Source organism: Gadus morhua, chromosome 10, assembly GCF_902167405.1.
Source record: "Gadus morhua chromosome 10, gadMor3.0, whole genome shotgun sequence".
Taxonomy (NCBI): Eukaryota; Metazoa; Chordata; class Actinopteri; order Gadiformes; family Gadidae; genus Gadus; species Gadus morhua.
Genome location: NC_044057.1, coordinates 12,937,495 through 13,009,364, shown reverse-complemented (window position 1 = coordinate 13,009,364; position 71,870 = coordinate 12,937,495). Strand labels below are relative to the sequence as shown.

The window sequence follows — 71,870 nt, the reverse complement described above, 5'->3', positions numbered from 1 at the left end:
AGCCGGCTGACGGACAGTTGCGGCCGCCGGTCCGGGGATTAAGGTTGGAGGAAGTTGGTGAAGATAAATAACCCGGGCGCCGTTAACGAGACGAGAGCCTCGCTTCAGAGCGCCGCTCAGAGAGAGAGCAGCGGGGAGCCGGGATAATTGAGTTCACATACAGACATACAGACAGACGGACAGATAGACAGACGGACACAGTCAGGCAGACGTCTGCTGTGGGTTGTGAGGACTCACTACCCCATGGTCAATTGGGGACTCGCAGCAAAGCACTGAGGAAGCGTCGCTCAGAGCGGAGGTGTTTGGAGACGTTTGGTGTTCAGACCTGATGAACTGAGCGCTCCCAGAATGCTGCTGCTCGTCTCTGGGCGTTCCTCTTCCATCACGGAGATACCCCGTCTGCTCTGAGGTCTGACTAGAGGAAACAGCTCAAAGCCGAACATTGCTCTCAGCTCCCTATGATCAGCCTCCAGGATAGCAGAACAAGGTTAAGGGTTCTGTTGTTTTACACCCAAAGTGTTGCGGTAGAGAGGGCTCGCAGTAAGACGATGGCATTCACTCCATGTTTCTACATGTTGCTCCAGACAGCTTCGCTCTAACAGCCTTGTGTTCAGCAGTTCCACTGATGAGTTCAGAGCTCTGATTCATGTTCAGGAACAGAACTCCACACACTGGATCGTTATTTTAAAAGCCTGTCTCTCTCTGAAGACGGCGGAGGAGGCGGTGGTGGAGAGTAACTCAGTAAGAACACTTTGTTATATTTCTTAAGTCGTCTTCTGAGAGTCTCTGCTTCTTTAGTCCACTCACAACAGGTGCCCACATCATTAAAAGTGTTTACTGTTTAGAAATACTTTCTAATAAACTTACAGTGAATACAGAGACAGCATCGCTCCTGACGTCTCAAGGTGGAACAAGCTCCTCGTATTTATACTGGTGAGGAGAAGTGAAAGTCAGTCTCAGAGTAAAGGAGAAGAGAGGAGGGAGGAGCGGGCTGATAGGAGATGGGAGGCGAGGAGAGGAGGGACGAGGGGAGATTGGGCAGGAGAGGAGAGATGAGGGAGGAGGGCGAGTTGAGGGAGAAGCGGCAAGATGACGATCCTGGTGCAAGAGGAGCAGATCTCCCTGGGGGGTAGAGGAAGTGTTGAGGAGGTCCGATACGGATTAACAGAAATGAGAGCTTCTCAATTAACACTCTATTAATAGAGATCCCTTCAGGTCAGACAGCGGCAACAGCATCAGACTCCTCCTGCCTCCTCCTGACTCCTCCTCTTCACATCGTGCTCCTGCAGTGTGTTGAGGTGGTTGAGTGGCACCTGTCTGTCATCTGTGTGTCTCCTGTCTCCTAGGTTACCACCTTGTTACCTAGAAACCTCTCAAACCGAACCCTGGAAGGTAGCATAGCTTAGCCCGGTGTTGCACAGATAAACATGTCGTATGGCTATGAAGTATAACTTAGCTTGCTTTGGTACTAGGAGGCATAGCTTAGCATAGTGTTTCCTACACACACACACACACACACACACCACACACACACACACACACACACACACACACACACACACACACACACACACACACACACAAACACACACACACACACACACACACACACACACACACACACACACACACACACACACACACACACACACACACACACACAAACATAGAAACACACACACAAACATAGAAACACACACACAAACATACACTCGCTCCCAGCGGAGCAGGGTTGATTGTGAGCTGGGTGATTATGGGATATGTATGCCAGCCACGACACAGGGTGAGGGGGGGGGGATGGGAGACCCCCTGCTGATATGAAAGGGGAGGTTAGAGCCAATCAGGCGGCCCCTTAGCAGGCCTGGACCAATCACAACGCTCGCCTGGGGACGTTGTCTCTGATTCATGCTGCGGTTCTCCCTTTCATATCACACACACACACACACACACACACACACACACACACACACACACACACACACACACACACGCGCGCGCGCGCACACACACACACACACGCACACACGCACGCTCGCACGCACGCACATGCACACATCCATTTGCATGCATGTCCACACTCACACTCACACATAGATACAAATACACGCACACACACACACACAAATACATTCACACTGACACTCACACACACATTCCCACACATACACTCACCCTCGCACTTCCGCACACACACATTCACATTCAATTGATATTGTGTTATTGTTATGTTCTGTTATATATTATTGTGTTACTATACAGCTGCATATTCTTATTTATGCAGCTCTATATATATATAGCTCCATATATACAGCTCTGTGTCTACAGCTCTATCTCTACAGCTCTGTCTACAGCTCTATGTCTCCAGCTCTATGTCTCCAGCTCTATGTCTCCAGCTCTATGTCTACATCTCTATCTCTACATCTCTATCTCTACACCTCTGTCTCCAGCTCTATGTCTACATCTCTATCTCTACAGCTCTATGTCTCCAGCTCTACGTCTCCAGCTCTACGTCTACAGCTCTACCTCTACAGCTCTATGTCTCCAGCTCTATCTCTGCAGCTCTATGTCTCCAGCTCTATGTCTCCAGCTCTATGTCTCCAGCTCTATGTCTCCAGCGCTTTCTCTACAGCTCTTTCTCTACAGCTCTATCTCTACAGCTCTATCTCTACAGCTCTACGTCTCCAGCAGGGATGAGGTCATTGTTTGAATGTAGGCCGTGCTGAAAGGAGGACAGAATCAACTCTGAGATCAATACAGGCTTTCATCACCTGAGTGGTACATCTACTCATCCACACATAAACACTACGTATATAAATATGAATATACATAGATAAATATTGATATATCGGGGTATATATCCGGCTGCGTGTGGTTCCAGGACCAGCTGTAGTGAACAGGAGAGGTGGGAGCTGACAGACTCCAGTGGTGGAGACAGACAGCACGGAGCTGTTCTACAAACCCCACACCTCAGGGGCTAGGACTCCGACATGTCTCAACGTGTGAGAGGTGCATGTGTTTGTGAGTGTGGCTTTTTGTCTCTGTGTGTGTCTGCGTGAGTGTATGTGTGTCTGTGTGTGTGTGTGTCTGTATGTGTGTGTGTATGTCTGTGTGTGCGCGTGTGTATACGTGTGTGTGTGTGTCTGCGTGTGTATGTGTGTGTGAGTGTGTTTGCGTGTGTGTGTGTCTGTGTGTGTATGTCTGTGTTTGTCTGTGTCTGTGTGTGCGCGTGTGTACACGTGTGTGCGTGGGTCTGTGTCTGCGTGTGTGTGTGTGTGTGCGTGTTTGTGTGTGTGTGTGTGTGTGTGTGTGTGTGTGTGTGTGTGTGTGTGTGTGTGTGTGTGTGTGTGTGTGTGTGTGGGGGGGTCCGTCTCATGGGGGTGCTGCGGTGTGGTATCTTGTCACCCCAACAAGGTGCCTCACCACCGTAATCCTCTGGCTGCAGCGTGTCTCCGTGTAACGACACCTCCTGGGTCTCCTTCCGACCACAGCTCTCCCCTCACACCTTCCTGGAGCGGCCATGTTTTCTCCGCCGCAGCTAATTAGCAGCCAGCTAGCGGTAGCAGCGTGCCGAAAGCTGGTCGGCGTGGGGCGGGGTCAGCCCTCTTCATGCAACGCATGAAGCCCAGCGAGATGATTGGTGCGGTGATGGGCTTAAGGATATTGATCATAGTTAGCCTCAATTAGTCAGAGAACGGCTAGTTAGCGTAGCACCGAGAGCCGCCTGTTGCTCGGCAGACTGGGTGAATGATGAATAATGGAGCGCTCACAATCAGGTTTTGGGGAAGGAACACAGGGTGTCGGGGGTATCAGCCGGCCTTTTGATTCCCGGCCTGCTGCGGGGAGGATCTTCAAAGCGCGGCCAGGACCTTGTTTTCAAAGCCCCCCCGCTGCTCCTGTTAGCGTGCCAGCGCTGGCTCTCGCTGTTACATTAGAGGAGATCTACTGCTGTCCTCCACACAGTAATGAGCCGCAGAACAGGCTTCAAATCACCTGAAACACCTCCCAACATCTCCTGGTTACATCTACTGTTATATAAACACCTCCTAACTTCTACTGTTATAATACTAGTAAACTTCCTAACATCTACTGTTAAAATCTACTGTTAAATGAGTAAACACCTCCCAACATCTACTAGTACACATCCTAACATCTACTGTTAACACCTACTGTTATATCAGTAAACACCTCCTAACATCTACTAGTACACCTCCTAACATCTACTGTTAACATCTATGTATCAGTAAACACCTCCTAACATACAAGTACACCTCCTAACATCTACTGTCAGTAAACACCTCGTAACATCTATTAGTACGCTTCCTAACCTCTATTGTTAACATCTCCTGTTATATCAGTAAACACCTCCTAACATCTACTGTTAACATCTCCTGTTATATCGGTAAACACCTCCTAACATCTACTGTTAACATCTCCTGTTATATCGGTAAACACTTCCTAACATCTACTGGTATATCACTAAAAACCTACCCGAACCCTAACCCTAACCCACACCCCGCCTCACCCCTCCTCACCCTACTAACACCTCCTCACCCCTCCCCACCCCTCCTAACAACTCCTAACCCCTCCTCACCCCTCCTCACCCCTCCTCCCACCTCGAGGTTCACCAGATCTATGGTGTTAGTGGAGCAGGGCTCTGAACTAATTTGGGTTTGGAATGAATGAATCACTTTGAAAACAATTTGTGGTGAATCTTCAGCATAATAATTGTAATGATTATTATAATGACTATTATAATTATTGTAATGATTTCATGATTATTCTTCTGGATCTCAGTGGAAGAAGAAATCTAACTAGAAAGCTGATGTAGAGCATCATGTACCTCTCTCTTTGTCTCTGTCTCTGTCTCTGTCTCACTCTCTATCTCTCTCTCTCTCCTTCCATCTGCATCGCTTCCCATCTCTCTCTCTCTCTCTCTCTCTCTCTCTCTCTCTCTCTCTCTCCATCTTACCCGCTTCCTATCTCTCTCTCTCTCTCTCTCTCTCTCTCTCGTCTCCTCTCTCTCTCTCCTCTCTCTCCTCTCTCTCTCTCTCTCTCTCCATCTTACCCGCTTCCTATCTCTCTCTCTCTCCCTCCATCTCCCTCACTTCCCATCTCTCTCTGTGTCTCTCTGTCTCTCTCTCTCTCTCGGTCTCTCTCTCTCTCTCTCTCTCTCTCTCTCTCTCTCTCTCTCTCTCTCTCTCTCTCTCTCTCTCCCTCCATCTCCCTCACTTCCCATCTCTCTCTGTGTCTCTCTGTCTCTCTCTCTCTCTCTCTCTCTCTCTCTCTCTCTCTCTCTCTCTCTCCTCTCTCTCTCTCTCTCTCTCTCTCGGTCTCTCTCTCTCTCTCCTCTCTCTCTCTCTCTCTCTCTCTCCTCTCTCTCTCTCTCTCCTCTCTCTCTCTCTCTCTCTGATTAAACGTGTGGATCAACTAACCCCAGAATACTCATTACACCTCTTGTCTAACCCCCCCGAACAGAACAAGTCCACTTACCTTCAAGTTGATCAATCCCATTGATCGGGTGACGGCTGCCATCCCAGTGCTGTCACGGACTGGGACCCTGGTGGTGGGTGAGGAGAGGTGGAAGGAGGAGGTGGAGGAGGGGTGGGAGAGGCGGTGGGATGGGAGGCGAAGGAGGAGGAGGTGATACAGGATGAGGAGGTGGGATGGGAGGAGGAGGTGGAGGAGGTGTGATTGGAGGAGGAGGTGGAGGAGGTGTGATTGGAGGAGGAGGTGGGATGGGAGGAGGAGGTGGAGGAGGTGTGATTGGAGGAGGAGGTGGAGGAGGTGTGATTGGAGGAGGAGGTGGGATGGGAGGAGGAGGTGGAGGAGGTGTGATTGGAAGAGGAGGTGGAGGAGGTGTGATTGGAGGAGGAGATGGGAGGAGGTGGTGGAGGAGGAGATGGGATGGGAGGAGGAGGTGGAGGAGGTGTGATTGGAGGAGGAGGAGTCATGGGAGGAGGTGGGATCGGAGGAGGAGGGGATGAAGCTTCATTCTGCTCCTCATCGCCGGGCGCAGCGACACAGAGCTCAGCAGACACACAGCCTCCTCTGATCTGGATCAATACGTCTCCTTAACGCTGAGAAAACAACGCATCAGAACAGGAGGAGGATCCTTCCAGCGCTGCGCCGACCGGCCTCCTCTCAGGCGGGAATCAGCCTGGATTAAATTTGTGAATCAGTGGGAGGAGAAATCTTTAGTGAACAAATGGCTGTGTATTGTCGTCCCCCCCCCCCCCCTCGAGGGCGGAGGGCCGCTTAGCGATCCGGGCTACCGGAACAGCTCAATCCTCATGAACAAAGTGGTTGTTTGTCTCAATCACCTGGATTCTTTCTGCAGTTCCTAATTAACTTCAGATGAACGATTGGTGGGAGACACGAGAACTTCCTTCATTACGGAGCTCTCCGCACTTCTACTCCCAGAGCGCCCCAACACCACCCGAGCTCCTCCACCTTAATATTGACGGAGGTGTGTGTGTGTGTGTGTGTGGAGGTCTTCCACATGAGAGGCTGCTGCTGCTGCGGTGAAGCAACATGACTGACAGGTCATGTTGCTTGGCTGTCAGTCATGCGATATGTTGATCGATTGGTTGATCAATGATTCTTTATTTCATCTCTGTATGGGTCCAGAACTTAACGTATTCCTTAAGTCCTCCTCAGTGACTCTACCTGCAGGCTAGTGGTGGACCGACGGAGTGACGGTGTGGTCTGTGGAGTCCTCCTCCATCAGGTGTGCTCCTTGGAGACCTCCTCCATCAGGTGTGGTCTGTGGAGACCTCCTCCATCAGGTGTGGTCTGTTGAGACCTCCTCCATCGGCCAGTCAGGCTGAGCACTAAGACTCCACAACACTACAGTAAGACACCACAACACTACACTAAGACTCCACAACACTGAGACTCCACAACACTACAGTAAGACTCCACCACTCCACAACACTAAACTCCACAACACTGAGACTCCACAACACTAAGACTCAACAACAATAAGACTCCACTACACTAAGACTCCACAACACAAAGACTCCACAACACTAAGACTCCACAACACTAAGACTCCACAACCTTGAGACTCCACAACACGAAGACTCCACAACACTAAGACTCCACAACACGAAGACTCCACAACACGAAGACTCCACAACACTAAGACTCCACAACCTTAAGACTCCACAACACAAAGACTCCACAACACTATGACTCCTCAACACCAAAACACTATGTCTCCCCAAAACCACAACACTATGACTCCACAACACTAAGACTCCAAAACATTAAGACCCCAGAACGCAAGGTCCGATCTGAGCTGTTGGCTCCTCGTTCCTGGGTGCTCTCCTCTGTTCCCTGAGTGGTGGGACGTAACTGCAGGGTTGCCCTTTGAAACCAGACTCCACTCTGAGGAGAGAGGATCTCTGAATGAAGAGATGAGGAGAGGAGGTGAGGAGGAGAGGGGAGGAGAGGGCCTCCTGCAACCTGCTGACTCCTGGCCAGATGCTCAGGGACATCAAATGTTAGCACAGATTAGTATAGATATCAGAGATTATCACAGATTATCATATATTATAACAGAGACCCGCCCCTTTGGAAAGGCTCAGAAATGCATTAAAAAGTGAAATGTGTCGTTTGAAAACTTCAGTTAGAAAGTCGCGGACGTGTTTAGAAAAAGGGCTTTATAACCGCTGAGGTAGCAGGGGCTGTCTCCTCTCTGGTCCTCACCTCAGCTCAATTACAGAAACTAAACCATCTGGAGTCAGCTTTTGGCCTGATCAAATATATGTAATAACAATTCCCACAACGTTTTAAAAAATGGAATAAGAAAAGGCCAATGAAGAAGAATGTATGACATTTTCACAATCTCAATATTATAACAATGTCAAAAACGAAAGTCCAACATGTGAACTCTGAACATCTTAATCTGAGCTGATGAATCTGATGAACAAAACAATGTTCTTCTTCTTCATGTGTGTCTCTACTGGAGCTAAAGTCTCCCGAAGTTCCATTGGTCAGAATCAGAAGAGGTTCCACTCACCGGTCGTCTGGAGAAACCTCTGGAGAAAGGATCCTGATCGGCCGAGATCAGGGAGTCACAGAGCAGGAGGTCCCTGACATGATCCTACTCCATCACACACTGACCTCCACCTCTCATCCCTCCACCTCCACCCTCCCCCTCTCTCCTCACCCTTCCAACTCCACCCCCCACCGTCCACCCTCCCCCTCACCCTTACAACACTTTAGCATTCGATATATCTCAGTCTGGCGTGTGAGGCGGTGACAGCATGAACTCGTCCTGTCATCCAGCAGACCTCCACTGTGAAGCCTTCTGCCGACAACAACCTGCGTCTCCGTGGCAACGGGGCCGGCGGAGGGAGTCCTGGTTTGTTAGCGTTGTGGCTCCACCTCCTCCGGTCTCCTCCTCCCCGGTGAAGCTCATCAACTCCTCCTTCCTTCAGGCCTTCTCATCCATCCTGATCTAAACGGATCTTCTGGTAATATGACACCTCACATATAATGAGGAGGAACGTGTTGTGGTGAAGTTCTCTCTGACTCAGTGGATCCTGTCGTTGGACAGAGAGACTGCTATACTTATACATAATACTATAACCTATAGACGATACCAGCATGGCTCCACCAACAGGGATCATACTGACATGGCTTTGACTTTAGGTACAGCTGGAAGTTCTCTGTGTTTTCAGTGTGATATTTGGTTTAAAGAACCCAAAACAAGAGTACATGAAACAGCCTTCAGGCGGCTGCTGAGCCTAAGAGATGAAATAAAGAACTTGGCGATGAGGATGTAATCAGAGCATCGTTGGAAATGGTTTAATTAAATAAATCTGAGAGCATATTCTCCTCGGTGGATATGTGTTTAACGTCTGGAGTGCTTTAAGAAGCGGAAGGTTCTGAAGCCTGCAGCCTGCTACAACAACCCGCTCTCCTGCCAGCCGAGAGCTATTCAGGTTTTAGTTCCTGATGACAGCTGCTCACCCTAACCTGCCGCGCTAGAGGCTTCTGCTGCCATCCTGGAGACAGCTCAGTGGTGGACCTCCAGACCATCTGGACTCAGACCAGGACTCTCTCAGCTCCTCATCCTGGAGACAGCTCTGTGGTGGACCTCCAGACCATCTGGACTCAGACCAGGACTCTGTCAGCTCCTCATCCAGAAGAACGTCCCTCCCGCCGAGTGCTGAGTGAGTTATCACAGGAGAAGCTCTGGACTCAACCAGCCGAGCTGACTGTCTGTAAACTAGTGCTGGGATGAGGGGTCTGAATACAGATGATCTCTGATGGATGACAACCAGTTTCTCATATCGACCAGCAGGAGATGTAGAAGGATTATAATGCAGGATTACATATCTTTGACTTTAGGAAAACCTGAGATATAAAAGTGATTTAAAATGTGAAATGATTGTGAGTTATCAGTAGTTGAATGTGATGTGGCTGTCTGTGTTCTAACAGTAGAACCAGGTGGTCCATTCCCTGTTCTAACAGTAGAACTACACCACAGATGAATGATTGACTGTAGTGTATTTCACTGCATGCTCGTAACGTACTCCCGGTCTGTTAGCGTGATTCTGTTTCCGTGATTCTGTTAGCTTGAGTCTGTTAACGTGAGTCTGTTAGCGTGAGTCTCTTAGTGTGAGCCTGGTAGTGTGAGTCGGTTGGCGTCAGTCTGCTAATGTGAGTCTGGTAGCAAGAGTCTCTTAGCCCGAGTCTGTTAGCGTGAGTGTGTTAGCATGAGTCTCTTAGCGTGAGTCTGTTAGCCTGAGTCTCTTAGCGTGAGTCTGTTAGCGTGAGTCTGTTAGCCTGAGTCTGTTAGCGTGAGTCTGTTAGCGTGAGTCTCTTATCATGAGACTGCTAGTGTGAGTCTGTTAGACTGAGTCTCTTAGCGTGAGTCTGTTAGCCTGAGTGTGTTAGCGTGAGCCTGTCAGTCTGAGTCTGTTAGCGTGAGTCTGTTAGCGTGAGTCTATTATCCTGAGACTGCTAGTGTGAGTTTGTTAGCGTGAGTCTGCTAGTGTGACTTTGTGTCGTACCCTCTGGAGCGAGGCAGAGGACATTATCAGACGCTATGGACGGGTTTGGGCTGATTGATGAAGTTATCAGTGAAAAGCAATTTTTTCAGCTGCTGTTCTTTAATTTGGATCAATAACAGGGGAGGAAGTAATAATACCGGTGTCATCTACTTCCTGTCATCAAAGTCTCCTTGGCCGACGCCCGGACGCTTTGTTTAAGGAAGAGGCCATGAATAAAATATCTGTGGAAATTGTATTTTCCGTATGAATAATGTAGACGAGGTGAGCGTGTTCAAGGTGAGTCGGCTTCCTGCCGGTGCCGTGAAACAACAAACACTTCCTGCCAGCAGCTTCCTGTTGTGGCATCGCTATACCTCTGCACGCGCTGGGATGCACTTGTACCCTCACCCCTCACCTCCATCCCTCACTCCTCACCTCCACCCCTCACCCTCACCTCCAACCCTCACTCCTCACTACTGCTCCTCACTCCTCATCCCTCAACTCACCCCTCACTCCTTACCTCATCCCTCACCCTCACTCCTTACCTCACTCCTCACCCTCACTCCTCACCCCTCACCCTCACCTCCATCCCTCACTCCTCACCTCCACCCCTCACTCCTCACCTCCACCCCTCATTCCTCACTCCTCACCAGGGTTCGCGCTAGACTTTTTCTTGGGCGGACAAATGTCCGACACTATTCAAGAATATCGGACATTTGGAATATCTTCCGGACGTTATTCACTAATAATTAAATAATCACCAGAAGTCCACATTTAAACGACAAACGCCACAAACTAACTTGCTTCAATAAATGCCATTTATTAAATTAGCCTAGGCAAAAAAACATAACAGCCATTCTCGGCAAAAATGGTAAACGGGGAAAAAATTATTAATTAGATAATTGCAATTCTTGCAGGCTACTTTCGGCGCAACTTCATGGCATGGAAGTGCTCCACTGCTCGCGAAAAGTTTAAGTCTTTCAACCCCGGCCCAAGGCTCGATATGCGGTTTCTGATAGATGTTTTAATCCTGTTTTGGAGAGAGAAGCCTCGTTCCGCAGGAACACTGGACACGGGGATTGTACTGGCGATTTTGGCCAGCTTTGCCCAGTCGGGAAAGATTTGTGCGTTCACACCAAACGCGACGGGGCGACAAGATCCCATACAAAGTGAACGTAGAGGGCGACGCGTATCGGGCGAATTCTTCGCGAGAGAAAACCGGCGACAAGTTTTGATTTGTCGTGCCACACTTTCGCCGTGCACAGGCGAGCGCGTTCACGAGGATTTGTGCCGCGACAAATTCGCTCGAGTATATATCTGTGTGGTTTAATAATTCGTCGATCTGTTGGTAATTCGTCGATGTGTTGGTAATGCCTCGGGGCTCCAGTAGGGGGATCGCGCTCCTCTTCCTCATTCAATACAGACGAGTGAAGGAAAGAGCTGCGTGTGTGTTTTTCTCATTCTTCTCCCGTTACTATTCCCTTTTTTAAGGTAATTACCGTTTGCAAAACACCGTTTGCAAAACACATGTTGAAAGTTTGAATGTTATGTTGGCACTTTATCAGAACTACCTCTTATCATTAGTAATATTTTATGTTTACCGAAATATTTTATTTTATATTTTACATTTTATGTTATGTTACAGGTTACAATGTTTACAATGGCAGGGCTTGCCATAATGCCTTTTTATTTAAATCAATTTAAATCGGAAATCTGTTTCTTTGTGAAAAAATCGCCCCTCACCCTTACCTCACCCTCACCCCTCGTTTCACACTCCTCAATCTCACTCCTCACCTCCACCGCTCACTCCTCACCCTCACTCATTCTTCACCCTCACTCCTTACCTCACCCCTCACCCCACACTCCTCACCACTCTCAATCCTCACTCCTTTTAAGAACCGGTGACGCACGGAACATACAGAAGGCCATCAACAGCATTATTTTGTATCAAATTAGCTCCTAATTGGCTTCCATCACTGTCCATAACGGTTGCGAAGGGTGACGTAATACGCACTTCCCCTTTAAGTGCGAACGACCCGAAGACCACGTGACCAAACAAGGAAGTCTGGTCGGTTTTGAAAGTGTCTCCCAGCTGCAGACGTCGATGAGAACAACAGCTGAGAGGAAAGTTTATTAAACTTAACGAACTGAAGTTATCATAGCATCACCAGACGGACATGTGGACGTCCTTGGTCTGCGTCATGCTGGTGACGTCACCGGGCGGCGCGTCGCTCCCGCTGGTCGTGAACACCTGGCCCTTTAAGGAGGCCGCCGCCGCTGGTGGGTCATACTATGAGTAGTAATTTAATATTATTATGTATTATGAGTATATATATTAGTATATTCGTATTATTAGTATAAGTATGATTACTTTGAATAATATTAATAATATAACTCCTGATGTGAATACTCATATTACAATTATGTATCCTTATATTAATACTAATATCACAATATTAATGACATTCATACAGTCGAGGTGGAATGGGATATTTTTTTATCATTTTGGTATGTGGAGAGAAACTGAGCCCCATCACTGGATGAGTGTTGAACTGAACCCCATCACCTGATGAGTGTTGAACTGAACCCCAACACCTGATGAGTGTTGAACTGAACCCCATTACCTGATGAGTGTTGAACTGAACCCAATCAGGTGATGAGTGTTGAACTGAACCCAAACACCAGATGAGTGTTGAACTGAACCCCATCCCGTGATGAGTGTTTATAATCACTGGACACATAACCATATGTTGGCGCCAGCGGGTCACCTGAGCGCAAGGTGAGCCCAGGTGTCTCTGTCTGTGTTTAGCGTGGACTCAACAGACCGGAGTAATTATACTTAAAATGAAGATGCATGTCTCTAATACCGGAGTCAATAAGGTGTGTGTGTGTGTGTGTGTGTGTGTGTGTGTGTGTGTGTGTGTGTGTGTGTGTGTGTGTGTGTGTGTGTGTGTGTGTGTGTGTGTGTGTCAGGTTCTCAGTAATCTGATTGGGTGATGGTTTCTGCAGCCTGGGAAGCCCTCCAATCAGGAGGCAGCGTGCTGGATGCGGTGGAGAGGGGATGTAGGCGCTGTGAGCTGGACCAATGCGACGGCAGCGTCGGCTTCGGAGGCAGTCCTGACGAGACGGGAGAGACCAGCCTGGACGCCCTCATCATCAACGGGTGGGAACATGTATAGGTCATAAAGATTACATACATATCATCATGTATCGATATAGATGCATCCATACATATACAGACCAGTGTTTCCCCTACCATTGTTCAGGCCTGGCGGGCCGCCAGGCCAACGAGCGCCCCCGCCAGGCCAACAACCGGCCAAAAAAATGAAAAAAAATGAAAAAGAGAAAAAAAAAAAAAATGAAAAAAAAAAAAAAAATGAAAAAAAAAAAAAAGAAATTTTATTATTATTAGCCATAATATCATAACCATCCAAGCTCACCACCAGCTATCTCAATATGTATTGGTGCTTTATGCTCCTGTACATGAAATTAGTTTATATTAAATCAACTTTGTTTTTAGAAAAACACTGTTTATTCTCCGGCAGAAGAACTATACCATGAACCGATCGCGTAAATGCGACGTCTGATTGGTTCAGCCCGCCGTTACCATGGACATTTTTATCGCCCCCGCGAAACACTAGCCTCGTTCTTTATATGTCCATAACTTAACCAACTTGTGATGGCTAAGCAAGTGTTTTATTTGGAAATAACCAACAAATACTCTAGCATCCCGTGAAAAATGTATAACAAATCACACCATCAGCTCTTACCACCGGGCCTAAAAAAAATTCTAGGGGAAACACTGCAGACAGTATACATTACAAATACATATCATGTACAGATCATATAGATGCATCCATACATACACAGCAAACATTACATATACATAGCATCATGTATAGATCATATAGATGCATCCATACATATACAGTATACATTACATACGTATCATCATGTATAGATCATATAGATGCATCCATACATATACAGTATACATACATATCATCATGTATAGATCGTATAGATGCATCCATACATCTACAGTTTACATTATATGAACACATTATCATGTATAGATCATATACATCCATTGTTACATATACAGTATACATTATATCTACAGAACATATAGATACAGTACTTCCATACATATACAGTATACATTATGTATACTTGTATATATCATATAGATACATCAATATGAGGTATATCTATAATATATACATTAAATATACATGCCATCTTGTATAAAGCATAGATAAATCTATGTTATAGCAAAGTATACTTCCTATTTATTTAATTTTGTTTACGTTACTTAAAGTGACTTTATTTTTACTTTAAGTTTACGTTACTTAAAGTGACATATGTTTACTTTCTGTTTACCGAACTTTATGTTTATGTTACTTCATATTACTTTATGTTAACGTAACTTTTAGTGCTTAAAGTGATTTTATGTTTGCGTTACCTTAGGTTTAGTTAACTTTAGGTTTACATTACTTTAATTTCACGTTACTTTACGTTTACGTTACTTTAAGTGACTATGTTACATTACTTTTGCGTTTCCATTACTTTATGATAGCGACACGATGGAGGTTGGAGCTGTGGCTGACTTGCGGCGTGTGAAGAACGCTATTGGAGTCGCCAGAGCTGTTATGGAGCGCACCCACCACACCCTCCTAGTGGGGGAGTCAGGTACTGCACCCACCACACCCTCCTAGTGGGGGAGTCAGGTACTGCACCCACCACACCCTCCTAGTGGGGAAGTCAGGTACTGCCCCCACGACACCCTCCTAGTGGGGGAGTCAGCTAGTGAATTTTATGTTACTATAACAATGTATATGACAGTATAAATACGTTTTCTGTCAATTCTATGAAAAATTCCTCTTGACATACCAAACAGCCCTAGCTAGAAACATACATAGCACACTAGTGTCCTAGCTAGGCAACATACAACCTAACACACTTGTATCCTAGCTCACACTACACCTAACCATATCTCATGGGATCCTTCTAGTTTTTGTGGAAGGTAAAAGTGTTGCTATATTTGGCTCCACCTGGTGGAGGATCTCATCATAGCAATATGCAAAGTGTTGAGTATGTGAGTAAAGATAGAAGAGGATGCAGACAGAGTGAAGATGTTGTCATGTTCTGACACAGGGCTGCTGCTTGCTACATAGTGCAGTGTTGTCCCGGTTGGACCCCCTGTAGCCGTCACCATTCTGTGTGTCTGTAGCAGTCACCGTTCTGTGTGTCTGTAGCGTCTGCATTCGCTGAGGACATGGGCTTCCCTGCAGAAGACCTGACCACGAACACGTCCAAGAGCCTCTACACCCGCTGGCTGCAGGCCGGCTGCCAGCCCAACTACAGACAGGTGAGTGTTGATTCTGGTCTGAGGGAGTGTTATGGCGTTGGTGTGTTCTGTGATCTGTATCAAGTCCCTCCACACTGAGTACAACGCTGTGATATTGTGTGATACTTTATTTCCCCCGAAAAACGTTAAATCAACCCTCCCCCAATTAACGCGGGGGTTTTAGTTAGATTCTGGGAGCTGTCCACTGGTTCTTTAGTTCACCATCCCGGCCTGAACCACTGGCATGTTGACCTGGTTCTCCTGGCGGGCACGAGTCTCTTCCTGGGTTGGTTGTTGGTCGGCCCGACCCTCCTCTCCTCCTACAGTCTGGACCTGCCCTCTGATGGAACACACACCTTCTCCCTCCGTCTGACAGACGGATCATTCAGAGGAATTCATAATGCGGTGAAGAGCAGACGTTTATAAAAGCTGACGGTGATGCACGGCCAACACGCAGGGAGGAGATCCTCTAAACATACTCCCTAACCCACCCACCGTGCGGCTGATGTAGTCTAACGTCCTCGTACCTCCGTCTACAAAGCGGGGTCAGCGTCTCGACGGCGGTGCGGACCCCCCCGATGGCTCTCTGTTGGCAGCCGTTACCAAAGCAACCGGTAGTTTGAAGGGCTTTGGAGGATGTTAAATTGCGTCAGATATTGATGGTCATTTACCAAAGTTCCTCCAAACTTCTGGAAGGTTATGCCTTTAGACCCATTGAAGTCTGACGGAGACAGACGGCGTCATGAATAATGCAGGCATGTTCAGAAGCAGGCTGGTTTAGGAGCAGGCCCCCACCCCAGCCTAGCAGGCAGCCGGCCTGTCTGGATGGATTATTCACTCCGCACCAAGCGCTCCTCTTCCATATTTCAAACCCAACTTGAGGTGATGAATAAGAACTTTTTAGCATCAATCAAAAAGCAGTACTTTCAGAGAGGTCTGTGGTCGCGTGACCGTCTATTGAAGTTCCTCATTCAAGCGCCACCTCTCCGGTCTGCAGAGTAAAACACAGTGACAGCTCCAGGCTGCCGAGACTCGGGGAACAGCCAATCCCAGCCGCCCAGCCGGAGGATAGGAGGGGGAAGCTTGTTTCTAAAGCCCCCCGCGGTGGGGGACAGGGAGCCTAAGCTGTTCTGCTGTCCCCCACGGGTCACGGTTAACAGGCCCCATCCCCCGTCTCCCGTCAGCAGGCAGAGCGCTCAGAACCAGCCCGCCAGCGCACCGCAACCCGGAGACGAGGCTCCCCTCGCGTCCTGGAGGGGGCATTAGCAGCCTGACGCAGGGGGCTCCCGCGCTCTACTGCTCTGTAGCTCATCTTTAGCCGGGAGCCAGCCACCTCACAGAGACTAATGATGTGGAGAAACGTCTGAGTGTAATTAGGGGCAGCGATCGACTGCTTCTGACGTTGGGGGGGTTCTCTGTCTCTGCTGTAGAACGTGGTCCCGGACCCGGCCACCGCCTGCGGCCCCTACCGGCCGGGCCCCGCCCGGACCCCTCACACGAGGCCGCCCCCCACTGACCTGCGCGCCCACGACACCATCGGTGAGTCTCTGATTGGACCAGGGCTGGTCGACTGGATCCTGATTGGACCAGGGCTGAATGATCTTGTTTCTGATTGGTTTAGGGGTCATCGCCATCAGTGGAAAAGGTCAGGTCGCTGCAGGAACCTCGACCAACGGAGCCAATCACAAGATACCAGGGTACGTTCAGCCAAACACACGATACCAGGGTAGGTTCAGCCAATCGCACAACACCAGGGTACATTCAGCCAATCACGCGATACCATGGTATGTTCAGCCAATCACACGACACCAGGGTTACTCTGGGTACTAACCTATTAGTCCGGGTTCAGCCTTGGTACTCCCCCCTGTGTTGGGGTGAGTCGGGGTACTCACCCCTGTTTTGGGGTGGGTCGGGGTACTCACCCCTGTGTTGGTACTCCCCCCTGTGTTGGGGTGGGTCGGGGTACTCACCCCTGTGTTGGGGTGGGTCGGGGTACTCACCCCTGTGTTGGTACTCACCCCTGTGTTTGGGTGGGTCGGGGTACTCACCCCTGTGTTTGGGTGGGTCGGGGTACTCACCCCTGTGTTGGGGTGGGTCGGGGTACTCACCCCTGTGTTGGTACTCACCCCTGTGTTTGGGTGGGTCGGGGTACTCACCCCTGTGTTGGTACTCACCCCTGTGTTTGGGTGGGTCGGGGTACTCACCCCTGTGTTGGTACTCCCCCCTGTGTTGGGGTGGGTCGGGATACTCACCCCTGTGTTTGGGTGGGTCGGGATACTCACCCCTGTGTTTGGGTGGGTCGGGGTACTCACCCCTGTGTTGGGGTGGGTCGGGGTACTCACCCCTGTGTTGGTACTCATCCCTGTGTTTGGGTGGGTCGGGGTACTCACCCCTGTGTTGGTACTCACCCCTGTGTTGGGGTGGGTCGGGATACTCACCCTTGTGTTGTCTCCAGGCGGGTGGGCGACTCCCCCATCGCAGGGGCGGGGGCGTACGCTGACAGCTCCGCCGGCGCTGCCGCAGCAACCGGAAACGGAGACATCATGATGCGCTTCCTGCCCAGGTAACTCCTCCCCACTCCTTCGCCCCCCCCCCCCCCCCCCCCCCCCCCCCCCCCCCCCCCCCCCCCCCCCCCCCAGGTTAATTATGTTCTGTCATGGTCTTTAGTTTCATTCTTGTCTTTAGTTCTATAATAGTGATAGTGAAGTTATGTGGGGTTCTATGGTCATGTTCTATGGTAGTTATGTCATGTTCTATGGTAGTTATGTCATGTTCTATGGTAGCAATCTGATGCTCTGTCATATTCTATTCCTGTCAATTTGCTAAACGGCCCCAATGTAAATGTTGCTGTCGTGCCAACAGCTTCCTGGCGGTGGAGTTGATGCGAGGGGGGGCCGAGCCCTCGGCCGCCTGCACCGCCGCCATCGCCCGCACCAAGAGGCATTACCCAGAGTTCTTTGGGGCTGTCATCTGTGCTAACACAACAGGCCATTATGGTGAGTGTTTGAGTTCAGAGGAAACGGATCCGTCAGCGTCTGCCAGAGACGCTGCGACACACGCCAGCGCGCCCGCGGTACACACACACACTGAGGCGCCGGTTGGCATCCCGGGCAGCGGCCCATGAGCCAGGAGACAGAACTCAGGCTTTATGGGTGGGTCGTAGCAGAGGGGGGGGGGGGGGGGATCAGCCTTACGCGCCAGGAGACAGAACCATAGAGTTGTGGGTCGTAACAGTGAATCACAATAAGTAGGAATAGTTATATTGTAACATCACAAAATAACTTAAACTTATACCAAGAGAAGTATGGAGGCTCTAATAGTATTAATAGCAGTATGATAACAGTTTAGAGCCTATATTAGTTGTTTTGGCAGTATGATAGCATTACATAGTCTTTATTAGTGGTTATAGCAGTATGGAGCCTTTATTAGTCATAATAGCAGCCAGTTTCTCTCTGCAGGTGCCGCCTGTAACAAGCTGCCAGGCTTCCCCCAGTTCTCCTACATGGTGGTCAGCACTGAGACCAGAGGCCCCTCCCTCCACACCGTGGACTGCTTCTAGCGCTGAGGCCCCTCCCTCATCACCGTGGAGACCAGAGGCCCCTCCCTCATCACCGTGGAGACCAGAGGCCCCTCCCTCATCACCGTGGACTGCTTTTCACGCTGAGGCCCCTCCCTCATTATCGTGGAGACCAGAGGCCCCTCCCCCATCACCATGGACTGCTTCTAGCTGGGTGGAGGTCCATCTGGGTTTAAGTCCAGAAGGTGGTCTGCTTCTAGCTGGGTCCCCACCTTCTTGTACAGCAGCCAATAAGACTCCTCTATTCCCTTCATTCATGTTCAAACTCTGGGCTCCAGAGGAAGAGGAGCTCAACCCCCCCTGAAGGCTCCTCTTCCTCTGGGCTCCAGACCCACCCTGAACGGCTGCACGTAAAAACATTTCAGCAAGCAGAGATTTAATAAAAAATGAGTATTTGATATGAGAAGTATTCAGTGTAATGTTTATTTAAGTACTAATTTCTAGTAAAACCTTTTAACCCACCAATCAATGTTCTGAGACCCTTTGAGTTCTGTTAAGACCCCTCCTCCATGGGCCAATCAGCAGCCAGAGAGCGGGGAGGACTCCGCCCCCCTTCCTCCTCCATGGACCAATGAGCAGCGAGGACTCCACCCCCCTTCCTCCTCCATGGACCAATCAGCAGCCGAGGAGCAGGGAGGACTCCACCCCCCTTCCTCCTCCATGGACCAATCAGCAGCCAGGGAGCGGGGAGGACTCCGCCCACTGGAAAAACTCGCACTGCTTCCCCTTCTTGGCGCCGCAGCAGTAGAAGCTCCGCCCATTGTTGGCGCCCAGCTTCAGCACCGCCCTCCGGACGCTGCGTCGCCCGTGGCCACACTCTGGGAAGCCCAGGTCCGCCCACTGGGGAGAGGACCAATCAGACGCCTGTTCTACCTCCCATCGCTACACATGCTTCCAGTAAGGGTGGTGCTGGGTGATATTGGGTGGTGTTGGGTGGTGCTGGGAGGTGTTGAGAGGTACTGGGTGGTGTTGGGTGGTGCTGGGAGGTGTCGGGTGATATTGGGTGGTGTCGGGTGATATTGGGTGGTGTCGGGTGGTACTGGGGGGTGTTGGGTGTGCTGGGTGGTGTTGCGAGGTACTGGGTGCGGTGTTGGGAGGTTGAGCTGGCTGGAGCTGGGTGGTGTTGCGAGGTACTGGGTGCGGTGTTGGGAGGTTGTGCTGGCTGGAGCTGGGTGGTGTTGGATGGTGTTTGGGTGGTGCTGACCTGGAAGAAGCTGCACTGGGCGGGGCGGGGCAGGGAGCAGCAGTAGAAGCTCCGCCCCTTGTTCTCTCCGTCCTTGTGGACCGAGCGCAGGCTGGAGGGCCGCTGGTGGTCCTCACAGCAGGGGGCCCTGGGACACACGGGGCCACAGTGAGCTGAAGGTCCTGACAGCAGGGGCCCAGGGTGAGCAGGATGTACACACTCCTGCTCCTCTAACAGATCCCCTGCTCCTCTAGACAGATCCCCTGCTCCTCTAACGATCCCCTGCTTCTCTAACAGATCCCCTGCTCCTCTAACAGATCCCCTGCTCCTCTAACGATCCCCTGCTTCTCTAACAGATCTCCTGCTCCTCTAACAGATCCCCTGCTCCTCTAACGATGCCCTGCTTCTCTAACAGATCTCCGGCTCCTCTAACAGATCTCCTGCTCCTCTAACAGATCTCCTGCTCCTCTAACAGATCTCCTGCTCCTCTAACAGATCTCCGGCTCCTCTAACAGATCTCCTGCTCCTCTAACAGATCTCCTGCTCCTCTAACAGATCTCCGGCTCCTCTAACAGATCTCCTGCTCCTCTAATGCCGCTTTCACACCAAAAAGAACCGAGAGCCAGTTCCGGGCTGGTGCTAGGGCCAGTTCCAAACTGGTTCCAGCCTTACCCCAGTTAAGAACCGGTTGGTTCCACACCGGCCAGAGCCAGCCATGGAGCCGGCGTGAGCAACGTCATGACGTCACTGCAAACGTCTCCGCTAGTGAGCTTGGACAGAAGCATACGGCCGACATCTTTCTTTATTCTGGGTTGAAATAGTAACATAGTTACGCCATTAAATGCGTTTATGGAAACATTTTTAGCGAGAAATGTGCATTTTACTTTCATAATGTTCGCTCGGTGAATGTGAAGGATGTTTGGTTTGATAGTTATGACGAAGAGGGAACGCTCCGTTCACTTGCATGGACATGGACTCATCTGGCTGCGTTGGCGCGTTGAACCACCACACAATGATCAAGCGTCAGGTTAGGCGCGCAGAAGAACCCTCGCGCCAGTTTCAAACACAACAACAACAATTTCGTCTTCGATTCAATCCGTGTATGGTTCGTTCTTTGAATATTCCGATTTAAAACAAAATCAGAAAAAACTAAAAAGAACCATACACGGATTCACGTCCATTGTTTACTTCGGTGTTTTAAAAAATGCCGGTCTTCGTTGGTCTTCCTGTTTATGAAGGTACGGATAACTCCGCCCCCTGCCCCCGGCGTAAAAGCGGTTCTAGTTCCAGCCCAGCTCTAAAGCGGGGCCAGAGTTGAACCGGTTTTTAGGGGCCGGAGCCGGTTCTTTGGCGGTGTGAAACCAAAGCCCTGGCCCTAGCTCCGAACTGGCCCGGAACCGGCCCCGATTTTGCGGCGGTGTGAATGGGGCATAACAGATCTCCTGCTCCTCTAACAGATCCCCTGCTCCTCTAACAGATCTCCTGCTCCTCTAACAGATCTCCTGCTCCTCTAACAGATCCCCTGCTCCTCTAACAGATCTCCTGCTCCTCTAACAGATCTCCTGCTCCTCTAACGGCCCTCGGGTGAGACAGCAGCTCCGTCTCTCCTCTTCTCTCTAGCGGCTGCAGAAGCTCATGTTGTTATGACAACAGCAGCTCCTGTTGTTCTGGTCTTTAATTCACGACCGGACACTTACCCCTCTCCGTCAACCGCTGGCAACGCACTGGTGTTAGCGGGGGGAACGCCGTAACCGGGGGCGCTGTAACCAGGGGTACGGCCGTTACCGGGGGTGCCACCGTAATTGGGGGCCCTGTAACCAGGGGTACGGCCGTTACCGGGGCTGCTGCTACCGGGGGTGCCACCGTAACCCGGGGCGCTGTATCCGGGGTCGCTGTTACCGGGGGCGCGGCCGTTATCAATTCTCATCTTCTTGTTGGTCGGCTGCTCACAGCCGCCACCTGCAGGCCGCCGGACGCCACCAGGGGGCAGGCTAGTAGCCCCGCCCCCTGAGGGGGGAGGGGGGGTGAGGTCGGAGAAGATGAGGGTGGAGGTGCCGAACGCTGACCTCCAGTTGACCTTGAGCTCCTCCGCTGGGCGGGAGAAGGAGGTGCAGGGGAACTTAATGAGGGAGGAGGAGGAGGAGGAGGAGGAGGTGCTCTGCTCCCTGGGGACTGAGGAGGAGGAGGAGACGGTCAAACACAAGGTAGTGGACTAAATCCAAGTATGAGGTGTTCTGGACTAATCCCAGCATGTTAGTGGCCCATGGCCTGATGATGATGATGATGATGACATCTCCTCTTCCTCACCGTGGGGCCGCGAGGCGAGGCAGGCGTCACATGACCCCGCCGAGGGGCGGTTGACCAGTGTGCAGCGGGGACACGCCCACTCCTCCTCCTCCTTGGTCGCCACCTCCTCATTGGACCCCTCCTTGGTGACCCAACCAATCAGGCTGTTCCTCACAGGAAGTTTACTGGCAGACAGGAAATGAGATCACAACAAAAGACGGCTCTCAGCACTCCAGTATAGACCAGTGCAGAGCAGTGGAGACAAATATAGACCAGTATAGAGCAGTGTTGACCCGCGTAGACCGACCAATATATAGTATAGTATATAGTATAGACCAGTACGGACCAGTATATACTATAGATCTGTATGGACCAGTATATACCAAAGTAGACCTATATAGACCAGTAACATGCTTCAGACTGTAGTGGGCGTATCTCTACCCTCTGATCTCCTTCCAGACAGACAAGTGTCAGAGGAGGCGAGGAGAAGAGGAGGGGAGAGGAGGAGAAGAAGAGAGGAGAGAGAATAAGAAGATAGGAGAGAGAGGAGAGGAGGAGAGGAGAGGAGGGGAAAGAGGAGGAGAGGAGAAGAAGAGAGGAGAGGAGAGAGGAGAAGAAGAGAGGAGAGGAAAGAGGGGAGGGAAGAGAGGAGAGGAAAGAGGGGAGGAGGAGAGAAGGGGAGGAGAACGAGGAGAGGAGGGGAGAGAAGAGAGAAGGAGAGGGGAGGGGAAAGGGGAAGAGGAGGGAGAATTAGGAAGGGAGAGGAGGAGAGCAGAGAGGAGGAGAGGGTAGAGGAGCGGCATTCTGCTCCGTCTGCTCTGAACACACTCCTCCCGCTCCCTCAGTAAACACCGGCCTGTGGCTCCGTGTGGAACACAGAGTAAAGCTGCACGCTGCGTGTCGCGGGGAGCGGTACACGAGCCCCTCACCCGCCGGCCGCTAATCCGGGGACCAGGAGGGCTTTGGGCTCCAGCCCCTCTCTGAGCTCTGCTCAAACAGCCCCGGAGGACGGGACCAGCTGCCCCGCCACCACGCCCCACAAACACGCCGCTAAGAGCTCGAACCTGCCTTGCTAGCTGTGCTCACTGCTACACCATGAATTATGAATATCAGCACCTCTACCCTCTTTAACACGCTCTGTATCTTATCTGGGGGGCTGGGGGCTAACCTGGTGCTAGTTAGCATGGTAAGTGAGCGTCCAGTGTTACCTGGTGCTAGCGTGGCTAGTTAGCCCCTGGTGTCCTACTGCTGTGGCGGCTGGTTAGCGTAGCTAGTTAGCCCCTGGTTTGTGTGGCTAGTTAGCGTGGCTAGTTAGCCCCTGGTTACCCGGTGCTGAGGCGGCTTGTTAGCGGGGCTAGTTAGCGCCTGGTAAGCGGGGCTAGTTTGCCCCTGGTTAGCGGGGCTAGTTTGCCCCTGGTTAGCGGGGCTAGTTAGCCCCTGGTTACCTGGTGCTGACTTGGCTTGGGTCGGCGCTCTGGCAGTGGGAGCAGAAGTAGGTCATGCGGCCGCCATCTCCTAGGCGACAGACGGTGATGGAGGTGGAGCACTGGGCGCAGGCGGGCCGGCCGTACACCTTGTAGTGTCTGGAGAGGGCGGAGCCAGACCGCCGGCACTGGGGGGGGGGGGGGGGGGGGGGGCACACTGGGTTAATTATGGAGGTCCTCTGAGTGGAAAGATAGAGATATACGGTATAGACAGACGGACAGTATACAGAGACGGACAGTATACGGAGATAGACAGACACAGTATAGAGAGATATACAGAATAGAGAGAAATGCAGAATATGGATATATACAGTCTAGACTCTTGACAGACAGAAAGTATAGAGAGATAAACAGTATAGAGCAGGGGTCGGCAATTACGTTTGGACGCGGGCCAATTTTTTTTCAGACAATGGCATCGCGGGCCATAGCTTTTTTTTTGGGGGGGGGGGGGGGGGGGGTCCACTATTTAAATTATTATTTATTTTATTATATTAAAATAAAATAAACATCATCTAACTTTTAAAACGCATTTAATTTAATTCCATTAAAACGTTTATTTGCTTATGTTCGCTGGTTTTATGCCGCCTGCTGCATCTCGTGTCGTCTCTCATGAAACAGGCGCTTGCCTAGTTGCCTAGCAACCTGCCGTATACAAATATTCTTTTAGATGACGTGTAAAAATGATTAGCTGAACATTGCTATGTTAGTTATCGATGCAAAATGTCGTTGTCGAAAGCCTTGAAAAGAAAAATTTATTCAGAATGCAGGACCTACAAAGAAGAATGGAAGCAGAGGTATGCGTTTATCCTGCCTGCATTTATTAATGCCAAGCCTACATGTCTCATTTGCAACGAGGCTGTTGCCGTTTGCAAAGAATATAAAATCAGAAGACACCATGAGACAAAACATGGCCAGTTCAAAAACGCGTATCCTCCTGGGACAGGTGCGAACGAATAAAATTAAAGCATTGGAGGCTGGATATGCACACAGCAATAAAAATACTCGTCAGGTCATTCACCGAGCAGCAGAGGGTTACAAGTGCGTCCCTTAAAGCAGCATGGGTTCTTACCCGTCACAACAAACCATTTACGGACGCAGAGGTTTTTAAGGAAGTGATGGTGGCTGTTTTGGAGGAGCTGGCTACAGATAAGTCAATGGATGGAGTGATTGCCTCAGTGAAACAAATGCCGCTCTCAGCGAGGTCAGCTTCCCGACGCATAGAGAGCCTATCTGACGATGTGCGCGGATCAATTATGAGTGGCCTGAGTCAGGCCAACTACTTTTCCGTTGCCATTGACGAGAGTACAGACAACACTGATATCAGTCAGATGTGCATATACTAGGGCTGTAACGATACACAAACTCACGATTCGGTTTGTATCACGATTTTTGACCCACGGTTCGATACATCCCACGATTTTTTGAAATTTAAAAAGCATTTTATTTAAACAACACTTATATACCAATTAACTTAATGTAACATTTAATAACAAATAATTTGGAACACTGAACAGATTTGAACAGAAAGAATACTATTAAAGTATAGCTAAATGAATAAAGAAATAACGTGTGGGAGGATGATTTTTTCAACTGTTTGGTTGGTTTATTCAAATATCCTTATTAGCACTTCTTATTAGCCTATGTAGCTTAAATAATGACATAATCAGGCCGTATAGAATGCAACATGTTTAATAGCCTAACTTTCAATAGATGGAGAAAAACCTGAATGTCAAGAACGTCGCAATAACGAGGCGTTACGAGTAGCATATGTGTGTGCGCCAGAATGGCAATGTGCGTATGCGTGTGTGAGTGACGTCAGCGAGTGAGTGGACGAGCGAGGAGAGCGAGCGGTAGCGCGTGTGTCTAGTGAAGAAGCGAACGAGTCCGGTAGAATAAAGTACCCATCCTGTCAATAATCGGTGGCCGCTTCATTCCGACCTATAAGCAGACAAACTGCCAGTCAAATCACACAAAACACTAGAGACAGGATCACACAGGCCCCCTCTGGATAAATGTCGTTCATATCGCATATGAGCACTTCGACGGCTGTGGAGAAATGCGATCCTCCGTAGCCACGGAGGATTGCAGTCGCATACTTACGGCATCGATAGGAGGGGGCGCTGTCAGCAGACTATTATTTAGACAAATTATTAGCAAATTTCAATCGGACAATTTGACCGCAGAGTTAGAAAGGGCGTATCGCGCTTCTGCCTTCTCACACCGCGAGACAGGTTCGTGGCTTTGAGTATCGCGATTTTCGGTTTGATACGCGTATCGTTACAGCCCTAGCATATACGTGCGGTATTTTGATGGGAAGGAGTTCAGGGAGGAGTTGTTGGCTCTAATTCCATTAGCAGGGAACACCACTGGGGATTTTATGTTTGCCAAAGTGGAGGAATTTATTAAACAACATGCACTACCAATTGAGAAAATAAACCTCATCGTGACAGACGGTGCACCTGCCATGGTTGGTTGCCACAGAGGTCTGGTGGCCCGATTGAAGGAGATAGCACCACAAATGCACGCACTACATTGCCTAATACACCAGAGTGTCCTGTGCGCCAGACTCAGTGGCGAGCTGAAGAGTGTCATGGATAAAGTGATGAGTCATTAATTTTGTCCGGGGTGCATCAAGCACACAGCACCGTCTTTTTCGCCAACTTGTTAATGAGTCAGAGGCCTGCTACGAAGATCTGCTACTTCACAATGACGTGCGCTGGTTAAGTAAAGGAAAGGCACTGGAGCGCTTCTGTGCGCTACTAGATCAAGTGAAAACCTTCCTGCGAATGAGCAAGATGCGTGCTTCAAACGATCACCTGGCCTTCCTAGAAGGTGAAATGTCCATCTCAAACATCGCGTTTTTAACTGATATTTTTGGCCATCTCAACCAGCTGAACCTGCAACTACAAGGGAGAGGGAAAACCATTGTGACCATGATCGAGAAGATGGATTCGTTTACAAGGAAGCTGGAGTTGTTCCAGTCTGATCTAGCAAGTGGAAGGCTCTTGCACTTTGCAACATTAAAATCACAGGGAGGGGGGCGAGTGACAGGAATTCTGACTGAATTCCTTGACAAGCTACGGGACAACTTTCAGTCGCGGTTCCGAGACTACTGTGTCCCAAGGGAAATTGTTGGCTTTGTCCGCGACCCATTGTCCACGCGAAGCGAGGAATTCTCCTCACTGGCCAAAACAACCATGAGCTCGTTGGACGAGGCAACGCTTCAGTTGGAGCTCATCGATTTCCAGTCCAGCTCCCTCGTCCGTGTTGCGTTTAGTGCGCATTCCGTGGAGGATTTCTGGATCGGATGCTCAGAAGAGTACATGGGTATCAAGAAACTTGCCCTTTATGTGCTGACGATGTTTCCATCTACCTACACGTGTGAGTCAAGCTTTTCGTCAATGAATGCAATCAAGACAGACGAGAGGAACCGTCTGACCAATGCAAGCTTGGAGAACTGCTTGAGGATAAAAGTGACATCCCTGTCGCCCGACATCCACAAAATTGTGACCGAAGGGAGGAGCCACTTTTCCCATTAAGTGAGTAGCTTACTGGCCTTTTTAAATAGTAGGCCTAAAAACTAGAACTGCAAGCAGTTATGCAGGGGTCTAAGAAGTGTGCATTTCGCCGGCACAACGCGACAAGAAATGTGCATTTCGCCGGCACAACGCGAAGCATGTGTTCAAAACGCTACCCTGAACCTGTGGATACAAAGGATTTGACTGTGGTAGGAGTAGCGAGAAGTCAGTGTAGCGTTTTCGCGGCGAAATTTTGTAGAAGATAAACAATTTCCTCGTTTATGGCGCCCCCTAATGGCGAAATTTTCCGAATTTTTTGTCGAACGACATTAAGGTTAGCACCAACATGTGTGTAAAATTTGGACTCATTCCGATGTCTAATTTTGGATTTCTTTGGCTTTTTGATTTTCCACGTCTAATTTAGCTCATAAACCAATATTCAAAACGCTACCGTTTCTTCGTCGAAGGCCCGATCAAAAAAGTGTATCATTTCTATGCGTGTGCGTCTGAAGATGTCGTGTGCAAAGTTTGGTGTCGATTGGTCAAGAAATGTGGGAGGAGTAGGGAAAAAACAGTTTTGCGGTTTTCACGATTTAGCGAAAAATATTCATAGACGCAAATGGGCGTGGCCTAGGCCAAAAGATGCAGCACACTCCAGTGCATCTGTTGGTATAACGTTTTGGACTGTGGGAGGTTCGGTGTGGGAGTTATAGCCCCAAACGCGTATTCCTTGGTATAGCGCCACCTAGTGGCCGGCACTTCTAGCTGGGAATAATAAAAATCCTTACAAAAACAATAGGGATCCAACCTGTTGGCTTGGACCCCTAAAAATGCCCAGTTATATTGTTTGATCTTATTAGGGGTCCAAGCCAACAGGTTGGATCCCTATTGTTTTTGTAAGGATTTTTATTACAGGTTGGATCCCTATTGTTTTTGTAAGGATTTTTATTATTTCGAACGCCTTAGAAGTGGTACCACAGCCCAAACCGTAAATGGTGCACACGCGCCAGTTGCATGACTAGATCCAGGTACGGCACCGCTACTCAGATAACCAAATCCAGACACGCCGGCCACTAGGTGGCGCTATACCAAGGAATACGCGTTTGGGGCTATAACTCCCACAACGAACCTCCCACAGTCAAAAACTTGTACCCACATATTCACTGGAGTCTGCTGCATCTTTTGGCCTAGGCCACGCCCATTTGCGTCGATAATTTTTTTTCGCAAAATCGCGAAAACAGCAAAACAGTTTTTTCGCTACTCCTCCCACATTTCTTGACGAATTGACACAAAACTTTGCACACGGCATCTTCAGACGCACACGCAAAGAAATCATAGACACTTTTTTGCTCCGACCTTCGACGACGAAACGGTAGCGTTTGGAATATTGGTTTATGAGCAAAATTAGACGTGGAAAATCCAAAATCCAAAAAAATAAAAAATCAGACATCGGATCGAGTCCAAATTGTACACACATGTTGGTGTTAACCTTAATGTCGTTCGATAAAAAAATCGGAAAATTTCACCGTTAGGGGGCGCAATAAACGAGGAAATTGTATATCTTCTACAAAATTTCGCCGCGAAAACGCTACACTGACTTCTCGCTACTCCTACCACAGTCAAATCCTTTGTATCCACAGGTTCAGGGCAGCGTTTTGAACACATGCTTCGCGTTGTGCCGGCAAAATGCACATTTCTTGTCGCGTTGTGCCGGCGAAATGCACACTTCTTGGACCCCTGCATAACTGCTTGCAGTTCTAGTTTAAATTGTAAATTCCCTTTTTTCTGTCTTTATTCAGGAGCAGCGCAGATCCTTCTCCCACGCGGACAATGTGCAATCATCTTTCACTTTCTTTAATTTTTATTTTAATTGGGCCATTTCACATTCGAGCAGACCTTGTTATGTTGTTAATTTAACGAAACGTAGACTATTTTTTACCTTGCCCACTGGAGGAGGGAGACAGGACACTTTTGGGGTTTTTTTGCACAAGATTACGCGCACTGGCGTGCAAATACCGTTCCGACCTGTGCGTCATGGATAACTGCACAGATGTTCCACCTGTTGTTTTGTCACTTTAGGACTATCATCTATACCTCAATAAATGTTTCGAAATTGATGGGATTGCTGTATGCCTTTTCTTTTTTTAAAAATATGGGGTTGAAATTTTTTTTTTTTTTATATATATATTTTTTTTTACATCAAATTAACGTCTTCTCGTGGGCCAGACAGAATAGATGGCGGGCCAAAATGGGCCCGCGGGCCCCTATTTGCCGACCCCTGGTATAGAGAGACAGACGATAGAGAGATATACAGTGTTGTTTCTCTTTCCTCAGACTAATGTACTCATTGTAAGTCGCTTTGGATAAAAGCGTCTGCTAAACGCCCTGAATGTACTGTATATATGTGGATGAATGAGACATTCTCAGTAGAAGCGGTCTGGTAGCCACGTTGAACCCTCTTCATGTTCCTGGAGCAATGCCTGCTGGGTAATATTCCAGCTAGACACTTCCTGCACTCTGCAGCGATCAGACGGCAAGGCAACTCCTAGCGCTCCTCTACAGGCGAAAGATACCGTAGCAGCATGCAGTGGGCCGCTCCCATTGTGGCCAACGGAGTTCCTCACCTTGTAGAAGAGCAGAGTAAAATCCCGGGTCATCTTCACCAGGTGACGCAGCTGCTGCTCAGACAACTGCTTAGCCTGGGGGGGGGGGGGGGGGGGAATCGGGGGGAGTCCAGAGGGAGGGGAGAACGAGAGGGGGGGAGAGAGAGTTCATGTTTTTATTCAGAAATTGGCAGATTGTTGTTTCCACTCTGTGTGTATAGTTCATATAGTTCTGATCTAGCGTCAGGGCATGGTACCGCGAGTCCAGGGCTAGTTAGAGTCCGGCCTAGTTAGTATCAGGGCTAGTTAGCGTCAGGGCTAGTTAGTGTTAGGGCATGTGTGAAGATGTGATGGCATCTTCACTGTTTTAAAAGACGCACATATTCCTGTCAGGCTGTTATCCGTAATAGTCTGCAGCTGTGGCTCATAGGCTAATTGAGCCACACCCATTGTGGTATACGTCTACCTCACGTGACGTCATCGCCGAATTGCGTAAAAAATAACCGTTACTAACCAAAAACGACAAAAACTGGACTTTATCACCATTTTGGAGACATTTAAAACTTTATATACATATTTTGAGTGCTTTATGTACCCATTAATCGAAACTTCCGGTTAACCTGCACCATGGGCTTTAAGAGGGCCAGAGTTCTAGACTGGAGGGAGGCTAGAGATGTGCAAGTGACTCAATGGTTGTATTACTTGTTTTAAGTGAAAATATGCTTTTTAACAACAACCATGTGTGTCAAGGAAACATTTTTTCACATTTGGTGGCAGTGGTGGGATGATTTCTCTAGTCTAGCCGAGTGGAGGGGACCCACATTTCGGAAAACATTGTTCGAGGAGCTTCATGGTGGGCCGCAGTGAATTGTGAGCAGGTAGATGAAGAGACCTGCTGGGAGAGGAGATCACTGGTGGAGTTGAACTGCTGTTCTGTGGGGTCGGCCAAAGCCTGAAGGAGGAATAGCTCGGGAACTCCTTGTTGCTGACGTGAGCCTTGTGGGGAGCTATTGCCAAGCCTTAACAGAACAGCAGTGGCGGAGGACATACTGTGAAGAGTGCAGTGTTTGGCCAAGAAGGAGTGATCTTGGAATGAAGATTGGCGGTCACCAGAGAGACTTTTTAAACTGTTTATTTAACACCAATTATTTGGACAATATTTCACCTTTTTTATCTACTGCGCTTGAAACCGTGTTTGCAAGCTTAAAAGAGGGGGAAGGAAATGTGAGGATGTGAATGGCATCTTCCCTGTTTTAAACCATGTTTTAAAAGATGCACATATTCCTGTCTGGCTGTTAGCCTTAAAAGTCTGCAGGTGTGGCTAATAGGCAAATTGAGCCACACCCATTCTGGTGCTCCTTAAGAGGGCCAGAGTTTGAGACTACGTTTACAAGATGACGGTCTGAACAGAAGACGCAAAAGTGGCGTCGCGTATTCTCTTTTTATTCCGCGTTTAGACAAGCGTTTTCGGGATGAAATCTGCGTGCATACGGTGACGCAAAAGTGTGTGGAATTCGATTGGCTATTCATGCCAGGCGGCTAGGCGGTGCTGTGATACACTATCACACAGCACCGCCATGTCTGAGGGCATGCGTAGAATCTTCCTTCTTCCCATATCCGTGCCGCGAAAACCAAAAAGATCCTTCTCTGTTCAGTAATTCTATCTGTACATATCCTGTACATTTCGTGAAAAGACTCCTGTACGCTTGTTAGAGCTGCCAGAGCAGCTTGAAGGTCCGACGCATGGAAATAATCGGACATGTTTGTTTATTTCCTTGTGCTGGCACATGTATGTGACGTGTACGCGGCGTGAGCAGATCTGAGCAGTGTTTTGCGTCTTGGCAGTGTAGACAGAAACGCTACGGCGGAGCGTATTCAACTTTTCCACTCTGGAGGGTGGTTTCAGATTTATGCGTTTTCATGCCCCAAAAACGCTGTCACCGTCTAAACGAAAGGCACTTCCGATAAAATATTTTGTCGTTTTTACCCGCAAGCGTCCTCGTGTAAACGGGGCCTAAGGCCACGTTTATACGTAGCAGGGTATATATAGAAACGAATATTTCCCCCCCTCCGTTTTCAAAAATAACATTGTGCACACAGCATCGTTTTCCAAAAAGTTGTCGTTTACATCAAAACGCATAAATGCGCCATTATAACTATGCCAAACCTATGGGCGGCAGTGTAGTAGAGCTTAGATCGGGCCCAGAAAATCAAGCCCGCCCTGGCCCGAGCTCGTGCACGTTCTGTCCGAGCCCGGCCCGACCCGACACATTAACCGTAATTATGAGCCCGAGCCCGATTTCAACCCGACTTTTTTTTTTAAATACATATGTAACTTTGTACACATTTGTTACTAGGCCTATTCTGCTAAATATATATGTAAGGGATAATGTATAGAACGCCGGTCATTATCGGAAAAATAAGCCCCGACAGGGCAAACAGTACACCGTCCGACGCGCAGCGAAGGTTTCTTGCTTCGCCCTGAAGGGGCTTATTTTCGACAATGACCGGCGACGTTCTATACAGTTTCCCGCTTATTACACGGCTACTTGCCAAAACGAAAAAATAACTTCACATGGTGTGTCTTTTTACAATTTATTCGTTACCAGCATTCTTAGTGTTGATCAGCAGAGAAATAATTTGTCCGCAAAGACGGTGACGTCGCTTAGCAACGGAAGACGCTGGGCTTGACAAGTCACCGGACTACTACCCATGCAAGTGAACGGAGCGTTCCACGGCATTGAGAAGAACCGTGTAATAAAGGTCTATAATATTTCTGTTTATGGCATAGATTTCTCCTCAGATTAGGCCAATAAACCAATGATAAAAATAAATAAAAAAGTCATCGATCAAAGGCCCGGCCCGAGGATAGTGGTGGGAAATATTGGTCGGGTCGGGCTCGGGCTCGGGCAGAGAATCTAAACTCTAGTAGGGAGAAGGATAAAGCCATGCAAGCCAATCAGAATCCTCAGAATCAACAACATCGAATAACACAAGCGTCTTCCTGTAACAAACAAACTGTAAACATAGGGCGCTAATATGACGTTTAGCATTCCCTGGCGCATAATGTGACGCTTCAGAACCTAAAACCCTGTTTCTCCCCGTTGACACGACAACAGATAACCGGCGTTTTCAGAAATCTCCACTTTCAAGAAATTAGTTTTTAGAAATGATCGTTTTCTGTGACAAAAACTGCGTTTTCATGTAAATGAGAGGCCAAACCGCGTGGAAATATCTGCGTTTTCTCTCGTGTAAACGGGGCCTTAAGGCCGATATATGCTCTGTTTTAGACGTAACGCGTAAGCACGTAAGATACATAACCCCCCCTTGCGCGGTAAAATATCCCCCCTTACGTGCTTAAGTGCGTCGCCCAGAATTCCTGACTATGCGACTAAAACACTACAGCCCTACGCAGCTCGCAAAGACTGTGATTGGCCAGCTAACCACATCCTTTCAGGAGTCTCACATTTCCGGTTTTACAGCATAATAGCGCCATTTTTAAAAGGCCGTGACAGAAGCGAATGAAGAATTTTGAAGAAGGAGAAGAAGAAAACACAAGAACGAATTATGATAATTATAAATATAAACAAGCCAGCGATTTCCACTTCCACGCCCACAGATTCGTTCGTTGCTCCCCCTACTGTTCTGGCGGAGAATCCCCTTGCAACACGCGCAATCCTTAAGGAACCTTAAAGGAACCGTAAATCAAAACTTGTCTAAAACAAGTCCCTTGTGTAAATTACGTGCTTACGTCTCTGCGTCTAAAACGACCCTAAATCGGCCTTTAGACTGGAGGGAGGCTTGAGTTATGCAAGTGACTCGACGGTTGTATTACTTGTAAAAATATGCTTTTTAAGAACAACCATGTGCGTCAAGGAAACGTTTTTTCACAGCATGGTACCGTGACGTCAGGGCTCGTTAGTGTCAGGGTTAGTGATCGTCAGTGCTGATTGGCGTAAGGGATGGTTAGTGGCAGGGCTAGTTAGCGGCAGGGCATGGTACTGTGACGTCAGGGCTAGTTAGCGGCAGGGCTAGTTAGCGTCAGGGCTAGCTAGCGTCCGTTACCGTGACGGCGGGGTGGAGCCCAGAATCGAACAGCGCCTCGTTCTTGATGATGTTCCCGACCCCGGGGAGGAGGTGCTGGTCCAGTAGGAGGTCACAGAGCATCCGCCCGCCCTGACTCCTCAGCACCTCCTCCGCCCGCGAGGAGCTGAAGGAGGAGGAGCAGACGTCCAGGGAGCGCATTGAGGAGACCCTGCTCTCACACTGCTCCGTCTGCCTGGAAAATATAAAACACTGCTACGTCAGCCTGGAACACAGACACAGTGCTCCGTCAGCCTGGAAAAAATAAACACTGCTACGTCAGCCTGTTACAGACACACTGCTACGTCAGCCTGTAACTCATATACACACTGCTACGTCAGCCTGTAACAGACACACTGCTACGTCAGCCTGTAACTCATATACACTGCTACGTCAGCCTGGAACACAGACACACTGCTCCGTCAGCCTGGAACACAGACACACGGCTACGTCAGCCTGTAACACACTGCCCCGTCAGCCTTGAACACAGACACACTGCTCCGTCAGCCTGCAACAGACACACTGCTATGTCAGCCTGTAACAGACACACTGCTACCTCATCCTGTAACAGACACACTGCTACGTCAGCCTGTAACACACACACACACTGCTACGTCAGCCTGTAAGACACACACTGCTACGTCAGCCTGTAACACACAGACACACTGCTATGTCAGCCTGTAAGTCAGACACACTGCTACGTCAGCCGGTAAGTCAGACACACTGCTACGTAAGCTTGTAACACACAGACACACTGCAACATCAGCCTGTAACACACACAGACACACTGCTAAGTCAACCTGTAACACACTGCTACGTCACAGATACTGCTACGTCAGCCTGCAACACACTGCTACATCAGCCTGTAACAGACACACTGCGGACGTCAGCCTGTAACACAGACACACTGCTACCAGCCTGCAACACACTGCTCGGTCAGCCTGCCATAGAAACAGATTACGACACCTGCCACGTTCCTGTCCTACCTGATCTCCGACGTGCTTTCGTAAAAACGGATGATGTCATCGGTCAGGTGGAGCTCCAGCACAGGCGTCTTGCTATCCGCGGCCACGGGTTTGATTCCCGGCGCCCCGGACGTGATCCGCATCGACCCATTCATGCCGAAGTGAACCCTGGGAGAGAGAGACAGACAGACGATCCACACGCTGTTATGTGTTTAGGATGTTCATGATTTAATGTGCAGAACTCGGCCGTTCTTATCTCATTACATATTACGTATGACATCTTACTCATTATATTAAATATTACTCATCACACTTTACTAATAGTTATTACTGTGACCCCCACCTCATGTCAATAAATCCGATATAGGAATCAAACCACTACGGGGTTTGATTCCCTCTCATCATTGCGTCCACCTCCTACCTCAGTGCTCTTAGGCCGAAGTAGATGAAGAGCTCCTTCCCCAGGGTGTCCACTCCGCTGAACCGGGCCCCCCGCAACGCGTCCAGGGCCCCCGCGGCGCCCTGCACCCCCCTCACGGCCCGGACCTCCTGGCCTTTCTTCACCTTGGCCCGGATCCTCTCCCCGTTCAGCGCGACGCCCGGACCCTCGACCATAACCCCGCAGACCAGACGCAGAACCAGTACTCACTACAGACTGGATCCCACCAGACCAGTACTCTCTACGGACTGGTTGCAGCCAGACCTGTACTGTCTACTGGTTCCAGTGGTTTTCTGGTTCCATTGTTTTTCTGGTTCCAGAGGTCTGCTGGTCGTTTGGTTACAAAACATCCGCGCCACATGATTCAAGTGTGCGCAACCGCAGTAGGGTTAGCTCCGGAACAGCCAATCAGATTCCATGTTAATAATGATGACCGAATAATGATAGATTATTATCTAATATAGCAAAGTATAATAGAAAAATATCATATGCTAAACATAAAAATATATGTCATCATGAAATATTGATTTCAAAATTCAATATATTAAATTTATCTCTTTTATATAACCTGTTTAATTTGTTTCTTGTGGACTCCAGACGTTGTGTGACAGCGATCTCTGCTGGATGGTATGAGCCAATACAACAACACACTGTTTCGACTGTTGATTACCTTAGTTACACAACAAGTAGTCTGCTATTCCAGAGCATTTAGTTTATTAAATAAATACATGTATACATATATAAATATATGTATATCGCATAATGTTTTTTAGATGTATACTGTATTTGTAGATGTATACTGTGTGTAGAATTTTTATTTTATGTCTCTCCCTCCCTCCCTCCCTCCCTCCCTCCCTCTCTCCCTCTCTCCCTCTCTCCCTCTCTCTCTCTCTCTCTCTCTCTCTCTCTCTCTCTCTCTCTCTCTCTCTCTCTCTCTCTCTCTCTCTCTCTCTCTCTCTCTCTCTCTTTCTGGTCTATTTCGATCCCACTGCTCCTGGAACCTGATCCAGTCTCACCCTAGTAGGGACTGGGACAAAAACAATAACTGAGCTGGTCTCCCGACTGGACCAGGACCTGAGCTGGTCTGCAGACTAGACTAGGACCTAAGCAGGTCTCCAGACTGGACCAGGACCTGAGCTGGTCTACCGACTTGACCAGGATCTGAGCTGGTCTCCTGAGTCGACCAGGACCTGAGCTGTTCTCCAGTAGCAGGTCCTCCGGTCCAGCGATGGCGGACCCCCGCCTCGAGGGGCGGGAGCGGTTCGTGGCCAGGGTCTCCAACGTCTACCTCAGCATCCTGGCTCTGTTCTGCTTCAAGCTCTTCATCAAGATCTCCCTGAACCTGCTCACCTACTTCTACATCATCAGGGGCAACCGCGAGGAGGCCGCCCGGATATCAGCCCAGTACTACGAGAAGAACTGTTACAGTGAGTATTAGTACTACAATACGCACAGAGTACTACTACAACAGATAGCCAGGACCTCAGCCCAGTACTATGAGAGGAACTGTAACAGTGAGTACTAGTACTACAAAACACATACACTACTACAATACATAGGCCTCCAGGATACCAGGCTATTTACTACGAGAAGAACTGACCACCCTCCAGTGAGTACTCACGTAGTACTTCAATACACACAGAGTACTACTACAACACATAGGAGGCCTCCAGTTTATCAGCCTAGTAATACGAGAATAACTGTTCCAGTGAGTTAGTACTACTACACATAGAGTACTACAGTACTGCTCCAAAGCACACCTAAAGTACTCACATATTACTATTACAATACAAATAGAGTACTTCAGTACTGCTACATTACACACAGTGAGTACCCCCTATGACTTATGTCCTCCAGTCTACAATGAGTCCTGGAGTTATTGAGGTATTATTAGACACCTGCTCTGTGAACCAGTGACCTTCAGACCAGCAGACCCTGGAGGGTATTTATAGTGCTGGTACCTCAGCGAGACCAGCAGACTGAGACCCTGGGGGGTATTTACAGTCCTGGTACCCCAGTGAGACCAGAAGACTGAGAACCTGGGGGGTATTTATAGTCCTGGTACCTCAGTGAGACCAGCAGACTGAGACCCGGGAGGGGGGGGGGGTATTTACAGTCCTGGTACCCCAGTGCCACCAGCAGACTGAGAACCTGGGGGGTATTTACAGTCCTGGTACCCCAGTGAGACCAGCAGACTGAGAGCCTGGGGGGTATTTATAGTCCTGGTACCCCCACCGTACACCGTACTAGTCCTGGTACACCCCCGATGGTGGTACCCCCAGTAAAGACTCTGGGTTCAGTCTAGTTCACCACCCTAGTCCCAGGTCCAGTCCAAAGGCCTCACAGACCAGATGGTTACCAAGGGAACCCATCTCATTCAGAGGCGGGGACTCAAGGTACATATCATTCATTATACATGGCTAATGCTTCCTAATCCAGGAATCAATCAAGTATAACTTCATGATGAGGACATTGATGATGAGAATGATGATCAAGATGATGGGGATGGTGATGGTGATGAGGATGATGATAATGATGATGATGATGATGAAGGTGATGAAGATGATGGTGCCAGTATTATTGAAGCCTTCTTTCTATTCAGATACCTGGGACGACCGGTCTCCTCTGCACGACGCAGCCTCTCAGGGTCGCCTCGGGGTCCTAAAGACCCTCCTGTCCCAGGTCAGTACCTCCTGGTCCTAGAGACCCTCCTGTTACAGGTCAGTACCGCCCTAGTCTGGTTCTCTTCTTCCCACAATGCACCCTGTGTTGTTGTCCTCCAGGGTCACGAGGTCGACGCCCTCACCATCCACCAGACGACCCCGCTCCATGAGGCCTGCCTGGGGGGGCACGGAGCATGCGCTAGGGCGCTACTCGACGCTGGGGCTAACGTAAGGCACAACACTGCAATAGGTCACCTACCATATAAGGCTATAGCTTATGTACCATAAAGACTAATTATGTAGAATGTAATGCTATCCTGTAGCATACAAAGCTGCATTTCATGTGGCATTAAAGCTAAAGGTCACGTAGCATGTAGCACATGCAGCCATCTTGTAGCATGTCAGGCTATAGGTCACGTAGCATGTAGCACATGCAGCCATCATGTAGCTTGTCAGGCTATAGGTCACGTAGCATGTAGCAAATGCAGCCATCTTGTAGCATGCCAGGATATAGGTCATGTAGCGCATACAGCTGTCATGTAGCATATCAAACTGCTGGTGCCGCCCCCAGGTGAACAGCCGAACTTTGGAGGGGAGCACCCCCCTGTTCTACGCCTGTGCGGTGGGCAGTGTGCCGTGTGCAGAGGTCCTGCTGCAGCGGGGGGCCCGGCCCGGGGGACCCCTGCACCTACCCTCCCCGCTCCACGAGGCCTCCAGCAGAGGTACCGCCCTTGGGGTCGGGGGGGCGGTCTGGTGGCAGCCTGGTGGACTCCCAGACGAAGGGGTTCTTGGTTAAAACACCATGTTGAGGCTTGATGAAATGCTTCTGAACAACTATCTGTTAGGGTCTGGTTCATGATGTCTAAAAGTAAACAGTATCTGATCAGGTCAGAGTTCATCACTAATAGTGATGGGTTCCAGGTCAGAGTGGAGGTTTTGATTTTCTGATGGGTTCCAGGTGATGTTAGATGTTCCTCATGGTTCTATAAGGTTCCTGTGTGTCCCAGGTCATGTTAGAGGTTCTAGATAGTTTTAGAAGGTTCCTGTGTGTTCCAGGTGAAGTAAGACGTTTCTCATGGTTCTAGACGGTTCCTGTGTGTACCAGGTCATGTTAGAGGTTGGTTCTAGAAGGTTCTTGTGTATTCCAGGTCACGCCGGCTGTGTGGAGGTCCTGCTGACCTGGGGGGCTGACGTGGACCAGGTCCTCCCCGGCCAGGGAACTGCCCTCTACTCGGCCTGCCTTAGCCAGGAGCTGCTCTGTGTCCAACAGCTCCTCAGAGACGGTGAGTCCGGCTGATAGCTGAGAACACACGACAAGAACCACACAAATCACGCAACAGCAGAACTCTGTGGTCGTCCGTCTCAACAGGACCACAGAAGGATCCATGACGCTAGGAAGGTATGTGTCCTTACCAGTGGAGGCTTCTCCATTGAGGAGAGGGAGGAAGATCCTCCCTAACATTGTTGAGAATAAAAAATTTAGATTGCCCCGACTATTGTAATGAATGAATGCCCTTAAATATGACATCTTTATTGCCTTTGAATATATAATGTTCGTTTCCCTGGGTAAAGGGACATTAGCACCCCCTATCGCCTATTGACAATTACTTCAGGGAGGAACGTCCTCCCTCCGCCGCCGTCCACTCCCATTCATTTTCCCGAAAGTACTGGCGGCCGGTGGATAACATGGGTTTCAATTGGAGAGAGGAGGAAAATCCTCCTCTGAGTGGGTGGGACCTTAAGGGGTCTGATTCGCGCAAAAATCTATCCGTCTGCGCTATGAACCAATAAGCAGGATCCCTGGATGTTGAGCAGTGTTGCCAGATTGGTCCGATTTCCCACCCAATTGGGCTACTTTTAACCATGTTAGGCTGGAAAAATTATAATTGGGCGGGAAATCTGCCCAATCTGGCAACGCTGTCGATAACAAACCCGGTCTGCATTGCCGCGGTGCTCAGTCTGAGAGACGCAGAGCAAGTGAAATCTGCGATAGCGAGATCCTAAATGTACAATGGAAACATTGGAAACGGAGGACATTGTTAACGCCTTATTACAAAAACCATTCCATTCATTCAGAAAGAGGTAGACCACTTCCCAAAATCAAGGTCATCAGAAGTAATGGCAACGTCAGTGTTGTGAGTGCTACATGGTTTGCTAGGTACGCATGACTTACTGGTAGCATTACAAGCAATTGTAACTGAAAATAAACATAGCTAAATAACTTCAGTCAGTTAGGGCAATAATAGGCCCAGATTTTTTTATTTACTTTTACAAATCAATAGTAGGCCTGATTTGACTAATATGCTTTGCATCCTTTCCTTCTCAAATTGCAGTGATGCCACTGGTGGCTTTGTATACATTTTGTTCACATAACTCCCTCCCTGCTATTTTGTAGTTCACCAAAACACCCTGAAACAACTTGAGTCTCACATTCTTATGCCACCATACACCAACAGTGCAAGCAGCCCAATGGCAACCAAGCGCGCAGTCCTTCCTCCCTCACTTTAAAGGCCCACTATGCAACTTCGGGCATATCTTCGCTGTTTTCTTGGTTTAGGCACGCACATTTCTCTACACAGCGCCCCCTACAGCTTCGTAGTAGATATTTCACAACACTGTCGTAACAACTCGTTGACGTCCCTTCCCCATGCACTTCTACGCGAGCCATGTGCATTTGTTTTCAAAGAAGCCGGCGAATGCGTGGAGCCATGTCCGAAGTAGATGTTCATAAAGTGTAGGCAAGGTTATACATTTTTAAAAGGGTGTATTTGCATTGCAATAAACATAAATCCATCCTTTTTTAAAGTTCACGGGGAGAATTTATACCCTAGGTTATAATTGTTTTATCTTAGGTTGAACAGAACAATCAGTGTAAGAGGTTTGGCCAACATAATAATCGAAATAAACAAGAACCTGGATTCGGGGATTCAGTCTGTATCTGGGGGACAGACGAACAGCAAAACACCCATGGAAACAAAGGTGTTTATATGGTTGCAAGCAAGCTAGAAACATACAGGGCTCACAACAAAACGGTCGAGAAAACAATTTTTACAGGGCTCACAACTAAATGGTTGAGCAAACACATTTGTACAGAGACTATCAACATCAAGAATACCACGAAGACAAAGTTCACCCAAAGGTACTTTCAATTTCAAAAGCAACACGGCCGAGTCGGCGTCTGATTTGCAGTCTTCTTTTTCTTTCAGTTCACGCTATTCCTGAAAAGCTTGCCCAACGTTTACTCGTGTCTGGCCTCTCTGTCGGTCAGTCTCCCTTTTCTCTTCTTCTGTTCCTCCGACATTGGGTTTCTCTGTCTCTTTTTAGTCGACTGATCTATGATGAATATAACAATCCCTTAGTTACTTGTGTTTATATCGAGCCGGTTCCGTGTTTGGGGGTCTGTGCCGTAAAGCAATTCGTTACTGTAGTGACCCTTGCACAGAAGCATACGGCCGACATCTTTCTTTATTCTGGGTGGAAATAGTAACATAGTTACGCCATTAAATGCGTTTATGGAAACATTTTTAGCGAGAAATGTGCATTTTACTTTCATAATGTTCGCTCGGTGAATGTGAAGGATGTTTGGTTTGATAGTTATGACGAAGAGTGAACGCTCCGTTCACTTGCATGGACAGAGTCTCTGGTTGCTAAGCAACCTCAACGTCTTGGCGGACTATTTCTCTGCTGATCAACACTAGGAATGCTGGAAACACACCAGACACACCATGTGAAGTTATTTAACCCGATTATCGTTATTTATGAGTCCTTAGCCCAAGTGAAGGAGTTCAAGTACCTCGGGGTCTTGTTCGCGAGTGAGGGTACTATGGAGCGTGAGATTGGCCGGAGAATCAGAGCAGCGGGGGCGGTATTGCGTTCGCTTTACCGCACCGTTGTTACGAGCTGAGCCGCAAGGCAAAGCTCTCGATCTACCGGTCGATCTTCGTTCCTATCCTCACCTATGGTCATGAGGGTTGGGTGATGACCGAAAGGACGAGATTGCGGGTAAAAGCGGCCGAGATGAGTTTTCTCAGAAGGGTGGCTGGCGTCTCGGGATAGGGTGAGAAGCTCAGTCATCCGTGAGGAACTCGGATTAGAGCCGCTGCTCCTTTACTTAGAAAGGAGTCAGCTGAGGTGGTTCGGGCATCTGGCAAGGATGCCCACTGGGCGCCTCCCTTTGGAGGTGTTTCAGGCACGTCCATTGGGGAGGAGACCTCGGGGAAGACCCAGGACTAGGTGGAGAGATTATATCTCAACACTGGCCTGGGAACGCCTCGGGATCCCCCCGTCAGAGCTGGTCAATGTGGCCCGGGAAAGGGAAGTCTGGAGCCCCCTGCTTGAGCTGTTCCCCCCGCGACCCGACCACGGATAAACGGATGACGATGAGATGAGATGAGATCGTTATTTATATCCGAGATTATTTAATTTAACCCGATCTAAACTCTATCATGCACCCAAACACGGCGGCGTTTGGGTTTCCTACCTCGGACTCAAGCGCAGCCACAGGCGCGTTGAACCATTTTTGTGACACACAATGATCAAGCGTCAGGTTAGGCGCGTTACTCGCGTTATCCAACTCGAGTAACGCGGTTGGTGTGGCCGTACCATTAGTCGATTGATCCATGATGAATGCAACAATTGCCTCGCAACTGGCTGTTTATATCTAGCCGGTTCCATGTTTGGGTGTGTGTCTGTGCCGTAAAGCATTTTCGAAACTACAATCTGACTACATTTTCGAGGATACTTCCGCTGCGTCACATCCGGATTGTGTCGGTCCGAACAGATCAAGTTGCATATGCGCTTTTACACTGGAGAGGCGACATGGGTAAATGACACACCCACCAATCGACCCAGAAATGGATGCAGAACCATCAGCATAACTCTCAACCTGCATACTTAATGTAATTTTGGCTAAAAAAGTTGCATAGTGGGCCTTTAAAAACCACCAGCCGCCACTGGTCCTTACGTACCTAGCATGAACCTACCAAAGGGTTAGCCTACCTAGCGTGAACCTACTGAGAGTAAAGGCGGCTGCATGCTTCAGCGTTGGTGTTACGTTGTTGCGCAAAATTTACTCAAAGCAATTCATGCTCCCTTTTAGGTTGCGCGTGTTGCCAAGCAATTTACCGCCAGAACAGTAGGTGGAGTAATATGTGGAGTAAAGTTTTTCGTTGAAGACGACCTCGAGAATGACGTCTTTGTCTGTGGGAGTCGTTGGTTTGTTTATGTGCCAAAGTTTGATGATCTCCTTTCGCGAGTCATCCGATATCTTCCCGACTCTCACCAAAACCGGCCCTTGTCAGGGAGCAGCTGGCAGATTATGTTTTGTCAGATGCTGGCGTGTTTCCCCACCAGTACAATGTGCTACGATTGGGTATGCGCACTGACCAATAAATATATATACATTGGTCACTTGGAAGCATGACTTTTGATTCATTAGTTATCGTTACACAAGTTAGCCTACCTAATTTGGTTTACGTCAAACTCATTAATTCATATCCATATAAAATGTTTACACAACAGCTACTGCCTTGACAGATGAATGAATTATTTAAGTGTAGGCCTATAGCCAAAGGCTTTAAGCTATAGCGCATAATGTCCACATAAATTATATGGTAGGCAGCATTATTAGAGAAAAGGGGTTTATTTATCAAATACAGAAAATAGTCCCACCATACACGCACACATTTTTCATTCACTACACACTCACGCTTTCAAATTTCATTCACTCAAAGAGGCTACTGAGCTTATGTTTCACACAGAACATGAACACTTATGTTTCACATAGAACGTGAACACAAAACATTGCGTAATTAATTCAAATAGGCTAACACTAAAACAAATAAGGCCAGTAGGCCTAATAGAACGAATATCGGGTGACAAGATCATTAAAATGGCTCACAATCCCGCATCAGCTGTTTGATGTCGCGCATCAAAATAGCACTTTGCCCCTGTGGAAGGGTTCGCATAAAGGGTTCGCATAATTATGTGCCAGATCGTGTGGTAGGTGGCGGTATGAAAACAGGAAATGTGATACTCCAGACAGGAAGTAGTAACCAGACGAGCAGACCAATCACAGCCTTGCAGGCTGCGCGGCTCGCGTAAAAGCTTACGTAAAAAATGACGCAAGTCTAGAAAAATCGCCCGACGCACGCAAGACGTGAGAAGTCACGCAAGGGGTGCGCAAGGGCGCGCAAGGGCCTCTTGCGCTTGCGCTTACGCTTACGTAACTGAGCATAAATCGGCCTTAAGCCTACCTAGCGTTAGCCTACCTAGAGTAAGCATACCTAGAGTTAGCCTACCTAGCGTGAACCTACCGAGAGTTAGCCTACCTAGCGTGAGTTAGCCTACCTAGCGTGAACCTACCGAGAGTTAGCCTACCTAGCGTGAACCTACCGAGAGTTAGCCTACCTAGCGTTAGCCTACCTAGAGTAAGCATACCGAGAGTTGGCCTACCTTGCGGGAACCTACCGAGAGTTAGCCTACCTAGAGTTAGCCTTTCTAGAGTTAGCCTACCTAGCATGAACCTAGCTGTAGTGTACAGGCTTCCCAGCTAGCATGGCTCGCCTTGAGGCTTCCCCTGTCAGGTTGTCTCTTCTGAGAACGAGCAGACCGGGATCTGTTTCCCCCAGGTGCTGACGTCCAGAGGGGGAGGGGCCTGGAATCCCCTCTCCACGCCGCGGCCCAGACAGGCCACGCCCCCATCACCAGGCTGTTGCTGGAGTTTGACGCCGACGTCCAGGCCCTCAATGCGGAGCACCAGAGAGCGGTGGAGCTGGCGCCCCCTGGAGGCTCCACGGAGACCCTGCTGCTGGCCCACGAGGGTACGGAAGGTTAGGGTACTAACCTACTAGTAAACCCTACTAGGCTAGGGTACTAACCCCACTAGTTAACCTTATTAAATTGGGTACTAACCGGCGCCGCACTAGTTCACCCAACTAGGTTAGGGTACTAACCGTACTGGTTAACCCCACTAGGTTAGGTTACTAATCCCACTAGTTAACTTCACTAAGTTAGGGTACTAACCGCACTAGTACACGCTACTAGGTTAGGGTACTAACTGCACGGGTTAACCCCACTAGGTAAGGGTACTAACCCCACTAGTTAACACTACAAGGTGAGAGTACGCACTCCATCTATACATTATATACATATGTGTATATGTTGCTATAGAAGGTCTGATCAGATATCATTAAATGTGATCAGTGTCTATATGATTATAAGGTGTCTCTGCCCAACAGTGACCCCTACCTCCCTGAGCCGGAAGTGTCGTCAGGTCGTCCGCTGCAGCGTCGGCCACTCCAGGCTCCACCTCCTGCCACTCCTCCCCCTCCCCGCCCCGCTCACGCGCTACCTGCTCCACCGATGACGTTCAGTCCAGTTCAACATGGTCTTCTGTGATATATTATAGGATTACAAACGTGTATATAAATTATGTTTAGCCCTGAACAAAAATGTAATTAATTAATAAATATGATATATGAACTAACAGTGTTTGGTATTTAATCACTAATAGCATTAGGGTAGATAGTGTAATCCAAAGAGGATTAACGGTTCATTGAGAGAATGCTGGTCACGTTGTATTTTCTATAGGGAGGATGATAATTATTTAACCCCAATTTTTTTTAATTCATGAATGGTAGTGATTAAACGGATGTGTGTTATCTTAAACTGGACACTTAATATGAGTGAATGAATGATTGCTGTAGAGAGTAGAGGCTCTGCCTTGCTATTGACCACAGGCTGTCGAGTAGGCGCTGCCTTTCTATTGACGTAATACCCGGGCTGACCAGAGAGTGTCACTATAGTTGCTGTTTTCCTTGTAGTCTGGATCCCAACGCAGGTTTTTTATTTTTTATTTATTCATTTAATTTTATCAGAAAATGTCTTACACATACACATCCACGTTCTTTTCAAGGATGCATCCCAGGTATTTTACTGATGTTTTTGCACTGACCACAATTTTATTCAAATTTACTTTACATGTAGTTTGAGCCAAATAAGGTCTAGAACCCATGCAGGGTCTTGAACCCAACACAAGGTATAGAACACAACACAGGGTCTGGAAAAATTCAGGGCCTAGAACACAACGCAGGGTCTGGAACAACGCAGGGTCTGGGAAAATGCAGGTCCTAGAACACAACGCACACTGTAAAAAATAAAAAGTTGGGCAAACTCAAAATTGCAAGGCAACTTACTGCAATCAGTTTTTGAATTTTGAGCCCATCAAAAAAGTGATTTTCTTCTTTAGACAAACTTGAAAGTTAGAGTTATACCAACTAAGATTTTTATATTTTACAAACTCAAAAAAATAAGTCAGGGGTGTTAACTTAATATTATTAAAAAAAAAAAAACATTTCAAAGAATGCAAAACGAGTTTTAAGTTCACTTTATTAAAATTAATAATTTGAAACTTCCATTTTACATTTCTGAATGCCAGACAGCAATAGAACAAGCAACACGTAGCTAGTTCAGCAGCAGAGAATCGCTGTCTAAATGCAGCAAACCAAAGAGCAGAACAAGTTTGACATTATGGTCAAACTTCCGGGTCACGCCCACTTTTGGCGGTGGAAACGCGATCCGACCCGCACCTTTGCGATCCGATCCGTTCCGCACCCTGCAGTGGAAATGCGCCGGGTCGCGTTTCCACCGCCAAAAGTGGGCGTGACCCGGACTTTGCCGTACCCGTTCCGGCCCCATTCTCGGGACTCCTCCGTTGCGGTACCCAAAACAAGACCAGACGCCTGAAAGGGTCCCGTGAAATTCTGGCCCCCCTCCGTTGATTGGTCAACAGAATCGTCACTTCCGGGTGACGCGGGGATAAAAACAAACAAACAGTAGCCTCGAGGTATTATTCTTTACAATTAACATGTCGCGTAAAAAGCTTGCTTGGGCGAACAAGGAGGTGGAGACGTTCGTCTGCATTCTTGGGGAGGAAGACGTTGTTTACGATGTTTACGTAGCTGCCGCGGCGATCGACATCCGGCCTACCACCAAGGGTACTGTCGGCAGTGGAAACGCGACCTCGGAACTGAGCTGGGCTATACCGCCCCCTCCCTATGGAAAGCCAAGAAGGCCACAATCCGGACCTAGATTGGCGCGGTAAAAGTGCAAAACCGTACGGTTTCCGTACGGTTTGGCAAGAATTCCGTACGGATTCCGTACGGTTTTGAATGACTAATAGCCGCGGCTATTAGTCATTCACTCCGGCTATTAGTTATTCACTCCGGCTATTAGGTATGCAGAACGAGCCCCTCCCCTTCCTTGCTTGACCACTAAGTTTGAAGGCTGTCTAACCAATCAGTGAAGAGAAAGACCAGACTAAAGTAACGCATTGTCGAAACTAGAGCTGCAGTGCCTCCATGTTTCGCCGTAACATAAGGCTGTGTTGTCTTTACGAGTTTCACTACAATGTAATGACCACCACTAGCTAGTGGAAAATATATTTGTGTCTAGTACAGTGATATATTTGTATATGTTAGGCTATATATTGAGATGGCAGTCCCTCATCCCCAGATTGTTCGCGATATGCAGTAGCCAGTTCGGCCATAACATTACAATATTTCATGGATGCAAGCAAGCCAAGACAATCGATCTATATCTATAGCCTACATGACAACACGCAGACACACACACACACACACACACACACACACACACACACACACACACACACACACACACACACACACACACACACACACACACACACACACACACATATATTAAGCACACTGGTAAAGCAATAGGAGCCTGCATTGGCTAAAGTTGTTGTGATGCACCTTATTTTATAACAGGGAGGGGCAAAGTTGTGCATTACAATGCAAACACGACAATAATTGGCACCGTTCTTGCGCACTCAGAAGAACATGAACTGAATAAATGCCAGGTATATAGCATATCGGAGACGGGTACACAATCAGTGCATTTGCAAATGAGAGCCTGCAGTAGGTCCGATCTTGTGACATTATTTAACCATCCATCTACAGCTAATACGATCAGACAGATACATCATTGATCACATAGAAGCCCACAACAAGCCCAACATCACCACGGCAGGTGCGCTCTCTCACGCACATTCACACAATCACTCCAACTTCTCCAACTCCAAGGCAAGGCTGTTACACTAAGACCACAAACAACCACAACTAACCAGCCTACATATCCACAATAATGCACAACAATCAGTTCTATACATTGCGTCTATCTTCTGTTTGGTGCACATGGCTAATTTGCATAGTTTGCACCGGACTGTCGGCTCCGCTTGTCAAAAAAATAGAACGTATTTGTGAATAAATGCTTTGAATTCTGAATACTGGACTTGGTGAGCTTGAATAGGCTAAATTTAAGTGACCTTTAGTGAGATGGCCTAAAACGGAATACAAATGAATTATTCTAGGACATATAGGCTTTCAGGATCAATTCAGAGGTTCAACTGTTCGGGATCGGGTGTTGTCAGCAGTAGTCATTATGCGCTAAAATGGTCCCTGCCAGTGTTTTTCTATTCTGATGTTTGTGGATGAATCTTTCAGCTACAGCTTTGTTACATTTCCTTGCGATTGTTTGCTAGTTTAACTATACAGCAATAAATCAAATGATGTAAGATGATGTGTCCGTTGCGTGGCTGTCATGTGAGAGCCGTATACGCATTTTAAAAACACCTGTAATCAGCGTGACTCACGCTGATGTTTTTAAAATCACATCATCTTACATCATTTGATTTATTGCTGTATAGTTAAACTAGCAAACCATCGCAAGGAAATGTAACAAAGCTGTAGCTGAAAGATTCATCCACAAACATCAGAATAGAAAAACACTGGCAGGGACCATTTTAGCGAATTCAAAGCATTTATTCACAAATACGTTCTATTTTTTTGACAAGCGGAGCCGACAGTCCGGTGCAAACTATGCAAATTAGCCATGTGCACCAAACAGAAGATAGACGCAATGTATAGAACTGATTGTTGTGCATTATTGTGGATATGTAGGCTGGTTAGTTGTGGTTGTTTGTGGTCTTAGTGTAACAGCCTTGCCTTGGAGTTGGAGAAGTTGGAGTGATTGTGTGAATGTGCGTTGTGGGCTTTTATGTGATCAATGATGTATCTGTCTGATCGTATTAGCTGTAGATGGATGGTTAAATAATGTCACAAGATCGGACCTACTGCAGGCTCTCATTTGCAAATGCACTGATTGTGTACCCGTCTCCGATATGCTATATACCTGGCATTTATTCAGTTCATGTTCTTCTGAGTGCGCAAGAACGGTGCCAATTATTGTCGTGTTTGCATTGTAATGCACAACTTTGCCCCTCCCTGTTATAAAATAAGGTGCATCCCAACAACTTTAGCCAATGCAGGCTCCTATTGCTTTACCAGTGTGCTTAATATGTGTGTGTGTGTGTGTGTGTGTGTGTGTGTGTGTGTGTGTGTGTGTGTGTGTGTGTGTGTGTGTGTGTGTGTGTGTGTGTGTGTGTGTGTGTGTGTGTGCGTGCGTGTTGTCATGTAGGCTATAGATATAGATCGATTGTCTTGGCTTGCTTGCATCCATGAAATTGTAATGTTATGGCCGAGCTGGCTACTGCATATCGCGAACAATCTGGGGATGAGGGACTGCCATCTCAATATATAGCCTAACAAATATATCACTGTACTAGACACAAATATATTTTCCACTAGCTAGTGGTGGTCATTACATTGTAGTGAAACTAGTAAAGACAACACAGCCTTATGTTACGGCGAAACATGGAGGCACTGCAGCTCTAGTTTCGACAATGCGTTACTTTAGTCTGGTCTTTCTCTTCACTGATTGGTTAGACAGCCTTCAAACTTAGTGGTCAAGCAAAGAAGGGGAGGGGCTCGTTCTGCATACCTAATAGCCGGAGTGAATAACTAATAGCCGGAGTGAATGACTAATAGCCGCGGCTATTAGTCATTCAAAACCGTACGGAATCCGTACGGAATTCTTGCCAAACCGTACGGAAACCGTACGGATTCCGTACGGATTCCGTACGGTTTTGCACTTTTACCGCGCCAATCAAGGTCCGGATTGTGGCCTTCTTGGCTTTCCATACCTCCCTACCGCACCTTTGCGATCCGATCCGTTCCGCACCCTGCAGTGGAAACGCGGCATAAGTCACAACGCAGGGTCTGGAACACAATGTAGGGTCTAGAACACAACACAGGGTCTGTCCTCAACGAGATTCCCCTCTCTTCACCTTCCCCTGGAGAAAACATCTGTAACTCACGTCTTTTTAATATTGATAAGTGATTATTTATTTATTCTAAATTATGTCACGGAATTGTTGGTGATTTATTTATCCTAAGCCATCTAATTGTGGGTTAGTTATTTACTATGATTGATGTTAAGGTTATTTTTGCCTATTTATTTATTATTAGTAATGTTAAGGTAATTGGAGTAATGCAGGTTGTTTGTTTAATATAATGTTATGTTAAGGCATAAATGTTAGTAATGTTAGGTGATGTATCAATGAAATTTATGTAAAGGCAATGATTAATTAATCTAAGTGATAGAATACTGCTGGGTGATTCACTAATATCAAAGTTAGGTGTGATGTTATTTCAGTGTTGTGATGTGAGGTGTGACGTGGTGTTCTGTGTGGTGACTCATTAGTCTCCATGACGATCGACTCTTCCTGAGGAGTGGTTGCTATGGGAGACGCATGTGGTGATGGTGAACGTCCAGGACTTCTCTGCCTAGGATCCGAGACGTGTGACCCGGACGGCGTCGGGTGGACTGTCCGTCGGTCTGTCTGACTTGGTGACAGGCTGATGGGGTGTCGGCAACCATGGTAACGAGCCAGAGCATCACGGAGAGAGGTGTGTGCACAAACAGGCCACTGATTGTTCAACACCGCGTCATCAGGTGCAGCCGACCGTTTATAGCACTAACGATCACTAATACGATAAGCAATACTCTAATAACTTTATTACACTGGTAGGCCGGCTAGTTATTAATTACAGACTTAATTACACTGGTAAGCCAGCTAGTTATTAATTAAATACTTTATTACACTGGTAGGCCGACTAGTTAGCAGGGTTAATAGTTATTAAAGCTATACTTTTTTACATGAGTAGTGCTACATGTAATTAAAACTTTACATTATCACAGTAGTAGGCCTACTCTTAACTATACTGTTAGTTTAATATGTTTCTAACTCAGCTTCTACCTCCTGAGTGGTGATATGCAGCATCCTACTGGACAGTTGGTGAGGGTTTTACTTCACTACCTTAACTTTGTATTTAGGGGTCCAAGCCAACAGGTTGGATCCCTATTGTTTTTGTAAGGATTTTTATTATTAGGGGTCCAAGCCAACAGGTTGGATCCCTATTGTTTTTGTAAGGATTTTTCTTATTATACTTCCTACCAAGAAAGTGGTACTACAGCCCAAACCGTAAATGGTGCACACACACCAATTACATGACTAGATCCAGGTACGTGAAGACTATGCAGACGACAAAATCCAGACCTGCCGGCCACTAGGTGGCGCTATACCAAGGAATACGCGTTTGGGGCTATAACTCCCACACCGAACCTCCCACATTCAAAAACTTGTACCCACATATTCACTGGAGTCTGCTGCATCTTTTGGCCTAGGCCACGCCCATTTGCGTCTAGAATTTTTTTTCGCAAAATCGCGAAAACCGCAAAACTACTCCCACATTTCTTGACCAATCGACACCAAACTTTGCACACGGCATCTTCAGACGCACACGCATAGAAATGATAGACACTTTTTTGATCGGACCTTCGACGACGAAACGGTAGCGTTTTGAATATTGGTTTATGAGCTAAATTAGACGTGGAAAATCAAAAATCCAAAGAAATCCAAAATTAGACATCGGAACGAGTCCAAATTTTACACACATGTTGGTGCTAACCTTAATGTCGTTCGACAAAAATTTCGGAAAATTTCGCAATTAGGGGGCGCCATAAACGACGAAATTGTTTATCTTCTACAAAATTTCGCCGCGAAAACGCTACACTGACTTTTCGCTACTCCTACCACAGTCATATCCTTTGTATCCACAGGTTCAGGGTAGCGTTTTGAACACATGCTTCGCGTTGTGCCGGCGAAACGCACGTTTCTTGTCGCGTTGTGCCGGCGAAATGCACACTTCTTGGACCCCTGCATAACTGCTTGCAGTTCTAGTTATTATTAGGGGTCCAAGCCAACAGGTTGGATCCCTATTGTTTTTGTAAGGATTTTTCTTATTAGGGGTCCAAGCCAACAGGTTGGATCCCTATTGTTTTTGTAAGGATTTTTATTAGGGGTCCAAGCCAACAGGTTGGATCCCTATTGTTTTTGTAAGGATTTTTCCTATTATTATTCCCCCGTAAAAGTGGGAATACAGCCCAAACCGTAAATGTTGCACACACGCCAATTGCATGACTAGATCCAGGTCCGTGAGGACTACGCAGACGACAAAATCCAGACACGCCGGCCCCTAGGTGGCGCTATACCAAGGAATACGCGTTTGGGGCTATAACTCCCACACCGAACCTCCCACAGTCAAAAACTTGTACGCACATATTCACTGGAGTCTGCTGCATCTTTTGGCATAGGCCACGCCCATTTGCGTCATTAATTTTTTTTCGCAAAATCGCGAAAACCGCAAAACTGTTTTTTCCCTACTCCTCCCACATTTCTTGACCAATCGACACCAAACTTTGCACACGACATCGTCAGACAAACACGAAAAGAAAAACTCGAACATTTTTTGATCCGACCTTCGATTACGAAACGGTAGCATTTTGAAAATTTGTTTATTAGCTACGTTTTACGTCGAAAATCAAAAATCCAGAAAAATACCAAAATTAGCCATCGGATCAAGTCCAAATTTTACACACATGTCGGTGCTACCCTTAGTGGCGTTCGAAAAAGATTTCGGAAAATTTTGCCATAAGGGGGCGCAATAAACGAGGAAATTGTATATCTTCTAATTGGCCAGAGGAATGCTCTTCAAACTCAAGGGAAACCATCAAGGGGCAAACCCGAGTCTACATAGACAATATGGTCAAGAATTATTAATGTGGGCGGGAGTTATTTGGCAAAGGAAAATTGTCTTTAGAAAATTAAAAATTTCACCACAGGGCGGCGCCAAAAAACGACGACATTGTCTATCTCCTATTTGGCCAATGGAATGTTCTGAAAACGCGTTTTAGGCTATAACTCCCACACCGAAGCTCCCACAGTCAAAAACTTTATATCCACATGTTGTTCACGGTAGCGTTTTGAATACTTGCTTTGCGTTGTGCCGGCGAAATGCACATTTCTTGTCGCGTTGTGCCGGCGAAATGCACACTTCTTGGACCCCTGCATAACTGCTTGCAGTTCTAGTTATTAGGGGTCCAAGCCAACAGGTTGGATCCCTATTGTTTTTGTAAGGATTTTTAGGGGTCCAAGCCAACAGGTTGGATCCCTATTGTTTTTGTAAGGATTTTTCTTATTATTATTATTATTCCCAACTAGAAGTGGTACCACAGCCCAGACCGTAAATGGTGCCGACACGCCAATTGCATGACTAGATCCAGATCCCTTCGGACTACGCAGACGACAAAATCCAGACACGCCGGCCACTAGGTGGCGCTATACCAGGGAATACGCGTTTGAGGCTATAACTCCCACACCGAACCTCCCACATTCAAAACCTTGTACACACAGATTCACTGGAGTCTGCTGCATCTTTTGGCATAGGCCACGCCCATTTGCGTCTATAATTTTTTTTCGCAAAATCGCAAAAAACGCAAAACAGTTTTTTCCCTACTCTTCCCACATTTCTTGACCAATCGACACCAAACTTTGCACACGATATCTTCAGAGGCACACGCAAAGAATGCACGAAACACTTTTTTGATGCGACCTTTGACGACGAAACGGTAGCGTTTTGAATATTGGTTTATTAGCTAAATTAGACGTGGAATATCAAAAATCCAAAGAAATCCAAAATTAGACATCGGATCGAGTCCACATTTTACAAACATGTTGGTGCTAACCTTAATGTCGTTCGATAAAAAATTCGGAAAAATTCGCCATTAGGGGGCGCAATAAACGAGGAAATTGTATATCTTCTAATTGGCCAAAGGAATGTTCTTCGAACTCAAGGGAAACCATCAAGGGGCAAACCCAAGTCTATATAGAAAATATGGCCAAGAATTATTAATGTGGGCGGGAGTTATTTGGCAAAAGAAAATTGTCTTTGGAAAATTAAAAATTTCGCCACAGGGCGGCGCCAAAAAACAACGACATTGTCTATCTCCTATTTGGCCAATGGAATGTTCTGAAAACGCGTTTTGGGCTATAACTCCCACACCGAAGCTCCCACAGTCAAAACCTTTGCATCCACATGTTGTTCACGGTAGCGTTTTGAATACTTGCTTCGCGTTGTGCCGGCAAAATGCACATTTCTTGTCGCGTTGTGCCGGCGAAATGCACACTTCTTGGACCCCTGCATAACTGCTTGCAGTTCTAGTTAGGGGTCCAAGCCAACAGGTTCAAGCCAACAGGTTGGATCCCTATTGTTTTTGTAAGGATTTTTCCTATTATTAGGGGTCCAAGCCAACAGGATTGGATCCCTATTGTTTTTGTAAGGATTTTTATTATTATTAGGGGTCCAAGCCAACAGGTTGGATCCCTATTGTTTTTGTAAGGATTTTTCTTATTATTATTATTATTCCCAACTAGAAGTGGTACCACAGCCCAGACCGTAAATGGTGCCGACACGCCAATTGCATGACTAGATCCAGATCCCTTCGGACTACGCAGACGACAAAATCCAGACACGCCGGCCACTAGGTGGCGCTATACCAGGGAATACGCGTTTGAGGCTATAACTCCCACACCGAACCTCCCACATTCAAAACCTTGTACACACAGATTCACTGGAGTCTGCTGCATCTTTTGGCATAGGCCACGCCCATTTGCGTCCATAATTTTTTTTCGCAAAATCGCAAAAAACGCAAAACAGTTTTTTCCCTACTCTTCCCACATTTCTTGACCAATCGACACCAAACTTTGCACACGATATCTTCAGACGCACTCGCAAAGAATGCACGAAACACTTTTTTGATGCGACCTTTGACGACGAAACGGTAGCGTTTTGAATATTGGTTTATTAGCTAAATTAGACGTGGAATATCAAAAATCCAAAGAAATCCAAAATTAGACATCGGATCGAGTCCACATTTTACAAACATGTTGGTGCTAACCTTAATGTCGTTCGATAAAAAATTCGGAAAAATTCGCCATTAGGGGGCGCAATAAACGAGGAAATTGTATATCTTCTAATTGGCCAAAGGAATGTTCTTCGAACTCAAGGGAAACCATCAAGGGGCAAACCCAAGTCTATATAGAAAATATGGTCAAGAATTATTAATGTGGGCGGGAGTTATTTGGCAAAAGAAAATTGTTTTTGGAAAATTAAAAATTTCGCCACAGGGCGGCGCCAAAAAACAACGACATTGTCTATCTCCTATTTGGCCAATGGAATGTTCTGAAAACGCGTTTTGGGCTATAACTCCCACACCGAAGCTCCCACAGTCAAAACCTTTGTATCCACATGTTGTTCACGGTAGCGTTTTGAATACTTGCTTCGCGTTGTGCCGGCGAAATGCACATTTCTTGTCGCGTTGTGCCGGCGAAATGCACACTTCTTGGACCCCTGCATAACTGCTTGCAGTTCTAGTTCTTATTATTATTATTATTCCCAACTAGAAGTGGTACCACAGCCCAGACCGTAAATGGTGCCGACACGCCAATTGCATGACTAGATCCAGATCCCTTCGGACTACGCAGACGACAAAATCCAGACACGCCGGCCACTAGGTGGCGCTATACCAGGGAATACGCGTTTGAGGCTATAACTCCCACACCGAACCTCCCACATTCAAAACCTTGTACACACAGATTCACTGGAGTCTGCTGCATCTTTTGGCATAGGCCACGCCCATTTGCGTCTATAATTTTTTTTCGCAAAATCGCAAAAAACGCAAAACAGTTTTTTCCCTACTCTTCCCACATTTCTTGACCAATCGACACCAAACTTTGCACACGATATCTTCAGACGCACACGCAAAGAATGCACGAAACACTTTTTTGATGCGACCTTTGACGACGAAACGGTAGCGTTTTGAATATTGGTTTATTAGCTAAATTAGACGTGGAATATCAAAAATCCAAAGAAATCCAAAATTAGACATCGGATCGAGTCCACATTTTACAAACATGTTGGTGCTAACCTTAATGTCGTTCGATAAAAAATTCGGAAAAATTCGCCATTAGGGGGCGCAATAAACGAGGAAATTGTATATCTTCTAATTGGCCAAAAGAATGTTCTTCGAACTCAAGGGAAACCATCAAGGGGCAAACCCAAGTCTATATAGAAAATATGGCCAAGAATTATTAATGTGGGCGGGAGTTATTTGGCAAAAGAAAATTGTCTTTGGAAAATTAAAAATTTCGCCACAGGGCGGCGCCAAAAAACAACGACATTGTCTATCTCCTATTTGGCCAATGGAATGTTCTGAAAACGCGTTTTGGGCTATAACTCCCACACCGAAGCTCCCACAGTCAAAACCTTTGTATCCACATGTTGTTCACGGTAGCGTTTTGAATACTTGCTTCGCGTTGTGCCGGCGAAATGCACATTTCTTGTCGCGTTGTGCCGGCGAAATGCACACTTCTTGGACCCCTGCATAACTGCTTGCAGTTCTAGTTATTCTTCCCCCCGTACTTGTGGGACTACAGCCCAAACCGTAAATGGTGCACACGCGCCAATTGCATGACTAGATCCAGGTCCGGCACCGCTACTCAGATAACCAAATCCAGACGCGCCGGCCACTAGGTGGCGCTATACCAAGGACAGACGCGTTTGGGGCTATGACTCCCACACCGAATCTCCCACATTCAAAAACTTGTACGCACAGATTCACTGGAGTCTGCTGCATCTTTTGGCATAGGCCACGCCCATTTGCGTCTATAATTTTTTTTCGCAAAATCGCGAAAACCGCAAAAATGCTTTTTCCCTACTCCTCCCACATTTCTTGACCAATCGACACCAAACTTTGCACACGACATCTTCAGACGCACGCGCAAAGAATGCAGGAAACACTTTTTTGATGCGACCTTTGACGACGAAACGGTAGCGTTTTGAATATTGGTTTATTAGCTAAATTAGACGTGGAATATCCAAAATCCCGAAAAATTCAAAATTACACATCGGATCAACTCCAAGTTTTACACACATGTTGGTGCTAACCTTAATGTCGTTCGATAAAAATTTCGGAAAATTTCGCCATTAGGGGGCGCAATAAACGAGGAAATTGTATATCTTCTACAAAATTTCGCCGCGAAAACGCTACGCTAACTTCTCGCTACTCCTACCACAGTCAAATCCTTTGTATCCACAGGTTCAGGGTAGCGTTTTGAACACATGCTTCACTTTGTGCCGGCGAAACGCACATTTCTTGTCGCGTTGTGCCGGCGAAATGCACACTTCTTGGACCCCTGCATAACTGCTTGCAGTTCTAGTTATTAGGGGTCCAAGCCAACAGGTTGGATCCCTATTGTTTTTGTAAGGATTTTTTTTATTATTATTATTCCCCCCTAGAAGTGGGCCCACAGCCCAAACCGTAAATGGTGACGACACGCCAATTGCATGACTAGATCCAGGTCCCTGAGTTCTAGGCAGACGACAAAATCCAGACACGCCGGCCACTAGGTGGCGCTATACCAAGGAAAGACGCGTTTGGGGCTATAACTCCCACACCGAACCTCCCACAGTCAAAAACTTGTACGCACATATTCAGTGGAGTCTGCTGCATCTTTTGGCATAGGCCACGCCCATTTGCGTCTAAATTTTTTTTTCGCAAAATCGCAAAAACCGCAAAACTGTTTTTTCCCTACTCCTCCCACATTTCTTGACCAATCGACACCAAACTTTGCACATGACATCTTCAGACACACACCCAAAGAATGCATGAAACACTTTTTTGATCCGACCTTCGACGACGAAACGGTAGCGTTTGGAATATTGGTTTATTAGCTAAATTAGACGTGGAATGGCAAAAATCCAAAGAAATCCAAAATGAGACATCGGATCGAGTCCAAATTTTACACACATGTTGGTGCTAACCTTAATGTCGTTCGATAAAAATTTCGGAAAATTTCGCCATTAGGGGGCGCAATAAACGAGGAAATTGTATATCTTGTAATTGGCCAAGGGAATGTTCTTCAAACTCAAGGGAAACCATCAAGGGGCAAACCCGAGTCTATATAGAAAATATGGCCTAGAATTATTAATGTGGGCGGGAGTTATTTGGCAAAGGAAAATTGTCCTTGGAAAATTTCGCCACAGGGCGGCGCCAAAAAACGACGACATTGTCTATCTCCTATTTGGCCAATGTTCTGAAAACGCGTTTTAGGCTATAACTCCCACACCGAAGCTCCCACAGTCAAAACCTTCATATCCACAGGTTCAGGGTAGCGTTTTGAACACATGCTTCGCGTTGTGCCGGCGAAACGCACATTTCTTGTCGCGTTGTGCCGGCGAAGTGCACACTTCTTGGACCCCTGCATAACTGCTTGCAGTTCTAGTTAGGGGTCCAAGCCAACAGGTTGGATCCCTATTGTTTTTGTAAGGATTTTTATTATTATTATTCCCAACTAGAAGTGGTACCACAGCCCAGACCGTAAATGGTGCCGACACGCCAATTGCATGAATAGATCCAGGTCCCTGAAGACTATGCAGACGACAAAATCCAGGCATGCCGGCCACTAGGTGGCGCTATACCAAGGAATACGCGTTTGGGGCTATAACTCCCACACCGAACCTCCCACAGTCAAAAACTTGTACCCACATATTCACTGGAGTCTGCTGCATCTTTTGGCATAGGCCACGCCCATTTGCGTCTATAATTTTTTTTCGCAAAATCGCGAAAACCGCAAAACTGTATTTTCGCTACTCCTCCCACATTTCTTGACCAATTGACACCAAACTTTGCACACGACATCTTCAGACGCACACGCAAAGAATGCACGAAACACTTTTTTGATGCGACCTTTGACGACGAAACGGTAGCATTTTGAATATTGGTTTATGAGCTAAATTAGACGTGGAAAATCAATAATCCAAAGAAATCCAAAATTAGACATCGGAACGAGTCCAAATTTTACACACATGTTGGTGCTAACCTTAACGGCGTTCGATAAAAAATTCGGAAAATTACGCCCTCAGGGGGCGCAATAAACGAGGAAATTGTATACCTTCTAATTGGCCGAAGGAATGTTCTTCAAACTCAAGGGAAACCATCAAGGGGCAAACCCGAGTCTATATAGAAAATATGGCCAAGAATTATTAATGTAGGCGGGAGTTATTTGGCAAAGGAAAATTGTCTTTGGAAAATGTCGCCACAAGGCGGCGCCAAAAAACGACGACATTGTCTATCTCCTATTTGGCCAATGTTCTGAAAACGCGTTTTAGGCTATAACTCCCACACCGAAGCTCCCACAGTCAAAACCTTTATATCCACATGTTGTTCACGGTTGCGTTTTGAATACTTGCTTCGCGTTGTGCCGGCGAAATGCACATTTCTTGTCGCGTTGCGCCGGCGAAATGCACACTTCTTGGACCCCTGCATAACTGCTTGCAGTTCTAGTTATTATACTTCCCGCGCTAAAAGTGGGCCCACAGCCCAAACCGTAAATGGTGCCGACACGCCAATTGCATGACTAGATCCAGGTCCGGCACCGCTACTCAGATAATTAAATCCAGACACGCCGGCCACTAGGTGGCGCTATACCAAGGAAAGACGCGTTTGGGGCTATAACTCCCACACCGAACCTCCCACATTCAAAACCTTGTACACACATGTTCACTGGAGTCTGCTGCATCTTTTGGCATAGGCCACGCCCATTTGCGTCTAGAATTTTTTTTCGCAAAATCGCGAAAACCGCAAAACTGTTTTTTCCCTACTCCTCCCACATTTCTTGACCAATCGACACCAAACTTTGCACACGACATCTTCAGACGCACACGCAAAGAATGCATGAAACACTTTTTTGATCCGTCCTTCGATAACGAAACGGTAGCGTTTTGAATATTGGTTTATGAGCTAAATTAGACGTGGAATATCAAAAATCCAAAGAAATCCAAAATTAGACATCGGATCGAGTCCACATTTTACAAACATGTTGGTGCTAACCTTAATGTCGTTCGATAAAAATTTCGGAAAATTTCGCCATTAGGGGGCGCAATAAACGAGGAAATTGTATATCTTCTACAAAATTTCGCCGCGAAAACGCTAGACTGACTTCTCGCTACTCCTACCAAAGTCAAATCCTTTGTATCCACAGGTTCAGGGTAGCGTTTTGAACACATGCTTCGCGTTGTGCCGGCGAAACGCACATTTCTTGTCGCGTTGTGCCGGCGAAATGCACACTTCTTGGACCCCTGCATAACTGCTTGCAGTTCTAGTTAGGGGTCCAAGCCAACAGGTTGGATCCCTATTGTTTTTGTAAGGATTTTTCTTATTATTATTCCTGCGCTAAAAGTGGTACCACAGCCCAAACCGTAAATGGTGCCGACACGCCAATTGCATGACTAGATCCAGGTCCGGCACCGCTACTCAGATAACCAAATCCAGACACGCCGGCCACTAGGTGGCGCTATACCAAGGACAGACGCGTTTGGGGCTATAACTCCCACACCGAACCTCCCAGAGTCCAAAAACTTGTACACACAGATGCACTGGAGTCTGATGCATCTTTTGGCCTAGGCCACGCCCATTTGCGTCTAGGAATATTTTTCGCTAAATCGCGAAAACCGCAAAACTGTATTTTCGCTACTCCTCCCACATTTCTTGACCAATCGACACCAAGCTTTGCACACGACATCTTCAGACGCACGCGCAAAGAATGCATGAAACACTTTTTTTATGCGACCTTCGACGACGAAACAATAGCGTTTTGAATATTGGTTTATTAGCTAAATTAGACGTGGAAAATCCAAAATCCAAAAAAATCCAAAATTACACATCGGATCGACTCCAAGTTTTACACACATGTTGGTGCTAACCTTAATGTCGTACGATAAAAATTTCGGAAAATTTCGCCATTAGGGGGCGCCATAAACGAGGAAATTGTATATCTTCTACAAAATTTTGCCTCGAAAACGCTACACTGACTTCTCGCTACTCCTACCACAGTCAAATCCTTTGTATCAACAGGTTCAGGGTAGCGTTTTGAACACATGCTTCGCGTTGTGCCGGCGAAACGCACATTTCTTGTCGCGTTGTGCCGGCGAAATGCACACTTCTTGGACCCCTGCATAACTGCTTGCAGTTCTAGTTATTATACTTCCCCCCGTACTTGTGGGACTACAGCCCAAACCGTAAATGGTGCACACGCGCCAATTACATGACTAGAACCAGGTCCGGCACCGCTACTCAGATAACCAAATCCAGACACGCCGGCCACTAGGTGGCGCTATACCAAGGAAAGACGCGTTTGGGTCTATAACTCCCACACCGAACCTCCCACAGTCAAAAACTTGTACGCACATATTCACTGGAGTCTGCTGGATCTTTTGGCATAGGCCACGCCCATTTCCGTCTATAATTTTTTTTCGCAAAATCGCGAAAACCGCAAAACTGTTTTTTCCCTACTCCTTCCACATTTCTCGCCCGATCAACACCAAACTTTGCACACGACATCTTCAGACGCACACGCAAAGAATGCACGAAACACTTTTTTGATGCGACCTTTGACGTCGAAACGGTAGCGTTTTGAATATTGGTTTATTAGCTAAATTAGACGTGGAAAATTAAAAATCCAAAAAAATCCAAAATTAGACATCGGATCGAGTCCAAATTCTACACACATGTTGGAGCTAACCTTATTGACGTTCGATAAAAATTTCGGAATATTTCGCCATTAGGGGGCGCAATAAACGAGGAAATTGTATATCTTCTACAAAATTTCGCCGCGAAAACGCTACACTGACTTCTCGCTACTCCTACCACAGTCAAATCCTTTGTATCCACAGGTTCAGGGTAGCGTTTTGAACACATGCTTCGCGTCGTGCCGGCGAAACGCACATTTCTTGTCGCGTTGTGCCGGCGAAATGCACACTTCTTGGACCCCTGCATAACTGCTTGCAGTTCTAGTTATTATTATTATTATTATTATTATTAGGGGTCCAAGCCAACAGGTTGGATCCCTATTGTTTTTGTAAGGATTATTAGGGGTCCAAGCCAACAGGTTGGATCCCTATTGTTTTTGTAAGGATTATTATTATTCTTATACTTCCTACCAAGAAAGTGGTACCACAGCCCAGACCGTAAATGTTGCCGACATGCCAATTGCATGACTAGATCCAGGTCCGTGAAGACTATTCAGACGACAAAATCCAGACACGCCGGCCACTAGGTGGCGCTATACCAAGGAAAGACGCGTTTGGGGCTATAACTCCCAGACCGAACCTCCCACAGTCAAAAACTTGTACGCACATATTCACTGGAGTCTGCTGCATCTTTTGGCATAGGCCACGCCCATTTGCGTCTAGAATTTTTTTGCGCAAAATCGCGAAAACCGCAAAACAGTTTTTTCCCTACTGCTCCCACATTTCTTGACCAGTCGACACCAAACTTTGCACACGACATCTTCAGACACACACGCAAAGAATGCATGAAACACTTTTTTGATCCGACCTTTGACGACGAAACTGTAGCATTTTGAATATTGGTTTATGAGCTAAATTAGACGTGGAAAATCAAAAATCCAAAGAAATCCAAAATTAGACATCGGAACGAGTCCAAATTTTACACACATGTCGGTGCTAACCTTAATGTCGTTCGATAAAAATTTCGGAAAATTTCGCCATTAGGGGGCGCAATAAACGAGGAAATTGTATATCTTCTAATTGGCCAGAGGAATGTTCTTCAAACTATAAGGGAACCATCAAGGGGCAAACCCGAGTCTATATAGAAAATATGGCCAAGAATTATTAATGTGGGCGGGAGTTATTTGGCAAAGGAAAATTGTCTTTGGAAAATGTCGCCACAGGGCGGCGCCAAAAAACGACGACATTGTCTATCTCCTATTTGGCCAATGGAATGTTCTGAAAACGAGTTTTAGGCTATAACTCCCACACCGAAGCTCCCACAGTCAAAACCTTTATATCCACAGGTTCAGGGTAGCGATTTGAACACTTGCTTCGCGTTCTGCCGGCGAAACGCACATTTCTTGTCGCGTTGTGCCGGCGAAATGCACACTTCTTGGACCCCTGCATAACTGCTTGCAGTTCTAGTTAGGGGTCCAAGCCAACAGGTTGGATCCCTATTGTTTTTGTAAGGATTCTTTTTATTATTATTCCCCCCTAGAAGTGGGTCCACAGCCCAAGCCGTAAATGGTTCCGACACGCCAAATGCATGACTAGATCCAGGTCCCTGAGTTCTAAGCAGACGACCAAATCCAGACACGCCGGCCACTAGGTGGCGCTATACCAAGGAAAGACGCGTTTGGGGCTATAACTCCCACACCGAACCTCCCACATTCAAAACCTTGTACACACATATTCACTGGAGTCTGGTGCATCTTTTGGCATAGGCCACGCCCATTTGCGTCTACAATTTTTTTTCGCAAAATCGCGAAAACCGCAAAACTATTTCTTCCCTACTCCTCCCACATTTCGTGACCAATCGACACCAAAATTTGCACACGACATCTTCAGACGCACACGCAAAGAATGCATGAAACACTTTTTTGATCCGTCCTTCGAGAACGAAACGGTAGCGTTTTGAATATTGGTTTATGAGCTAAATTACACGTGGAATATCAAAAATCCAAAGAAATCCAAAATTAGACATCGGATCGAGTCCACATTTTACAAACATGTTGGTGCTAACCTTAATGTCGTTCGATAAAAATTTCGGAAAATTTCGCCATTAGGGGGCGCAATAAACGAGGAAATTGTATATCTTCTACAAAATTTCGCCGCGAAAACGCTAGACTGACTTCTCGCTACTCCTACCACAGTCAAATCCTTTGTATCCACAGGTTCAGGGTAGCGTTTTCAACACATGCTTCGCTTTGTGCCGGCGAAACGCACATTTCTTGTCGCGTTGTGCCGGCGAAATGCACACTTCTTGGACCCCTGCATAACTGCTTGCAGTTCTAGTTCCTATTATTATTCTTACCTCCCTCAAAGTGTGACCACAGCCCAAACCGTAAATGGTGCCGACACGCGAATTGCATGACTAGATCCAGATCTCTTCGGACTATGCAGACGACAAAATCCAGACACGCCGGTCACTAGGTGGCGCTATAACAAGGGAAAACGCGTTTGGGGCTATAACTCCCACACCGAACCTACCACAGTCAAAAACTTGTTCCCACATATTCACTGGAGTCTGCTGCATCTTTTGGCATAGGCCACGCCCATTTGCGTCTAGAATTTTTTTTCGCAAAATCGCGAAAACCGTAAAACTGTTTTTTCGCTACTCCTCCCACATTTCTCGCCCGATCAACGCCAAACTTTGCACACGACACCTTCAGACGCACTCGCAAAGAATGCATGAGACACTTTTTTGATGCGACCTTTGACGACGAAACGGTAGCGTTTTGAATATTGGTTTGTTAGCTAAATTAGACGTGGAAAATCAAAAATCCAAAGAAATCCAAAATTAGACATCGGATCGAGTCCACATTTTACACACATGTTGGTGCTAACCTTAATGTCGTTCGATAAAAATTTCGGAAAATTTCGCCCTTAGGGGGCGCAATAAACGACGAAATTGTATATCTTCTAATTGGCCAAAGGAATGTTCTTCAAACTCAAGGGAAACCATCAAGGGGCAAACCCGAGTCTATATAGAAAATATGGCCAAGAATTATTAATGTGGGCGGGAGTTATTTGGCAAAGGAAAATTGTCTTTGGAAAATTTCGCCACAGGGCGGCGCCAAAAAACGACGACATTGTCTATCTCCTATTTGGCCAATGTTCTGAAAACGCGTTTTAGGCTATAACTCCCACACCGAAGCTCCCACAGTCAAAACCTTTATATCCACATGTTGTTCACGGTAGCGTTTTCAATACTTGCTTCGCGTTGTGCCGGCGAAATGCACATTTCTTGTCGCATTGTGCCGGCGAAATGCACACTTCTTGGACCCCTGCATAACTGCTTGCAGTTCTAGTTATTCTTCCCCCCGTACTTGTGGGACTACAGCCCAAACCGTAAATGGTGCACACGCGCCAATTGCATGACTAGATCCAGGTCCGGCACCGCTACTCAGATAACCAAATCCAGACGCGCCGGCCACTAGGTGGCGCTATACCAAGGACAGACGCGTTTGGGGCTTTAACTCCCACACCGAATCTCCCACATTCAAAAACTTGTACGCACAGATTCACTGGAGTCTGCTGCATCTTTTGGCATAGGCCACGCCCATTTGCGTCTATAATTTTTTTTCGCAAAATCGCGAAAACCGCAAAAATGCTTTTTCCCTACTCCTCCCACATTTTTTGACCAATCAACACCAAACTTTGCACACGACATCTTCAGACGCACGCGCAAAGAATGCAGGAAACACTTTTTTGATGCGACCTTTGACGACGAAACGGTAGCGTTTTGAATATTGGTTTATTAGCTAAATTAGACGTGGAATATCCAAAATCCCGAAAAATTCAAAATTACACATCGGATCGACTCCAAGTTTTACACACATGTTGGTGCTAACCTTCATGTCGTTCAAAAAAAATTTCGGAAAATTTCGCCATTAGGGGGCGCAATAAACGAGGAAATTGTATATCTTCTACAAAATTTCGCCGCGAAAACGCTACACTAACTTCTCGCTACTCCTACCACAGTCAAATCCTTTGTATCCACAGGTTCAGGGTAGCGTTTTGAACACATGCTTCGCTTTGTGCCGGCGAAACACACATTTCTTGTCGCGTTGTGCCGGCGAAATGCACACTTCTTGGACCCCTGCATAACTGCTTGCAGTTCTAGTTAGGGGTCCAAGCCAACAGGTTGGATCCCTATTGTTTTTGTAAGGATTTTTCTTATTATTCCAGCAGCTAAAAGTGGTACTACAGCCCAAACCGTAAATGGTGCACGCACGCCAATTACATGACTAGATCCAGGTCCGTGAGGTGACGGCAGACGACAAAAACCAGACACGCCGGCCACTAGGTGGCGCTATACCAAGGAATACGCGTTTGGGGCTATAACTCCCACACCGAAACTCCCACATTCAAAAACTTGTACACACAGATGCACTGGAGTCTGCTGCATCTTTTGGCCTAGGCCACGCCCATTTGCGTCTAGAATTTTTTTTCGCAAAATCGCGAAAACCGTAAAACTGTTTTTTCGCTACTCCTCCCACATTTCTCGCCCGATCAACACCAAACTTTGCACACAACATCGTCAGACGCACACGCAAAGAATGCACGAAACACTTTTTTGATCCGTCCTTCGACGACGAAACGGTAGCGTTTTGAATATTGGTTTATTAGCTAAATTAGACGTGGAATATCAAAAATCCAAAGAAATCCAAAATTAGACATCGGATCGAGTCCACATTTTACACACATGTTGGTGCTAACCTTAATGTCGTTCGATAAAAATTTCGGAAAATTTCGCCATTAGGGGGCGCAATAAACGAGGAAATTGTATATCTTCTACTAAATTTCGCCGCGAAAACGCCACACTGACTTCTCGCTACTCCTACCACAGTCAAATCCTTTGTATCCACAGGTTCAGGGTAGCGTTTTGAACACATGCTTCGCTTTGTGCCGGCGAAACGCACATTTCTTGTCGCGTTGTGCCGGCGAAATGCACACTTCTTGGACCCCTGCATAACTGCTTGCAGTTCTAGTTATTCTTCCCCCCTTGAAAGTGATACTACAGCCCAAACCGTAAATGGTGCACACGCGCCAATTGCATGACTTGATCCAGAATCGGCACCGCTACTCAGATAACAAAATCCAGACACGCCGGCCCCTAGGTGGCGCTATACCAAAGAATACGCGTTTGGGGCTATAACTCCCACACCGAACCTCCCACAGTCAAAAACTTGTACCCACATATTCACTGGAGTCTGCTGCATCTTTTGGCATAGGCCACGCCCATTTGCGTCTATAATTTTTTTTCGCAAAATCGCGAAAACCGCAAAACTGTTTTTTCCCTACTCCTCCCACATTTCTTGACCAATCGACACCAAACTTTGCACACGACATCTTCAGACGCACCCGCAAAGAATGCACGAAACACTTTTTTGATGCGACCTTTGACGGCGAAAACGGTAGCGTTTTGAATATTGGTTTATGAGCTAAATTAGACGTGGAATATCAAAAATCCAAAGAAATCCAAAATTAGACATCGGATCGAGTCCAAGTTTTACACGCATGTTGGTGTTAACCTTAATGTCGTTCGATAAAAAATTCGGAAAATTTCGCCATTAGGGGGCGCAATAAACGAGGAAATTGTATATCTTCTACAAAATTTCGCCGCGAAAACGCTACACTGACTTCTCGCTACTCCTACCACAGTCAAATCCTTTGTATCCACAGGTTCAGGGTAGCGTTTTGAACACATGCTTCGCGTTGTGCCGGCGAAACGCACATTTCTTGTCGCGTTGTGCCGGCGAAATGCACACTTCTTGGACCCCTGCATAACTGCTTGCAGTTCTAGTTATTATTCTTCACGCCTTGAAAGTGGAACCACAGCCCAAACCGTAAATGGTGCACACGCGCCAATTGCATGACTACATCCAGAATCGGCACCGCTACTCAGATAACAAAATCCAGACACGCCGGCCACTAGGTGGCGCTATACCAAGGAATACGCGTTTGTGGCTATAACTCCCACACCGAACCTCCCAGAGTCCAAAAACTTGTACACACAGATGCACTGGAGTCTGCTGCATCTTTTGGCCTAGGCCACGCCCATTTGCGTCTAGGAATATTTTTCGCTAAATCGCAAAAACCGCAAAACTGTTTTTTCGCTACTCCTCCCACATTTCTCGACCAATCAACACCAAACTTTGCACACGACATCTTCAGACGCACACGCAAAGAATGCACGAAACACTTTTTTGATGCGACCTTTGACGACGAAACGGTAGCGTTTTGAATATTGGTTTATTAGCTAAATTAGACGTGGAATATCAAAAATCCAAAGAAATCCAAAATTAGACATCGGATCGAGTCCAATTTTTACACACATGTTGGTGTTAACCTTAACGTCGTTCGATAAAAAATTCGGAAAAATTCGCCATTAGGGGGCGCAATAAACGAGGAAATTGTATATCGTCTGCAAAATTTCGCCGCGAAAACGCTACACTGACTTCTCGCTACTCCTACCACAGTCAAATCCTTTGTATCCACAGGTTCAGGGTAGCGTTTTCAACACATGCTTCGCGTTGTGCCGGCGAAACGCACATTTCTTGTCGCGTTGTGCCGGCGAAATGCACACTTCTTGGACCCCTGCATAACTGCTTGCAGTTCTAGTTAGGGGTCCAAGCCAACAGGTTGGATCCCTATTGTTTTTGTAAGGATTTTTATTATTAGGGGTCCAAGCCAACAGGTTGGATCCCTATTGTTTTTGTAAGGATTTTTAGGGGTCCAAGCCAACAGGTTGGATCCCTATTGTTTTTGTAAGGATTTTTCTTATTAGGGGTCCAAGCCAACAGGTTGGATCCCTATTGTTTTTGTAAGGATTATTATTCTTATACTTCCTACCAAGAAAGTGGTACTACAGCCCAAACCGTAAATGGTGCACACACGCCAATTACATGACTAGATCCAGGTACGTGAAGACTATGCAGACGACCAAATCCAGACATGCCGGCCACTAGGTGGCGCTATACCAGGGAATACGCGTTTGGGGCTATAACTCCCACACCGAACGTCCCAGAGTCCAAAAACTTGTACACACAGATGCACTGGAGTCTGCTGCATCTTTTGGCATAGGCCACGCCCATTTGCGTCTAGAATTTTTTTTCGCAAAATCGCGAAAACCGCAAAACTGTTTTTTCGCTACTCCTCCAGCATTTCTCGACCAATCAACACCAAACTTTGCTCAGGGCATCTTCAGACGCACACGCAAAGAAACCCTCAGACAGTTTTTTGATCCGACTTTCGACGACGAAACGGTAGCGTTTTGAATATTGGTTTATTAGCTAAATTTGACGTGGAAAATCAAAAAAAAAAAAAAAAAAGAATTAGACATCGGATCGAGTCCACATTTTACACACATGTCGGGGCTAGCCTTAACGTCGTTCGATAAAAAATTCGGAAAATTTCGCCATTAGGGGGCGCAATAAACAAGGAAATTGTATATCTTCTAAAAGATTTCGCTGCGAAAACGCTACACTGACTTCTCGCTACTCCTACCACAGTCAAATCCTTTGTATCCACAGGTTCAGGGTAGCGTTTTGAACACATGCTTCGCGTTGTGCCGGCGATACGCACATTTCTTGTCGCGTTGTGCCGGCGAAATGCACACTTCTTGGACCCCTGCATAACTGCTTGCAGTTCTAGTTATTATTCCTGCGCTAAATGTGGTACCACAGCCCAAACCGTAAATGGTGCCGACACGCCAATTGCATGACTTGATCCAGGTCCGGCACCGCTACTCAGATAACAAAATCCAGACACGCCGGCCACTAGGTGGCGCTATACCAAGGACAGACGCGTTAGGGGCTATAACTCCCACACCGAACCTCCCACATTCAAAACCTTGTACACACATATTCACTGGAGTCTGCTGCATCTTTTGGCCTAGGCCACGCCCATTTGCGTCTAGAAATATTTTTCGCAAAATCGCGAAAACCGCAAAACTGTTTTTTCGCTACTCCTTCCACATTTCTCGACCAATCAACACCAAACTTTGCACACGGCATCTTCAGACGCACACGCAAAGAATGCACGAAACACTTTTTTGATGCGACCTTTGACGACGAAACGGTAGCGTTTTGAATATTGGTTTATTAGCTAAATTAGACGTGGAATATCAAAAATCCAAAGAAATCCAAAATTAGACATCGGGTCGAGTCCAAATTTTACACACATGTTGGTGTTAACCTTAACGTCGTTCGATAAAAAATTCGGAAAAATTCGCCATTAGGGGGCGCAATAAACGAGGAAATTGTATATCGTCTGCAAAATTTCGCCGCGAAAACGCTACACTGACTTCTCGCTACTCCTACCACAGTCAAATCCTTTGTATCCACAGGTTCAGGGTAGCGTTTTGAACACATGCTTCGCGTTGTGCCGGCGAAACGCACATTTCTTGTCGCGTTGTGCCGGCGAAATGCACACTTCTTGTTCTTATACTTCCTACCAAGAAAGTGGTACCACAGCCCAGACCGTAAATGTTGCCGACATGCCAATTGCATGACTAGATCCAGGTCCGTGAAGACTATTCAGACGACAAAATCCAGACACGCCGGCCACTAGGTGGCGCTATACCAAGGAAAGACGCGTTTGGGGCTATAACTCCCAGACCGAACCTCCCACAGTCAAAAACTTGTACGCACATATTCACTGGAGTCTGCTGCATCTTTTGGCATAGGCCACGCCCATTTGCGTCTAGAATTTTTTTGCGCAAAATCGCGAAAACCGCAAAACAGTTTTTTCCCTACTGCTCCCACATTTCTTGACCAGTCGACACCAAACTTTGCACACGACATCTTCAGACACACACGCAAAGAATGCATGAAACACTTTTTTGATCCGACCTTTGACGACGAAACTGTAGCATTTTGAATATTGGTTTATGAGCTAAATTAGACGTGGAAAATCAAAAATCCAAAGAAATCCAAAATTAGACATCGGAACGAGTCCAAATTTTACACACATGTCGGTGCTAACCTTAATGTCGTTCGATAAAAATTTCGGAAAATTTCGCCATTAGGGGGCGCAATAAACGAGGAAATTGTATATCTTCTAATTGGCCAGAGGAATGTTCTTCAAACTATAAGGGAACCATCAAGGGGCAAACCCGAGTCTATATAGAAAATATGGCCAAGAATTATTAATGTGGGCGGGAGTTATTTGGCAAAGGAAAATTGTCTTTGGAAAATGTCGCCACAGGGCGGCGCCAAAAAACGACGACATTGTCTATCTCCTATTTGGCCAATGGAATGTTCTGAAAACGAGTTTTAGGCTATAACTCCCACACCGAAGCTCCCACAGTCAAAACCTTTATATCCACAGGTTCAGGGTAGCGATTTGAACACTTGCTTCGCGTTGTGCCGGCGAAACGCACATTTCTTGTCGCGTTGTGCCGGCGAAATGCACACTTCTTGGACCCCTGCATAACTGCTTGCAGTTCTAGTTTTTATTATTATTATTATTCCCCCCTAGAAGTGGGCCCACAGCCCAAACCGTAAATGGTGACGACACGCCAATTGCATGACTAGATCCAGGTCCCTGAGTTCTAGGCAGACGACAAAATCCAGACACGCCGGCCACTAGGTGGCGCTATACCAAGGAATACGCGTTTGGGGCTATAACTCCCACACCGAACCTCCCACATTCAAAACCTTGTACACACATATTCACTGGAGTCTGCTGCATCTTTTGGCATAGGCCACGCCCATTTGCGTCTAGAATTTTTTTTCGCAAAATCGCGAAAACCGCAAAACTGTTTTTTCCCTAGTCCTCCCACATTTCTTGACCAATCGACACCAAACTTTGCA

General features: G+C 47.1%; 3 protein-coding genes across 5 annotated transcripts; 2 read left to right on the top strand and 1 right to left on the bottom strand.

Annotated features, from left to right (window-relative positions):
- Window positions 1–12,063: 12,063 nt before the first annotated feature.
- Window positions 12,064–19,332, top strand: aga (aspartylglucosaminidase). 2 transcript variants are annotated; one of them, XM_030368725.1, is made up of 9 exons: window positions 12,064–12,284; window positions 13,014–13,167; window positions 14,584–14,696; window positions 15,263–15,375; window positions 16,785–16,893; window positions 16,976–17,051; window positions 17,810–17,917; window positions 18,217–18,350; window positions 18,813–19,332. In XM_030368725.1, exons 1-9 carry the CDS (start codon window positions 12,182–12,184, stop codon window positions 18,911–18,913), a joined length of 1,011 nt encoding a protein of 336 aa, XP_030224585.1. In that variant the 5' UTR covers window positions 12,064–12,181; the 3' UTR covers window positions 18,914–19,332. The 2 variants fall into 2 exon arrangements, with proteins under 2 accessions (XP_030224585.1, XP_030224586.1); XM_030368726.1 differs by having other exon boundaries at window positions 12,073–12,284; window positions 12,978–13,167.
- neil3 (nei-like DNA glycosylase 3) lies at window positions 19,332–35,861 on the bottom strand. Its single transcript, XM_030368724.1, has 9 exons — window positions 35,475–35,861; window positions 35,075–35,221; window positions 34,071–34,284; window positions 30,027–30,101; window positions 23,846–24,012; window positions 22,422–22,585; window positions 21,812–22,286; window positions 20,136–20,262; window positions 19,332–19,771 (listed from the first exon to the last, which is right to left on the bottom strand). The coding sequence occupies exons 1-9, from the start codon at window positions 35,666–35,668 to the stop codon at window positions 19,601–19,603; spliced, it is 1,734 nt and encodes a 577-aa protein (XP_030224584.1). The 5' UTR covers window positions 35,669–35,861; the 3' UTR covers window positions 19,332–19,600.
- A 608-nt stretch (window positions 35,862–36,469) lies between these two features.
- On the top strand, window positions 36,470–45,638 carry asb5a (ankyrin repeat and SOCS box containing 5a). 2 transcript variants are annotated; one of them, XM_030367408.1, is made up of 7 exons: window positions 36,470–36,919; window positions 38,095–38,174; window positions 38,276–38,383; window positions 38,727–38,877; window positions 39,304–39,438; window positions 44,764–44,976; window positions 45,394–45,638. In XM_030367408.1, the coding sequence occupies exons 1-7, from the start codon at window positions 36,721–36,723 to the stop codon at window positions 45,519–45,521; spliced, it is 1,014 nt and encodes a 337-aa protein (XP_030223268.1). In that variant the 5' UTR covers window positions 36,470–36,720; the 3' UTR covers window positions 45,522–45,638. The 2 variants fall into 2 exon arrangements, with proteins under 2 accessions (XP_030223268.1, XP_030223270.1); XM_030367410.1 differs by having other exon boundaries at window positions 36,472–36,919; window positions 44,785–44,976.
- Window positions 45,639–71,870: the final 26,232 nt, after the last annotated feature.

Coding starts and splice junctions, on each gene's coding strand:
- aga (XM_030368725.1), top strand. CDS start 12,182: ATGTGGACGTCCTTGGTCTGCGTCATGCTGGTGACGTCACCGGGCGGC. Junction 12,285..13,013: donor TAAGGAGGCCGCCGCCGCTG/GTGGGTCATACT, acceptor TGGTTTCTGCAG/CCTGGGAAGCCCTCCAATCA. Junction 15,376..16,784: donor GCCAGCCCAACTACAGACAG/GTGAGTGTTGAT, acceptor TCTCTGCTGTAG/AACGTGGTCCCGGACCCGGC.
- neil3 (XM_030368724.1), bottom strand. CDS start 35,668: ATGGTCGAGGGTCCGGGCGTCGCGCTGAACGGGGAGAGGATCCGGGCC. Junction 34,285..35,074: donor GAAAGCACGTCGGAGATCAG/GTAGGACAGGAA, acceptor TATATTTTCCAG/GCAGACGGAGCAGTGTGAGA. Junction 19,772..20,135: donor CCCAGTGCAGCTTCTTCCAG/GTCAGCACCACC, acceptor TCCTCTCCCCAG/TGGGCGGACCTGGGCTTCCC.
- asb5a (XM_030367408.1), top strand. CDS start 36,721: ATGGCGGACCCCCGCCTCGAGGGGCGGGAGCGGTTCGTGGCCAGGGTC. Junction 38,175..38,275: donor TAAAGACCCTCCTGTCCCAG/GTCAGTACCTCC, acceptor GTTGTCCTCCAG/GGTCACGAGGTCGACGCCCT. Junction 39,439..44,763: donor CCAACAGCTCCTCAGAGACG/GTGAGTCCGGCT, acceptor GAGAACGAGCAG/ACCGGGATCTGTTTCCCCCA.